The 71,240-nt window shown below is 48.4% G+C and overlaps 1 protein-coding gene and 1 pseudogene across 2 annotated transcripts; both read right to left on the reverse strand.

Moving 5' to 3' along the window:
- Positions 1-8,305: 8,305 nt before the first annotated feature.
- On the reverse strand, positions 8,306-49,409 carry ANXA11 (annexin A11). Of its 2 annotated transcripts, none has more exons than XM_067710378.1 (15): positions 49,181-49,409; positions 25,502-25,564; positions 23,844-23,956; positions 22,512-22,898; positions 21,118-21,205; positions 20,778-20,872; positions 20,039-20,152; positions 17,932-18,022; positions 17,464-17,543; positions 17,275-17,331; positions 15,464-15,557; positions 12,307-12,402; positions 11,241-11,299; positions 10,906-11,028; positions 8,306-9,091 (listed from the first exon to the last, which is right to left on the reverse strand). In XM_067710378.1, the coding sequence occupies exons 2-15, from the start codon at positions 25,554-25,556 to the stop codon at positions 9,032-9,034; spliced, it is 1,512 nt and encodes a 503-aa protein (XP_067566479.1). In that variant the 5' UTR covers positions 25,557-25,564; positions 49,181-49,409; the 3' UTR covers positions 8,306-9,031. The 2 variants fall into 2 exon arrangements, with proteins under 2 accessions (XP_067566479.1, XP_067566478.1); XM_067710377.1 differs by lacking the exon at positions 49,181-49,409 and adding an exon at positions 26,247-26,269.
- Positions 29,137-29,577, reverse strand: LOC137209137 (small nuclear ribonucleoprotein Sm D2 pseudogene; annotated as a pseudogene).
- Positions 49,410-71,240: the final 21,831 nt, after the last annotated feature.

Here is a 71,240-nt window from a genome sequence, read left to right on the forward strand (position 1 = left end):
TTTTTGGAGGAAGGTCTATTCAAATCCTTTGCCCATTTTAAAAACTAGGTTGTCTTTTTGCTGTTGAGTTGTAAGAGTTCTTTATGTATTGTGGATACTAGGTTTTTATCAGATATATGATTTACAAATGTTTTCTCTCATATTCTGGGTTGTCTTTTTATTTTCTTTATAGTGTCCTTTGAAACAACAGTTTTGATGAAATCCAATTTATCTTTGTTTTGTTCCTTCTTGTTTTGGTGTCATATCTAAGAATCCACTACCACATCCAAGGTTATGAATCATTTAATCCTGTCTTCTAAGATTTTTATAGCTTTAGCTCTTATATTTAGTTTTTAAAATCTCTTTTAGGTTAATGTTTGTATGTGGTGAGGTGGGGATTCAGCTTCATTACTTGCACTTAGTTGAAGAGAATATTCTTTCCCCACTGAACCGTCCTGGCACCCTGTCAAAAATCAATTGAGCATAACGTTTAGGTTTACTTCTCAATTCTATCCCATGGTTCTGTATGTCTGTCTTTATGCCAGTATCACACTGTTTGAATTACTATAGCTTTGTGCTAAGTTTTAAAATTAAGTATGAGTTCCCTAACTTTTTTGTTCTTTTCCAAGACTGTTTTGGCTATTTGAGGAACAGTTCCTTGCAATTCCGTATGAGTTTTAGGATCAGCCTGTCCACATCAGCCAAAGGCAGTTGGAATTCTGATATGGATTAGATTGAATCTGTAGATCAGTTTTTAGAGTATTGCCATTTCCACAATACTAAATCTTCCAATCCATGAGCACAGGATGTTTTGCATTTTTTGTAGTTTTCAGGGTAAAGTCTTACACCACCTTGGTTAAATTTATCCTTATTTTATTCCTTTTGCAATGACTGTAAATGGAATTGTTTTCTTAATTTTACTTTCAGATTGTTCATTGCTAGTGCACGGATATATAAACGACTTTTTTGGTTGATCGCGTATCCTATCCTGCAACTTTGCTGAATTCGTTTACTAGCTCTAATGGGTTTTCTGTGGATATTTTAGGATTTTCTGTATATAAGATTATGTAATCTGTGGATAGAGTTTTACTTCTTACTTTCCAATCTGGATGCCTCTTATTTCTTTTTCTTGCCTAATTACCCTGGCTATAACTTTCAATACAATGTTGAGTAGTAGTGGCAATAGCAGACATCTTTGTCTTGTTCTTGATCTCAAGGAAAAGCTTTTATTTTTTCACCATTGGGTATGCTTTTCGTAGATGCCCTTTATTTCAGGTTGATAGATTTTCCTTCTGTTTTTAGTTTCTTAGGTTTGTTATTATTATATGTGAAAAGATGTTGGGTTTTTGCAAATGCTTTTTCTGCATCAATTGAGATCATCATGTAGTTTTTATCCCCCTTCATTCTGTCAATATGTATTACATTGATTTATTTTTTACATATTGAATGCTCCTTGTATTCCTTTGATAAATCCCACTTGTTCATGCTGGATAATCCTTATAATATACTGCTAGATTCAGTCTGATAGTATTTCACTGAGGTTTTTTGCACATTTCTTGTGGCTTTGGTATCAGGGTAATACTGGTCTCACAGAATGAGTTAGGAAGTGTTTCCCCCTCTATTTGGGGGGAAAGAGTTTGAGAAGGATTGGTGTTAACTTTTTCTTTAAATGTTTGATAGAATTCACCAGTGAAGGCTCCTGGTTCTGGATTTTTCCTCGTTGGGAGTTTTTGATTACTGATCTCTTCTTATAGGTCTATTCAGACTTTCTATTTCTTCTTGAGTCAAATTTCAGACTTTGTGTGTTTCTAGGAATTTCCCCATTTCATCTAGGTTATCTAATATGTTGGCATACAGTTAACAGTATTTTCTTATAATCCTTTTACTTCTATGAAGCTGTTAGTAATGTCCTCACTTTCATTTCTGATTTTAGTAATTGAGTCTCCTCTCTCCTTTTTCTGTCAGTCTAAAGGTTTGTTAATTTTGTTGATCTTTTTGAAGAAGCTTTTGTTTCATTGATTCTATTGTTTTTCTAGTCTCTATTTTGCTTATCTGCACTCTAATCTTTATTATTTCCTTCTTTCTGGTTGCTTTGGGTTTAGTTTGCTCTTCTTTTTCTAATTCCTTAAAGTGGGAGGTTAGGCTACTGATTTGAGATTTTTTTTTTCTTTTTTAATGTAGGCATTTACAGCTATAGATTTCCCTCTGAGCACTGCTTTCACTGCATCCCATAAGTTTTGGGCTTTCATTTTAATTAATCTCAAAGTATTTCTTAATTTCTCATTTCTTTAACTCACTGTTCTTTTAAAGTATGTTTAGTTTTCACCTACTTGTAAAATTTCCAGATTTCCTCCTGATATTTCTTTTAAATTTCATTCCATTGTGGTCATAGAAGATACTCCGTGTGGTTTGAATCTTCTAAAATTTATTTAGATTCTTTTGTGATCTGGAGAATTTTCCATGTGCACTTAAGAAGAATGCATATTCTCTTGTTGGGTGGACAGTTCTATATATGTCTGTTAGGTCTAGTTGATTTATAGTGCTGTTCAAGTTTTCTGTTTCCTTGTTTATCTTTTGTCTAATTATTCTATCCAATAGGGAAAGTGAAGTGTTGAAGTCTCCAACTATTATTGTTGGGACTATTTCTCCCTTCAATTGTCAGTCTGTTTCAAACTTTCTGGGGATCTATTGTTAGACGCATATATGTTTATAATTATTATATTTTGATGGGTTAACCATTTTATTAGGATATAATGTCCTTTGCCAATCTCTGCCTCTTAATTGGAGCATTTACTCCATTTATATTTAAAGTAATTACTAATAAATAAAGACTTGTACCATTTTGTTATTTGTTTTCTATGTCGTAATTTTGGGGCTCCTTAATTCCTCCATTATTGCCACATTTTATGTTAGATGGTTTCAAGTGTACCACTTGATTCCTTCTCCTTTCTTTTACTGTTTTTGTTATTTTCTGGGATTACATTAACATCTTAATTTATAAGTCCAGTTTGAATTAATACCGTTTCAATAGTATACAAAAGCTTTGTCTCTCTCTATATGTCCTATATAGCTCCATCACCTGCCTTTAATGTTGTTATTGTCACAAATCACATCCTTATACATTTTGTGCCCATCGACACAGTGTTATAATCCTTGTTTGGTGCAATTATCTTTTAAATCATATAGGAAAAAAAGAGGTGCTACAAACCAAAAAATACATATTAATACTGATGTTTATATTTACCTATGTTTATCTTTACCAATGTTTCATCTCTTCAGGTGGATTTGAATTACTGTCCAGTATCCTTTCATTTCAGTTTGAAGGACTTTCTTTAGCATTTCTCACATGAAAGGTCTACTAGCAAGAACCTGTCTCAATTTTTGTTCACCCAGGAATGTGTTAACTTCTTCATTTTTGAAGACTATTTTGCCAGATATAGGATTCCTGTTAACATTTCTTTTTGCAGCACACTGAATATGTCATCCCACTGCCTTCTAGCCTTTATGGTATCTGACAAGAAATCAGATGTTAATCTTATTGAAGATCCCTTGTATGTGACAAGTCAGTTCTCTATTGCTGACTTCAGGATTCCTTGTTTTTCAACAGTTTGGTTATAATGTGTCTCAAAGTGGATCTTCTTAAAAATACTACTTACGGTTCACTGAGCTCCTGAGATGTGTGGATTAATGTCTTTCATCAAATTTCTAAGCTTTCAACCACTGTTTCTTCAAGTATTTCTGCTTTCTCTCTTCTCTTCTATGACCTCCATTATGTGTACATTGGTATACTTCATGATGATGTCCCACAGGTCTTAGGCTCTGTTAATTTTTCTTCATTCTTTTTTCTTTTTACTCCTCAGATTGGGAAATCTCAATTGACCTATCTTGAAGTTTGCCAACTCTTTCTTCTCCCTTCTCAAATCTCCTCTTGAGCCCCTCTAAGTGATATTTTAAAATTTATAATTGTACTTTTCAACTCCAGAATTTCTATTTGGTTCCTTTGTGTAACTTCCTTTTATTGACATTCTCTATTTGGTGAGACATCATTCTCTTAGTTTCCTTTGGTTCTTTACACGTGGTTTCCTTTAGCTCTTTGAGCTTTTTAAAGGCAGTTGATTTAAAGTCTTTTCTTGGTAAGTCCAATATCTCAGTTTTCCTCAATTTCTATGAACAGATTTCTTGTTTTCCTGAGTATGGGTCATACTTTCTTGTTTCCTGGCATGCCTCAATAATTTTTGTTGAAAACTGGGCATTTTGAACATTATGTGAAAACTCTGGAAATCAGATTCTTCCCGCTCCCCACAGTTTGTTATTGCTGCTTGTTGAATTTGTTGTAGTTTGTTTAGTGACTTTCTGAACTAGTTTTTTAAAGTCTGTATTTGGTGTGGTCATTGAAGTCTCTGTTCAGTTAACTCAGTGGTCACTAGTGATCCAACACAACTCCTTAAACTCCTGGAACAACCACAAAACCCCAAATTTCCCAGTCTTTACAAATGTGTTGTGTGTGTTGGGGAAAATCTTTGGATACTCTGCCAGGCAGTCTATGACTCTGCCTGCTTCACTTTCTGCATGTGTAGAGCCGGAAGGTCAGCCAGAGGTGAGAGCTTACAGTCCTCTCAAGTCTTTTCTAAGCATGTGCCCAGCCCTAGGCATGTGTGTGGCCTTCTAGATTCCCAGGAATTAATGGGAGCACTCTAAAACCATTATTCCCCAAAGCATCACATCATCGGCCTTTGCTCCCCAAACTTTTCAATTTGTCTCCTGTTTGCCCCAACTGTTATCCCTCTCTCCAGGCATCAGTGCTAATGAATCTGCCTTCAATGTCCCTGAGGGTTACCACCTCCTCCTTGGGAGAGTTCCAAATTAGGTAAAATAAAAGCAAGTCATTTGGGCTTCCCTGGTGGCACAGTGGTTGAGAGTCCGCCTGCCGATGCAGGGGACATGGGTTCGTGCCCCGGTCTGGGAGGATCCCACATGCCACGGAGCTGCTGGGCCTGTGAGCCATGGCCACTGAGCCTGCGTGTCCGGAGCCTGTGCTCCGCAACGGGAGAGGCCACAACAGTGAGAGGCCCGCGTACCGCAAAAAAAAAAGCAAGTCATTTGAGCCAGTCTTTCAGGGAGCAATAAGAAAGATCAAAACAACCAACCATAATTCTTGAGAACAAGGTCCATTCTGCTCCATTCATTGCTAGGAACCTATAACAGAATGTGGATATTGTTTTTGAGGCTGATGCCAAGCTGCGGTGAGGAGGATAAGGCTGGAGTAAGTGAAAATGAAGCAAGATCCTCTCACCAAGACTCAACTTTGTTTTTTAAGCTTTTGTTTGGTTGCAAACTTTCATTTTCAGAGCTCTCATAAAGTTGATCCTGACAGTTTTTGCCATCTTATTTGTCACTTTCACGGAGGAACAGGCTTTTGGAGTTCCCTACTCTACAATTTTTGCTGACTACAGTCAAGTTTAAGAAGCTCTGATCTAGTCTTCCCTTCATTTTAGGCCCAAAGAGGGGAAGTGGCTTATCCAGGGTCACACAGCAAACCAGTAGCTGAGCTGAGACGGGAAAAGGGATGCCTGACTCCTGGACCAGTGCTCTTTCTGATTCAGGGCTGCGTCAGCTCTTATTGCTGGGAAGGAACCAGGTTCAGAGTGGACACCAGTATTAGGCCAAAGCAAGCTTTCCAAGGAGTAGGCGTTGAGGGTAAGAGCCCCTTACAGAGTTGAGACCCTGACTGACCAAATCCTTTGCTGAGAGGGAACCCTGTATAGGGCCAGTTGGAGGACTAAGTAATGATGTCCCTGTCCTTACAGGAACACGAGCAGAGAAGCTTTCAGGTTTGATGGGGTAAAAAATGTAAGCTAGTCTAGTATCTGCCTGGAGAAATGATTAGCTTGATTTCTGTTTTCACGTCTGACTCCACTCCATATCAGCCAGGGCAGGAAGGAGCTGAGGGCAGAAATAAGGGGCCAAGTCCTAGGCTAGGACTGTAACTCCCTGCCAAAGCACAAGGATGGGCATGGCACGGCCATCCAGTTGTTGCTTTGACCATGGGCATCTGCAAAGGCTCATCTTTCAGATCCTTCTTGCCAAAGCTGGGAGTGGACCAGTTCCACCTCCCACCGCCGGACTGAAACACTCTGCCACCTGCTCACCTGTCCTGTGTGTGAACATTTCTAATGTCAGAAGTTCTCTGGCTCAGTGCAGGAGTATTTAGATCAGCATCAGAATATAAGGCAAGCAGGTTACAGATGCAGTTTCTTGGTCCCCATGGCTGCCCAGGGACCTGCACCTTTAACAAGCTCCTCAGAAAATCCTGATGCACACTAGGGTTTGAGAACCACCACTTAGGACCGTTTCCCCGTCTACAAAGTGAGCACTCCAAGGTTCCTTTCTCAAATTTTGCACCTGAAGCAAGTGACTGATTGCCTCACCCTAGTCCTGTCCCTGTCCCTAACACACAGTGTTCATTCCAATGTCCCCACAGCTGTTGAAAACAGACTCAGGGCTGAACTTACCTCATGCCTCATCCTCTGGTTGCTATTCTGGAAGTGACATTAGATGTGCGGCATGGACCCGCCTTGACTAACACCTCCAGGAGGCAGGAAAAGACCCAGTGTAGTTTCCTCCCAGAAAGATGACCTGTAAGATCAATGTCTCCCTCATCTTTTTTTATCCTGAGCATCACCGTCAGTGTTAATAACCTTTTACTGATCTTAGAAGGCAGTAGGTGCCTTTCTTTGTCTCTGGAGAGATCTGTGAGGCATTCACATAGTCCTCCAGCCCATCCTTACTATGAGTTGGGTCCCATGGGCATGACCAAGAGGGAAGTCAGAGGGACAGAAAGGTAGAAAATAAGGACCAGGCTGAACACAGGTGGCCCCCAAGTGTGTAGGCCAGGGGTCTCAAACTCAAAGACGTGTAAGGGCCCAACAGGTAACGTGCACATGGTATATCAATAGGGAGTAGTGGGGCCTGTGGCAAAATGGAGAGTACATACCTAAACAGGGCACCTGTGAGTTGGCGCCAGCAGCAACTGCTGTGCAGGAATTCTGGGCAAGCGTTACTAGAATTTTTGGCTTTTCATGAGAATCCATTCTTCCAGATTTTTAAAAATATGAAATCGCTCAATGCTTAAATGTTGGCAACAAATTCAAATGTCTAAAAGGACTTTTTGGGGACCAAAGTGAATGCACGTACAGGTTAAATACTGCCTGTTGGGCACCAGGTTGGAACCTCCGGTGCAGACAATGGGACAAAGTAATGTCACAGAACATTTACAGTCACGTTATGGGAGGTTGAATCTAGACTCTGGCACAGTGCAGGAGGCCACCAAAGTCGGCCTGGACCCAGGGCAAGTTGTGCAGTGCCTCACAGTTCATCCCACCAGGCAGGTCCCACCTGGCACCCAAGGGCAAGGGGCCCGCCCTTGGGGAAGGGCAGCCAAGCATGCTGGTCAAGAGGCTCCAGGCATGGAAACTGAAGCAGAGCTGACATGACAAGCAGGGCCTGCCGTCCATCCCAGGGCCCACATCAGCCTTTCTGGCTGGGCAAGGCAGATCTAGGTAGACGAGGCTAGTGTCCAGCTCACGGCTGCCCCACGTCCCTTGGGCCATCCCCTCTTCTATGTCCACAAGGCAGGGAGGAGTCACGGTGGTGTTCCCAAGCAGATGTCTACTCTGTGGACAAGCCACTCCCTGGGGCCCCTGCTAGGGCCCAGCAGGCTTGGGCTTCCACCATAATCTCTGATTCTCTCCTTTCTAAACTTTCAACGTAAGAAACCAGAAAGGGAGTGAAGATCCCTGGCCAGAAAACAAGCTTTGGGCTTCTAGAAGTGACGACGACTTCTAGAAACTCTGTCCCTTCTGGACTTGCCTTCTCCTAACACCACCAACCAAGGGGCAAAGGGCCTGCCGGGGACCACAGCCAGGAGCTCCCTTTCAGACTGAAGGGTCCCTGAGGGGAGGAGCCGGTCTCACACCTCTCTGATCCTCCTCAGTAAGGCCTCCCCCAGGAGTCATGCACACCCCCTCCTTCCTGTGCCCCTCCTTCCGGACCTGGCGGGAAGGACCACGCTCCTCCTCCTCGCCCTAGTGGGCCTCACCGTGCCCGCATATGATGCCTTTTCAGCGTCTGGGCCCTGAGCACGAATTTCAGGGACCTCCATTTCTCATGTCCTTATGACCCAGTCCCTGCAAATTACTTATGCTCAGAGTTCCCTAAGCACAAGTTTCTATTTAAAGTCATAAAAATTTCCACCGACTAGTAAGGCTGGACCCCTGCGCTACAGGGCAGAATCATGAAGCACAGGAAAACAAGCTGGCACCAGGTAAACACGTCCAGAACTGGCTGACTTTAATTTGGAAACAGCTTTCGGCCATCGACATTCAGGTTTAAGGCACATTCTCAATTACAAGTAACCCTGTCACTGGCAGGGAGCTGGCTCTGTTCTCGTGGTTTTGCGTGGAACAGATGACTTTCTGGCTTTTTTCTTTTCTAAAAAGGAGTGAGTTTGGCAATAACAAAGCTCATGACACATTCTCACCAGATGCAAAGAGTACTCTTAAAGGTTTTCCCTTTTACTCCTCAGTGAGGACATGGCGCCCCCAGTCCCCACCTGTCTCACCCAAACTGTGTATGCAGCAAAGACGTGTGTGCATCTGTCTGCAACGACTATATATTAAAAAAAAAAACCTCCAAATAAACATACAACATTATATGACTAAAACGAAGCCAGGCGTTTAAGCCACAAGCAAAGGGGAATGACTGCATGAGTCAGGAAACAAAACGTCTCCTTTAGCTGCAAGAGGCTGTGAGGAGTGGGGGTGGGGAGGAGGTATCCTGAGAGAGTTCAAGACCAACCCAGGTCCCTCAGCACGAGCACAAGACACGGATCAGGAGGGCAGGCGGGGGACGGGGCCAAGGTTCTACGGACGGTCCGCGCTGGGACACCAAGGGGTTTTTTGTGGATTTGTTAGAAATAGACAAACATTCTTTTGGCCTTTTCCTGGCATCGCTGTTGCCAGCAGGTGGACAGAAGTGACCCACCAGTCACCACTCAGTCGTTGCCACCACAGATCTTCAGCAGTATCTTCCGGTAGTCCCCAGAAGTGTCTCCCTGGTCACAGAAACAAGTAAGGCATCAGTTAAGCGAGGCTCGGCCAGTTCTGGCTTCCTGGCTCCTGATTTTCTTCTGCCCCAGGTGCCCTTACAGAAAGGCAGCCCCATCCTAGGAAATTCCCCACCGTGCTGGTGCCAGAGCAGGTGAGAGGCTCACACGCTGGCCTTGCAGGTGGCACAGACCTTTGCCAACGCAGTTCAGCCTCCGGAGCCCTCCCATTAAAAAAGAGAAAGTTGGGGGCTTCCCTGGTGGCGCAGTGGTTGGGGGTCCGCCTCCCGATGCAGGGGACGCGGGTTCGTGCCCCGGTCCGGGAGGATCCCGCATGCCGCGGAGCGGCTGGGCCTGTGAGCCATGGCCCCTGAGCCTGCGCGTTCAGAGCCTGTGCTCCGCAACAGGAGAGGCCACAACAGTGAGAGGCCTGCGTACCGCAAAAAAAAAAAAAAAAATAGAAAGCTGTACTCACCCGAATGATCAAAGTCAGAATTTGAAAAACAAATACAAAAAAATTTTAAATAGCCAAAACCCCCCCTACCCAGGGCTAACTACCAGTGGCCTTTGCCCAGTGCATTTTTGTTGCACTAAGTTGGGATTATACCATAATGCACTACTGTGTCCTGTACAGGAAGTGTAATCTACTATGATACGACTGTCCAGTGAAGGGGACTGTTATTATTTGGGCATCCCAGTTCACACTGATATCCCCTCTATCTGAGTCCACTGCACTTACATTAGAAGTAAGGCCACACTTAGCTAATTTCTCATCATTTCCTACCATCGTTTCCTTCCTTGAGGGCAAGGCCTGTTCGGTGCCCACAACCTACTGGCACACACAAGATACTTTGTGAATAATTATTAATTCTCTGCTATCAACAGCATTGCTTTTATATCCAAGAAAAGAGAGAGAAGCCTCTCTCAGTGACATGCCCAACATCAAACGTTAGTCACTCTGAAATCAGGACCTGGGCGTGGTGACTTCAATTTCAAGGTTCATGTGAGTTCAGAAATTAAGTGTCAGACCCCCTGACCCCTGCCACGACAGGAATCAATTTTATCAGACTGGCTCTGGCACAGTGATAAAACAGGAGCTAGTGTCTATCAGACACGTACATGTGTCACACAACATGCTTCACGTGGACCACCTCCTTTAAGACGCAACAGTCCTGGGCGGGGGGTACTATTATTATCCTCCTCTTAACAATGATGGAACTGGGGTTCAGGGAGGTTTAAGCAAGCTGCTTGAGATCACACAGTGAGCAAGCAGAAAAGCCAGAGCTGGACCCCAAGCAGTGTGACCCCCGAGCCCTCCCTGTGAACTGCCTTCCTGTGCTGCCTCCACCACAGAGCTGAGGGATGGGACTAACCAGGGAGCTAGAGCCGCTCACCCTCCAGGGGCTCGGGGCTTGATTTCTCACTGATGGATCACAGACCCACAGGGCGGCTGGATTCTGAAGGCCAGGCACCAGGTGGGGGAGGTCCTGTGTTCTCTGATGCCGATTTTGGACCCTCCCCCCCACAACTGTTTACTGAACAGCAGATGTGCTGGATGTTGGGACACAGAGAGGGGCGACAGCAGGGTCAAGAGGCACCCTGCCATCAGGAGCTGACACCCTGCTGTTGTACAACCAGATGAACAAGTGAAAACTGAAGAGGGCAAGTACGAGGACCACAAACAAGATGCCCATACTTGGCTGAAGCCGAGCCCGCGAGAGCTCCGAGGAGGGAGAGTAAAGGGGACGGTGGGAGTGGCCAGGGAGGTCCGAGGGTGAGCAGGACGCCAAGAGGCAGCCCAGACAGCCCCCAGAGGCCCGTACCGTGATGTCGTGGTACAGGGACTTGCCGTACAGCCGCTTATACTCTGCTCTGATGTCCAGGAGGTCGATCTCGCTGCGAGACACCATGATGCGGATCAGGGTCCGGTCCTTGGTTCCTGCTCCCTAAAGAGGGTGGGCCCAGGGGCGTGAGCAACGGGCCTCCTCACCGTCCACTTCCCCACCTTCCCTGGGCCCTGGTCCCCTCCCCGCCCCTGGGCCCTCTGTCCTCTTGGCTGAAGGGTGGCCCTCCTCATGCCTCCTCCCCTGAGCAAGGTCCCAGTCACGAGTGGGCTGAGACACCCCCCACCCAGACCCTGCACCTGGGGGTTACCTACCCTCATGGCCCTGTTGAGCCTTTCAGCAAAGAAGGCTGGGGTATTCTTAAGACATTTCACTAGAAGAGAGAAACACGGCATAACTCGATCTGCAGAAAACTCAGTCCAGGAGGACATGACACACACAGCATCCTCTCAGGAGGTCAGATGTCAATCAAACACACCGCTGCATCCACCTTCCTCTCCCCTCATCTCTTCTAGGCTCAATTATCCTACAATCCTGGCTCCAGCCCTTTGGAACAGAGACATGCAGAGCCTGGACACCAACCCAACACATTTCCTGACAACCAATGTGATGCAGGAAGCTGTGCAGGGAAGGAACGTGAATGGTGTGTGGAACCATGTTGCTGCTCAGGCAGGAGAGGACAGGCTGGAGATGCCATGACCCTCGTGGAAAAGGATGGCCGAGCGGAACGAACATCTAACTAGGGTTCTCAGGCCACGATACCTACCATGGGGTACACAGGGAAATCTGTCCCATCCAGAAAGCTCCAAGAAAAGCAAAACAGAAGAAGGGCAAACCGTGATGTTCCCAAGTGGGTATAAAGAGGGGCCAACCCCAGGGTTGGGGGAGGGGGTAGGATGGACCTGGAGCCCATCAGGCCCTGCTCTGGAAGACATGACACAGGCACTGCAGGAAGTACACCAGTGTCCTGGGAGCTACGCCAGCTTTCCTTGCCCAGGGCCTGTTTTGCTGCTGCAAGTAAAAAAATCTTTCCACGTGTTTCCATCACAAACATCTGACAACTGCCTGCAGGGATGTATTTTTAGAGGAAACTTGGCAGGATATGCATCATCTTCCTCCGGGAGAACAGTTGGTCACGTTCCCACTAGTGCCCGCACTGCAGCTCCCTCCCCCAGGGCTGGGCTTGAAATATAAACAAGACGCCTCCAGAGGCACGACTACGCAGCAACCGAGAAGCAGCCTGACTTCCCACCGTGTAGGCAACTGGATTTAGCAATCGTGGACCCTTTCACTATGAGCTTCCTCAACCGGAGGCTGGGTGAGCACCCTGAAAACTCACCACACACGACAGCCCCGCAGCGGGCAGGCCAAGATACCCACCCACGGCCAGCATGCCCTGCTCCAGGTCCCCGGACATCTCCCGGCAGATGCTCTTCTCAATGTCACGGCCTGTCATTCGCTGATATTCGTTGAAAACTAGGGGCAAGACAGAGGGACATGTTATGGACTGAATCCTGTGCCCCCCCAAATTCCTTTGTTGAAGTCCTAGCTCCTAGGACTTCAGAATTTAACTGTACTTGGAGATAGTCTTAAAGAGGTAATTAAGTTAAAATGAGGCCCTTAGCGTGGGTCCAAATCCAATCTGATTGGTATCTTTATAAGAAAAGGAGACTTAGACACACAAGAAAACACCAGGGTTGCAAACACAGAGGAAAGATCACACGCGGACACAGCAAGGAGGGGGTCGTCTGCAAGCCAAGAGGAGCGGCCTCAGGAGAAACCATCGCTGCCAGCACCTTCATCTTGGACTTCCAGCCTCCAGAACTATGAGAAACTATGAGAACTATGAGAACTATGAGAACTATGAGAAAATAGATTTCTGTTGTTTAAGCCACACAGTCTGTGGTATTTTATTACGGCAGCCCTACCTGACTTGTACAGGACACGTGGTGAGGAGGCCTCTGCCCCTACCCAGAGCCCACCTCTCGCCCTCTGCTCCCGGCGCCCTGGACGGCCCCAGTGACCACACCTGCTCAGCTCTCAAGTTGGCCAGTTCTTTGCCCCAGGGAGAGTGCACCCCCCCACCCCCCAGGACTGCTCACCGTCCCCTTACCAGCACTGCCCTCGCCGCTGCTCACCCATCACACCTCAATCCCCGGCCCAGGAGCCCTGACACCAATAGTCTCTTCCCAGATCCCCGCACCTCCAGCCCCAGCCCTGCTCCGTCATTCTATGTGCCAATCTTTCCCAGTCTGACGGCGAGCGAACGCCCATCCAGTGCCCCTGCTTACCCTGGGATGGGCGGAGCACCCACAGGAAGTGTGGGCTGTGGGTTCCGAGAGAGGCAGGTGACGCCATGGAGACCTGCGTCCTAAGCTGAGCTCTGCCCCAGGATATAAACCTCCTCTTCCCCAGCCAGGGGCTCAGTTTCTATCTGTGTTCTCCAAACTGCTGTGATTTGCATATCAGTATCATGATTTCTGCTACATCTGTATCCAACTTCATTACTTACTGCTTTCTTCCGGTCAGCTCCTCTTTCCCCCTGACTAATAACATTTGTGAAAGCGGGGGTTTGATGTGCTACAGACATATTCCATACTCATTAAAATAAGCAACGATTAAGATGAGCATATGCTCGCTCGCGCTCCAGTACAGAATAGGGCAGAGGTTAAAAAGTGTGCTCTGGAGGCAGGCGGCCTGAGTTGAAACCCCAGCTCTGCCACGTTACCACCTGGGTAGCTGACTTCCCCAACCGCCCTTTGCCAGCTTCCTCATCTGCAAAACAGGAGAATGGCCCCTATTCGCATGTATTAAAGACTCAGTGCCTGCACAGAGTGGGTGCGGCGATTTCACCCACCCACGCTGCTAAGTGTGGTCATCGTTCTCTGTCCTCACCTGCCCTCTCATATTCGCCGCTGACACTGCTGGTTTCCAGGATGCCCCTTTCTTTGGGCGCCCCTTCTAATTCTCCTGCAATGGCCAGGGCCCTGTCCTCAGACTGCTTGGTCTCCCTCCCGTCTCCCTCTGAAGGGACCTCTTGCAGTCCCAGAGCCTCAAACTCCTTCGACCCACTCATAGTTCCCAAACTGCCATCTCTAGCCCAGACCTCTCCTGGCCTCTGGCCTCGCAGACCCGTTGCCTACACGGTATCTGTGGCTCAAGGCTCCTGACTTCCTTCCCTCCTAAAGCCTACTCCATGCACAGCTTCCCAGTCTTGGTCAAGGGCCCCCTCCCCTCTTCCACTGACTCAGCAGGAACAAACCCCGTGTCATCCCTGACTCCTTTCTCTCTCTCACACTCCACGTCCAGTTCATTGGCAAACAGGGCCAGAATCTGAGCACTTCTTGCTACCTGCCCCTGCCAGCTGGTCCTGGCGACTGTCACTTCTCCCCTGGAGTTACTGCGGCAGCCTCCTAACTGGCTTCCTGCTCTGCCATTGATCCCTTCTCTCTTCTCAACACAACAGCCAGGACACTCACAGAACCTAAGTCAAATCACATCTCTCCTTCACTCAGAGCCCTCCAATGGCCTCCCGTTTTATTCAGGGTAAACACCTAAGTCCATGCAATTGTCATCAGGGCTTCCTACCGTCTCTGACCTCACCTCCTCCTATGCGCACTCACTCCATCTACTCCACCTCACCAGCCCCCTTTACTGTTTCTCGGTTGCACTGGGAACCCCATGCTCAGGGCCTTTGCACCTGCAACTCCTCCATGTTTTGGTTTTTTTTGCTGTACGCAGGCCTCTCACTGTTGTGGCCTCTCCCGTTGAGGAGCACAGGCTCTGGACGCACAGGCCCAGCGGCCATGGCTCACGGGCCCAAACGCTTCGTGACATGTGGGATCCTCCCGGACTGGGGCACAAACCCGTGTGCTCTGCATCGGCAGGCGGACTCTCAACTACTGCACCACCAGGGAAGCCCCCTTCATGTTTTTAACTCAAATGTCACTACCCCAGTGAGGAATGCCCCCAGCACCCTCCGACACCTTTATCACTTCCTATCCTAGTTTCGAACTTATTCTTCTCTAAAGATTTACCAACTGGTACAGATTGTATTTGATTTTTGTTTACTGCCAGGCTCCCCAAACAAGGTGAACCCCCTGAGAACAGAGATTCTGCAGGGACACCTACTCCATGACCTGGCACGTGGCAGGAGCTCAGTTTATATTTGTTGAAGGAAAGAGTAAATAAGTGTTACTTAGTACTATTAATTTTTTATGCCACACTTTGGAAACCACTGGGTCAGGTGCTCTTGAAGGCTCTCTCAACTCTAATGTTCCACATTATAGCAGATAAAGAGACCAGCCAACAGGAGGCTCCCATTTCTCTAACCTCCTCCCTTGCTTTCCTGCAGAACGGGATGCTTGCAGACTCAGGAAACCCACTGATAATATCTTTTAAATCTCCACCAGGGGGCTCTTTCAAGGAAGTGAAAGGCCCATGCAGAGCGGAACTGCTAAGTGTTCCTGCAAGCTGTTTCCTGCCATACCTCATCTGACCTCATTACCTGGCTGCAGGGAGGCCGGGACTGCCTTACCTGCCACCAGGTGGGCCCGGCTCCGGGAGCACAGAACTGCATTGAACTTGGACTCATCTGTTCCGAGGCGATTCTCTCCAGCTGCATAGAGCTCCTGGACAGAAGAGGGACAGATAGACATGCAATGCAGACCTCACCCCAGACTCCAGGCCCAGGTCATGGAGGAGAGCTGGGCAGAGTCTCCAAGCCCTACAAGCCCAGAGGGGAGGGAAAGGGGGGCAGGGCCCCAGCTGAGCCCCATTCACTGTGCTGAAGTAGACACCACCCACACATCCTCTCACTAAGCCAGGAAAGCCAAGGCCGCTGGGGCCCAGGACAGGCAAGGAACAGCTTTAACCCAACAAGGGAGCAGCAGCACAGAGGAAAACATGGGCTTGAGACCTAGCTCTTCCACCCACTTGCCACGGGACTCTAGGCAGGCTACCGGCCCTCTCTGAACTTCAGTTTCCTCATCTCTAAAACGCAAAGTTGGATTAGATTCGGGGTCACAAACCTGAAAGCCCAAAGGGGCCAGCTGGGTAACTTAAATGCAGGAATCAGGCCAGCTGTAAGGCCAGAGTGGTGGGGACCACGGGGACCATGCAGAGAGGCAGTTACTTCTCAGCCGAGTACATGAGAGGAACAAGGCTCACAGCTGCCTGATCCATTTTTCATGAGGAACCAGAAACCCAGATATCTACGTGAAATTTCTCAATCTTTAAAAGCAGTTTCCCTATCTACAAGCGGGAACACATGAGACAATAATTATAACAACAACTGATAGATCGCAGTTATGGATGTGGGATTTTATGTGACAGGTGCTTGCCTGCCGTTTCACTGCATACACTGTTATGTTTGCAAATGGGGAGAATTTGCACTTTCCTGTTCAGTTTTTGAAGGTTTGAGCCCAATCTATTTGCCAATTTGCAACCCTTGTACCAGATGGCTCAAAAGAGCCTTCCAGGCCTCAGATAGCAGCTCTTGGACCTGAAGGCACTGATACTTGAGGGCAGAAGGTGGCCATCAGGGGCTCAGAGACCCCACAGGTCGAGGTGAAGCCGAGCAGGTCCAGACCTAGGAAGGCAGAGCAGTAGGCACGAGACCCTGCAACCGAGGCAACTTCTGCCTCAGCTGGGAAAAGGCCTGGACAGGAAACAGAAACCGGAAGATCCCCACTGGGGCAAGAGCTGGAGCCCAGGACTCTGGGGATATCCAGCCCTGAGTCCAGTTATAGGAATGGGTGTCCCAAGCCAGGGAGACGTTAAGTGAGCGGTCTGGGACCAGGGCAGAGGCAGGCACCGTCTGGGCACAGAGAGTGAGCCCTTGCCCAGACTCTGCCTCCAGGTTTCTCTGGACACAATGCTCAACCTCTCTGGGCCTCAGTGTCCTTACCTGGAAAGCAAATGGGCCAGACCAGAAGAGTGGTTCTCTTCCAGCCCTTACAAGAGGGCACTACGGAAGTCCTCTGACATATGACAGAGACAAGGAGCCTACTGGCAGCTCCTGGTGAATGCAGCGCCCTGGGGGGCGGGAGCAGTGAGGTGGGGAGAGGCACAGCCAGCTCCATCCCACCAGGAAGCCAGGGGTCTCTCCAGCCAGAACTGCTATGGTCTGAATTCATTAGTGGGAAACCCAAACTCCTCTGGAGAGGCACTCGGACTCCTGAACCAAGAGAGGAAACAGCCAGAGACTGTTCCCCTGAGAAACTCACAGCATCTGGAATCCACTCCTTATCTGTTGCTCTTTCAATCCCAGAACCCCTCCCTTGTGACACAAGAAAGTGGAAGACACTCCCCTGCTCAGGAAGCCAGGTGAGCGGCCACCACACTCACTTGCACATCTCTCTGGACGAGCGTCATGTCCACGTTTGTGCTTTCATCCCGGTTTCCCTGAAAGGAAGCAGGCTGTGAGGTCAAGGTCACTCCTTGGAGCCGCACCCCTCCCTCCCTGTTCCTCCTCCCCATGGCCCAGAGATCCACCTCTCCCTGCTGTGGGCCCGATCTCTGCCCTGGGAAAGGTACCTGAGAGAGAGAGATGAGGAGCCGCTGGAAGTGCCCTGATGTGTCGCTCCGAATGGCCTCCTCCAGGGTCTTTTTGAATTCTAAAAGGGAGACACAGGAAAGGGCTGCCCTGTAGCCCAGTGGACCAAGCTGCGCACTGCACACAGTTAACAGTGGGCTCTGGCATGAGGAGACAGGTGGCCCACGTGGCCCCCAGGAACAAACAACCGGAGATCAGGAGGGGCTGTGACTTCCGGGCTGACCTGGCCCCAACCTCACCCAGGAGGTTTACCCCAGCGCCCTCTTACCTCAGTCACCTGCTCCAGTGTAAACAGCAGGCAGGCCTGGGTCTGGGAGGGAATCCCAGCGTGTTAGGGGTGGCAGGAGATAAGGAGGCCAGGAAGGAAGAGAGGCCCTGGGAGAGGGTGTGGCCAAGGCCCTAAAAGCACAGGGTTCTGCAAGGGGCAGAGGGCCTGGGGCCAGCCTAACCTGTCTTGTAGACTCTGTTCAATTCCCGGATGTGCTCATTGCTGCGGGAGGCCAGGATCTCGATCAGGCAGGCTTCATCAGTGCCTGCCCCCTGGGAGGCAGAGAGCACAACAAAGCACAGGCTTGTTACAGCCTCCTCCCTGGCACTCAGGATCCCCCGGGGCACAAACCCCAGAGACAGAGGCCACAGACACAGACTCGCCCATCGTGCTGCTGCTGCGGCCCGGGCCTGAAGCAGTCAGCCTCCCCTCTGCAGTCCTAGGAAAGTACCAGTAATGACAGCAACACGGTGATAAGTAGAGATCATGGGAAGGAACATCCCCATTCCACCCGCCAGGACACTGAGAATTAGAGAAGTGTAGTAACCTGTCCAAGGCCACACAGTAAATGGTGGGGTTGAGAGGTGGACCTGGATCTGTTTTATTCCAAGTTCAGCCCATGAATGAGATGAGAAGCAACTGAGAAAATGGGTTTAAAGCGAGAGCATGACATGTGGGAAAACGTGAGTCCTAGAGTGGACCGTGGAGCATCTGGAGACACCTAGGAGAAGGCAACAACATCGAGGATGGAAGCGATGAGCGAGTCAGGGACAGTGAGGAGGCAGAGGACAGGGTCAGTAGCCTGGTTTCTGTGTCAGGTTGAATCTTGGTTCTGCTGGTCACTAGCTGTGTGACCTTGGGCATGTCACTTCACCTCTCTGCACCTCAGGTTCCTTGACCATAAAATGGAAGTGATATTGCAGGCAGACAGAGTAGGGTGTCCCCAGAGCAAGAGAACCAGGAATGGCTTTCTTGACATAAGAGAAACCATTTTTAGCCTAAGCTATCTTGTGATCTAAGCCTGGCCACAGTACTTGCCCTTAAAGGAACAAAAGAACAATAGAAAAGACAACAAATCAGATGTAAAGACTCCCAGCTCTGTTTCAATGGTAAAAACTAGCCTGAAGCACTTTCTTGAGCTGTTGGCAGAATTTAAACCCCCTTGGGCACTCAACCACCAAATCAACTGGAACCTAAGGGATGAAGAGGTTGGCCTTTTCAAGTTTGGACTCTGTGCCCCTTCATGAATATGTATGTGCCTTTAGCTTAAAACTTCCCCAGTTTTGCAGTTCCGGGAGATACGGCTTTGGGAAAGATCCCCAATGTTCTTACTTGCTGCAAGTAATAAATCTTTCCTTGCCTCGCTCTTTGGCTTGGCTGGGTCTCTTGACAGCCACAAAAAGGCGAACCCAGTTTCAGGTAACATCTTCGTGGGGGCAAGAAAAGTCACTGTGCCTATCAGGCCCCTGAGGAATGTTAGATTCCTTCTGCGGCACCTGCTCAGTTCACAAGGACTCCCCTGTCTGTGGGTGTGGCTCCTCCCCATCCACAGGACACCTGCTGGGGGTCTTGGGAGCCACAGGACTGTACAAAACGTGCAGGACCCTCCGCTTGGTCATAACTGATTGAACTAGGGGGATACTAAACCCAAACGAAGCCCATCAGAACCTGCCCCCATTTGGAATTTGAACCAAGGGGCAGCTGGCCTCTTCTGTAGCTGGATCTCTGACAGGTACATGGAGAGGGGTCGACAGGGATGCTGTGCTAAGGAAGGAGAGGCACAGAAGCAGATGGAAGAATGAAGCAGACACTCAAGAAGCAGCAGAGATGAGAGAGAAAGTCTGCCCGGCCCCCGGCCCTCGCCAAGCCAGGCTGCTGTTCCGCTTAAGCTCCTCAAGTGCAGTTTCTGTTATCTGCTAACAACAGAGTCCTAATGAATGAGGATACAATCCACACCTCCCACTCTTATCACTGCATCACTAGCTCCCTCTGCAACCCCAGCTCCCCAGCCCCCACCGTGTTTTTAAGGTGGAGAGACTTAGATGCTCCCTGATGACGAATGACGCCTCATTTGCCTCTTGGGGGAGCCACCAGAAGTTCCCCTTCCAAGTTCCCCTTCCTACAGCATTTGGACTCCAACCGGGAGGGCCCAGGAGCCGCGCTGACAACCGTAGCTAATAAGTGAGCGAAGACACACCACGTGACCCAGGCCTTTCCCGGGACAGCCCACACGGGTACACACACACACACACACACACACACACACACACACACCCACCCATACACACCTTGATGGCTTCCTTTATCTCATAAGCATCAAAGAGGACCGGGGTCTTCATCAGGGCCAAGACTGTCTTCTCAAAGTTTCCTGACAGTTCAGATTTCAGATCTTTGATCAAATCCTGATTGGACATTCAGACAAACAAACAAAACCTATTTTCAGAATCCACAGGAGGTGACCAATAGGGACAATATCCCAGATCCAGGGACCAGCAGCATCTGCAGAAGAGCCAAACCTCAGGCCCCAGCCAGACCTGCAAAATCAGAGCTTGCATTCAAACCAGATTCCGAGAGGACTCATGGCCATTCAAGTAGGAGAGGCACCGGGCCAGAACACTAGCCTACATGTACCCAGTGGTTACCTACCTAAAGATCTGAAAGCCCCCAGAATCAAAATACGGCCCCCGTGCATTTGTTCAGTACTTAAAGCCTCTTCCTTCGAAGGGAGATAACTTGCCCATGGTCTTGGTGAGTCGTGCACAGCCAGACTGGAGCCCAGATTCCTGGGCGCCTCTCATCAAACCTCAGTACCCTGTGGACTCTGGAATTTCTCCTTCAGAGCATCCTTTGCTTCTAGAAGATGCCATCAGCTGAGAGACAGCAGGAAATGCCCTAATGTGCCTTATGGTTTGTCCAGGAGATCTAGACCCACTAGGCCCCAAGGAAAAGCAGGAGTAGGGCTGTGCTAGAGGATATGCCTTAAGTCAGGAGGGACCCCCCCCACCCCGCCATCTCGCCAACACTCACCTTCCCATAAGCTGTCTTGAAGGACAGGAGGATCTGCTGCCGCTGCTTGTTGGAGCGACTCCCCAGGCAGTCAGTGATGGCCTGCTCATCAGTCCCTGGAGGAAGGAGAGGTGGGAGTGGGCAGGGCTGGGGGTTGTGGGGATGCTCTGCGGCTACAGACTTTCCTGGCCTGGGTCTTCCAATTCTCCTGGGCATCCCAACTGCACCCCCATATCCACCTTCTCTTCCTCCACCACTGGGGCCAGGCTGCCTCCACCCAGCGACCCCAGCCCACAGAGCCACTGTGTAACTGCCTAGGGAGTCGGGGGTGATAGGACTCGCACCACCTGGGGTCTCTCACCAAAGCCCTTCATGGCCTTCCGCAGGACCTCGGCGTCTCGCAGGGGGTCAAACCCAGGAGCATCTGTGATGGTGCCTCGGTTTCCAAACTGCTCAGACAGACAGACAGCAAGAATGCTATATCCCCCAGACGTGAGACTACCTGCCCCAGACTCTGGAAATGACCTTTCCTCTAAAACTTGGGGTACCTGAAGGAGCCTGCAATCAACAGCACAGGGGACTCGACATTGAGTCGGCCTAACGTGACCATTACCTGTCCTGGCACTGAAACGTCTGCCTGGCTCCCGTGGCTAGGAGCCCACCTAGAACTGAGTCCTGATGCTGAAAATCTACCCTATGCCTGGGTCCTCCAGGCCTGGGCCCGGGCTCTTGATGAAGGGGAGGCCTCGGGAACAGGGGTGCGGCCTCTCCTCAAGGCCTCAGCACCACAGCACACATCAGGGCTTCCCTAGCGGGCCTGCTTAGTCCACCTTTGTGCACACGAGAAACAGGTGTTCCCTCTGTGATGCAGGTGTCCAGCCTTCACGATGGGACATGCAGCCCAGCTACCTCTCGGACTAGTTCTCATTTCCCGGCACTGTTTTCCGGACTCTACGACCCGCCTGCCTGCTGGGCTCCTTCCTGACATGACAGCCACACTCCAAGCAAACTTGATTTTTCCTGCCGGAACTCTCCCTCGGTGGATTGTCTAGTACAAACTGGTTTTAACAGAGGTAAGGAGACAAGCTGAGAGAAAAGAATAAGGGGGAAGGCAGAGAGGGAGGCTGCAGAGCAGGGCAGGGGTAGGGGGACGTGTGGGTGTGAGGGAGGGAGGGGAAGGGACCCTCTGACTAAAAATAGTAGTCAACCACATACCACTAGCCCTGTGCTTGGCTGGTTTCGCTGTGTAACCATGACAATGAATTCTAGGCTCTGCAAACATGAACTGCTCTCCAAAACGAGCCAAGAGCAGCCCTGAAAGAACTGCCAACAATCTTCCCTACCCAAAGGAGCTGGTTTTAAGAATCCTCTGAAGCTAGTCTGGGAGGGCACATCCGGGGGATTGAAAACTAAGAGCCATTGGGCAAAGGCCTTGAGACCAGTTCTTACAAAATCCAGGCCGTAAATAACACCAGACGAATGAAGAGTACCCGGAGGCATTCAGACCCAGCTCCCACAGGGACCATCTAACAAGCTGGGACAAAGACAGTAGCTCCCTAGGTCCTCAGGCGCACAAACAGGGGATGGGGAGTCTGTGAGGAAGTGACGCTGAAAACTACAAGTTAGAGCTGGAGGACCTAGTCCTCCCCTGTCCCCTGCACGGTCCCCAGCCCTGCTGGCAGAGGACACTGGGCCACATGTCTCAGGCCCTCGGAGCCAGGCCTGGACAGAGAGTAGCACAAAGTTGGCACTCACCTGGGCTGGGGGCACAGCAGGGGTGACGGTCCCGGACCCAGTGTACCCTGGGTAGCTTGGCACCGGCTGCTGTCCCGGAGGTGGCATTGGCGACTGCCCAGGGTAGGTCATGGGCGGCTGTCCAGGGTAGGCCCCCGAGGGCTGCTGCCCAGGGGGCGGCATGGGCTGGCCTGACACAGGGGCCCCTGGGTATTGCGGATACGAGGGCATCCCAGAGGGTGGGTTTCCTCCAGGGGGCGGGTACATTCCATATGGAGGAACAGGCTGCTGGGCGGAAGGGGAATGCCCAAAACCCCCCGGGGGGACGGGAGGGTAACCGCCCCCAGGGGCCCCCGGGTACAGGTTTGGCACGTTGGCTCCTCCGAACGTCCCGGACATGTTGGCAGCCTGAAAGTCCACGAAGCAAGAACCTTAGACTAACAGCCCCTGAGGGGCACAGCCATACTCCGTCCATCTGCCCTTCCCCGCCCTGAGCCCTGCAGCGGGCACCCAGGAGCCACACTCAGCTCAAGCCAAGTCCGAGCACCACCAGCTTCTCAGCAAGGCCCACCTTGCCCACCCGCCTTGTGCTACACGCCCTCTACCTGCACTGCTGACCCCCTTTACCTGCCCTGTGCCCAAAGAACCCACACCTGCTCTAACACCACACCGTTTCCTTATGCTACTGCCTGTCCCTTCCCAGTGGATGGTAAGTCCTCCCAGGCTGGGATTTTTCTGTCTCCAGCGCCTAGAATGGGCCGGGCACAATTAGGCTGTGGAGTGGCTACACCGCTTACACTGAGCACACGTGTGTTTTTAGAGGATAAAATACGCTACTTTACAAGCAAATCAACAAGAGTAGCACGTGCGTCCGTGCTGCCAGGCACCTGCTGCCAGGCCCAACCAGGAGAGTCATCCCCGTGTACCAGCAGCCCCCGCACGCGTGTGGCCACCTGCACAGGGCACATGCGTGCACACACAGGGGCACTCCCTCACCCCTCTATCCCTACGCTGAGCTCATGCAGAAGGTGCTCGATGCATACTCCACGAAGGCCCCACCCCTACCCAATCCCCCAGAGCTGAAAGGGACCTGGAAGACCATGTGGCCCAATGCATTCCCCCACCGCTCATTTTACAGACGGGAAAATCAAGATGCAGAGAGGGACAGTGAGCCGGTGAGAGCCCCGACGGAAACCGTCATGTCCCAAGATATAGCTCAACACCCTCGGTGCCCACAGATACACACGCACGTGCACACACCACCCCCCCGACACCACGGAAGCCAGCAGCCTTTCTCCCTCTGGCCACGCCGGTGTGGCCCCCGGGGCAGCCCAGCAGGAGGGCTGGACTCACCATTCCCGAGAGGTAGTCCTGGTTGAACTGCCCTGCGTAGGTGGCCACGTTATCCAGCCCGATGGGGGGCATGTTGGGTGGTGGGTAGCCAGCACCTCCCCAGGCACCGCCACCTGAAAGCAACACCGGGCCTGTCAGCGCCCCTGCGGCTCCCCAGCAGGACAAGGCAGAGACATCAAGCTCCCAGGTGGTCGGAGGGGAAGCCAAGCAGAGCCGCGGACAGTCCTATATAGACCACACGGCAAACACTCGGGCAACAAAGTCTAGCCAGATCCCGCTGCCAGAGGAAGGGAGGAGGGAACCTTCAATTCGGTGTTCAGCAAACACTCCCAAGACCCTCTGTGGGTATTAAGGTAGGAGGGCCAAGGGCAGACCTGCCCTCCTGGGCTCACCCCTATGGAGTGGGAGTATAGACATAAAGACAGGTCACTCGGGTACACTGTGCCAAGCCCAGGGCAGCGGCAAGCTCAGGGATCACTGAGAGTCCACAGTGATGGAGAACCATGGTGGAGGCGGGTGGGCGTCGGGGTGGGGTGTCCTGCCAATCTGGCTGTGTGCTGTCATCACAAGTCTGTAAGGGGCAGGGAGAGGCAGGATGACAGGATGGAGGGAGACAGGGCTCGGTTATGGAAAACAGACACCTGTCCTTGTCAGGGGACAACAGGGGAACAGCAGTAAAGACCCCCAGCTCTGAAACCATCGGGACTGGGGTATGTGCCCCGGGGCAAGGCACTCAACCACCCTGGCTCAGTTTCCTCAGGTGAAGTGGGGATAATTGGTGTTTGCCTCAAATTGCTGTGAGGATTAAGAGAGTTAATGCCGGGCAGGGCTTAGCTGGGAGCCCGGCGAGCATTCATATGTTATAGCTGTCACCATGACAAGCAGCACGGCAGCTAGGCAGCTAGCATCATCCTGCGGGCTGTTGGCCTGTTAGATGCAGCCCTGTCCATGACAGCGAAAAGGCCCTGAGGGCCCCGTGTTTGGCTTTCCAGCCCCAGGGCTCCGGGATACTCAGGACGGAGCTCTCCCGGAATCGCCCGCCTGCTCCCTCTCTTGCTGCTCAGGTGATGACAGAGGTGGCAGTGGTAGGACATGGGTGCCTGACCAGCTGGCGCAGCCTCCCTGCTATCGGGCCACAGGAGCAGCTGCAGCAGTAACGTCTGACCCTTAGCAACTGCCTCCACTTCCTCCCTCTGCAGGGGCCCTGCTGCTGGGAAACCACACACCTTGAGCACAGGGCAAGAGAAGCGACAATGGGCAGTCGTCACCTAGCAGTGCTCCAGAGGACACTGTGCCAGAGGCTTTACCTGGCTACCGTGTTCTTGTCTGGGCCAGCCCAGGGATGGAGGTGCTTGAAGCCATTTGCAAAGGAGAAAATTGAGTCTCAGAGAACGGTACACGTTTGTCTGCTGCTATCAGCTAATACGGCAAGAGGTCGGGGCCTGGCCTGGTCCTGGCTTTCCAGAAGTGGCTTCAAACCCTGACCTCGCCTGGCCCCAAGGTCCAAGCTCTTCTCCAGCCCCTTCCCTGCCTGGCTGCACTGTGGGGGTCCGAAGGGAGCAAGGAAATAACTGGAAAACACCATCACTCCCCCTCTCCACTCCTGGGCCCTGAGCAGAGAGGGCGTTCCCTCCCTTGCCTGCCCCAGACCCTCTTACCTGGTGCAGCTGGCGGGTAGCCGCCTGCGGGCGGGGGGTAGCCTGGGTAGCTCATGGTTAGATCTGAAAGGAAAGAGGAAAGTGTGTTCAGGCTCTGCCGGGGGCTCTCACCAGTCTTACCGGAGAACAGTGTCAGCCGCAAGCTGGCCCTTGCAGGAGGAGCTGCATCAGGCCTGACCCATGGTGGGCAGCCCAGCTCACCCTGTACCTGCCGGGCCCCCGCCAACAACAGCAACCGGGGGCATTACAGGATTCACCACCCATGAACCAGTGAGTTTCCCTGAAAACCCCTTTCATCCAAGCTCCATTCCCACTTCTGCTGACAAGGGATGCAGCACGTGTGAAGCTCTTCTCCCACCTCATTCTCAGGGGGTCCAGGTCTATTTGCCGGTATCTTCTTTATCACCATCCATCCAGCAACAGGGAAAGCCAGAGCCCCTATCTCCCTGTGCCCAACCTACAGACCCCAAGCTATACACAGCGGCCTCCAAATTGGCTCTGCCCCAAACTACGGTTTTTGTTCTCCAACCTCTGGTTCCCCAGGCAAGGGAACGGGGTATCATATCATCATTCCTAGAAACAAGGAGAGACCTCAGGAGGGCTCATCTGATCCAGGATCCGGAATCAGGACAAGTGAGGGAGCACAATCCTGTCCCTACAGATGGGGCAGATGGAGCTCAGAAAGGTAAGTGACTTGCAGATCAGTAGTAAGGGAAGGAGAAAGGCCAGAACCTAGAGCTCTTACCTGTTGGTGATGGTGTGATATCTGTTCTCACAAAGTCCCTCTCTGTACAGATCCCTCTGCCGTGTCTCATGTTAGTTGAACTGCCCAGGAGGGACACAGATCTGCCGTAACACCACACACTGTCAGGCAACCTGCCTACTCTTGCTAATCAGTGGCTGCTGCCGTTTGAGAGGCATCCAACAACCAGTGAGAGTGAGGAAACCTACGGGCCCCCTTAACAATCACACCTGCTGACCCTAGGTTAGCTGCTCTCTTCCCAGGCTGGGTCCCAAGCTAGTTCTCAAACTGCAGTGTGCATCAGAACCACCTGGAGGGCTTGTTAAACACATTGCTGGGCTCCACCCACAGGGTTTGAATCAGTAGAACCAGAATTTGCATTTCTAACTAGTTCCCAGGTGCTAGTCCAAGGACCCCACTTTGAGAAACACTGCTCTAGACGCTGTCAGTCACCTACAAGACTCTGGTTGCCTTTCACAGCTACACTGGCGAACTAGGCATGCTGTTTCCAAGGAAGCTGAAGGGCTTCCTCAAGGTGCCACCGGTCCCCATGGGGTGGGTCTGGGTTCTCAGCTCTGTGGGCATGGTAATTTGTTTGGGTCAGTGGGTCCCACTGGTGACTGCAATGGGAGGCCGGATGATGGCCTAGTGACCTTGGAGAGAGCTAGAATTGGCGACCTGCGGTGTGGGCCAAAGGCCCTTTCCCAAGCACGCTGTCACGTGGTGACTGAGGTCCCTAGTGGTGCTTTCAGTCTGACCCATCTGCCAGAACCCTCGGATGTCATTGTTGAGGAGATACCCTGGGGAGGCAAATGATGGATGGCCAGGAACTTTCTGATGGAAGAAAGAGAAACCGGCCCTCAGAAAAACAGGGGGAGCTGCAGCTGTGCTCCTGACACCTTTGTCTCTGGAGACCACCTCCCAGAAGAACGAGCCCAAAGGCCCATCCACAGTCGGATGGAAAAACAAAACAGAAAAGCTGGATCCTACCCTGTTCCATAGGCCAAGATAAAACTTCAGCCAGACCAAGTTTAAGCATAAGAAGTAGCCCTTATCCCCAAGGATGAAATTAAATTTCTGCGTAAGAAACAAGTAACGAAAACAACATAAAGACTAGGGAAGTGACAAATTTAGGAAAAATGTTTTATGATAAGAAAAAGACCAGTAACCTTTATAGAAACTCAAATGATGCAAACAATTACAGAAAAGGAACTACAGATATTCACCCTCACTAATATGCTGACTTGCCAGTTAAAAATAGAGAAGTAGAAATTAAACATGACACACGCTTTGACTCGGAAGCTCTACTTCTGGAAGTCTGTTTCCCAGACACACTAAACTGCGGCACCTGCCACAACAGCAAGAAGGAGCCCCCAGATAAGCACCAGCGAGAGGCTGGTTAAGTAAATCAAGCAGATCCACACAGGGATACTCCGCAGCTTTTTCAGAAATAGCCAGCTCTGTAAGCGGTGATTTGAAACGATCGCCATTATTAATCGAGGTGTAGTGCTGTGTGTATGCTAACTTCGTTTAAAAAAAGAAAATGTACAAATTTAGTGCTGTATACACACCCACACCCACACCCACACACACACACACCCCCACACCCACACACACCCACCCATCCCTGGAATGTTAAACAAGAAACTGGGTAACACTTGTTGCCTCTGGAGGGGAAAACTGGAATAGAAATGAAGCTCATTGTTTATATTTGCATCTCCTGCCACATGCATGTAGGCCAATTAAAAAAAACAACTTTAAGAAAGGCCCAATTCAGGTGGGGATTTCTGAGCTCACTTGAGGCCGTGCTGTTCTTCCAAGATTTGAATAACTCACACAGGGTCCATTCAGTGCAAGGCTGCCCAGCTCTGAGCCTGGGGTTGGCATTATTATATAAATATACCGTGGGACTTGGACCTGAAGGGACTGCTAAGGTTCCCGGCCTGGGGCAGGACCGCAGGCCAGCCTCAGCCCGCTCACAGGGTGATGGTGCTCATTCCCAGAGTTCCCTGACGATGCCCCCAGGACCCCATCTTCACCTCTCCCCAAGAGACCACCTCCAGTCTTCTCATTTTTCTCCCACCATTTCCTGCCTGAAATAGCTTCGCGTCTGCGACCCACTCCGTTCTCCTTCTGAGCTCTCTTGGGAACCAAAGGCCCCAGGGGTGACTGGAGAGCACAGGGCAGTAGCTCCGCCCCTCCCCCCCCACCTCCCCGATGGGTAACACTTGGGTGTTCTGGACAATGGAGACGGGATGCTGATTCCTGTTAAATTTCTCTCTTCCATTCTGCCCATCGTCCCTCTAGCCTACTGAGACCTGCCATCCTGACCAACATCAAGCATCTTAGCACTCTCTCTCAGCTTTCTTTTATATCCACCGATCGGGAAAGCATGGCGTTTGCGTTCTTCCAGGCGAGTGATACAGAAAGAGCACTCCTGAACTGTCGCTGCCGACCAACTCCCAGCCCGACATCAGCCCACCCAGGACCACGCAGGTACAGGCGTTCAACCAGTTCCTAGAAACCAGCCTGCAGGGAACTTCCGGCCTCTGGTCCCGCTTCTCTTGGGGCACGATGCAGCACAGATACCACCCTTCCTTCCTCACTGGGACCATCGACCTGCACCTGTATGCCTGATTTCATCCAGCTGTGGCCCTCTCTGGCTAAACTGGTGCTTCTCAAACTTCAGTCTGCAAAACGATCACCTGCTGGACTTGTTTTAACCCAGGTTGTTGGGTCCTGCCCCCACAGTCGCTGCAAGCGTAGGTCTGAGACTTGTCCAAACATGCTGATGCTCCTTGACTCTGGACTACACTTTCTGTAGCACTGCTTCATCACGCGTGAGAATCACCTGGACAGCTTGCTAAAAATGCTGAGGCTTTTTTTTTTTTTTTTTTTAGAAAAAACACATAACTTTATTATTCCCAGCACAAAGGGCAGGTCTTCGCAAAACGAGGGGGCAAGTTCTGACGGCAGGGAGGAGTCCCCTACTTGCCGGCAATGAGCGGGTTCCGCAGGACCACAATGACCGAGTCCCCACGCAGGAACAGTTTTGAGATGTAGCGGTCCTTGTTGACTGGCTTGGACTTCTTCTTGCCCTTGCCACTCTTGGGGACTTCGGTCCACATCTCCTTCATGTTCTCCAGCACCATGTTGCAGTGCCTGTCGAAGGCCTTCACACGGCCCAGGAGCTTCTTGCTGTTGTGGCATTTGATGAGCACTTGGGTGTTGTTCTTGACCGACTGGGTGAGCACGGAGAGTGGCCCTGTGTTAAACTCCTCCTCCTCCCGCTTCTGCAGCTCCTCCGGGGTCATCTCACCTTGGGCTTGTTGAGGAGGCTCGTGTTGGCGATGGTGGTGGCCGCACTCTCAGTGCCGAGGCTTTGGCCGCAATCATTCTGGGCCCTTCAGTCTGAAAAGGGTCCAGGAATCTGAAATATAAACAAGCATCCCGTTCCCACCTCCAGGGATTCTTTTTAATTTATTTATTTTTGGCTCCGTTGGGTCTTCATTGCTGCGCGCAGGCTTTCTCTAGTTGCGGCGAGCGGGGGTTACTCTTCGTTGAGGTGCGTGGGCTTCTCATTGCGGTGGCTTCTCCTTGCGGAGCACGGGCTCTAGGCAGGCAGGCTTCAGTAGTTGTGGTGTGCGGGCTCAGTAGTTGTGGCTCGCAGGCTCAGTAGTTGTGGCTCGCAGGCTCTAGAGTGCAGGCTCAGTAGTTATGGCACACAGGCTTGGCTGCTCCACAGCATGTGGGATCTTCCTGGACCAGGGCTCGAACCCGTGTCCCCTGCACTGGCAGGCGGATTCTTAACCACTGCACCACCAGGGAAGTCCTGCAGAAGTTCTGATGTAACTGATTCTGTGCTCCACACTCTAGGAAACAAACTTTCCTTTAAGGTACTTCGACACTTTCTAGCTTATTCTATCTAGCCTTTATTCCCAGCAGTAAACTCTGAGGATAAACACCAAACCTGGGCATCCCAAGATCCCATGAGACCAAGCCTCAGTTTCCTAGGTGAATGTTGAAAGCATACAGCAGGTACATAGGGGGCTTCTCAGGGACTGTAAAATGGCCTGTTCCCTAAAACTGTGTACATGTACACAAGAATACCATTCAATTTCAAGGGCTCCGCAAAGGCCCTAGCCAGAGTCCCAATCACAGGAATCTAGATATTGTTGTGTTGGGAGAAGAGGCAAAATCACCCAGAACAAGAGGCACCTCACTATCCTGACCTAGCCACACACCCCATAATGGGGAGTCTTCTTGTTCCCCCAACCCCCACAGTGGGAGATGGCAAGACGGGCTGGACGATGCACTATGCACATCTTCTGGTGTCCTGCCTCACTTCCAGGGACATGGAGGAAAAAGGATGGTGGCAGGGCCATGCCTCACACAAGGATATAGCACTGTCCTCCCCAGAGGGCCAGGTGGGGACACAGCTTACAGCGGGCTAACACTGAGAGGAGGCAGAGACCTGGATGCGTCTCCCAGGGCCAGAAGTTGCACGGCCGTGAGACCTCCCGCCCCAGTGACCAGCAGCAGACCAAGAGGGCCTGGACTAGGGTGGACGCTTTCGTGGGATGACCCCTCCACCGGCCTTCCCAGTCTGGGGGCTAGAGTATTTATTTGTGCTAGTTTTTTAACATTAAATCCTCAATCTGTGTTTATGCAAAAATTTAAATGTAGAGTTTAAACCATGCAGCTCAGATGATCCTTGCTGATTTCTTTTTAAAAATAAAAGGAAGAGAAGACAAGCTACAGAATGGAAGAAAATGTTTAAAAAGACACATCTGATAAAGGACTGTTATCCAAAATCCAGAAAGAACTCTTAAAAACTCAACAATAAAGTACACCTGAAACTAACACCACATTGTAAATCAACTATACTTCAATTAAAAAGAAAAAAAAAAAACTCAATTAAAAAATGGCAAAAGACCTGAACAGATATTTTGCCAAAGAACACATACAGATAGCAAAAAAGCATATGAAAAGATGCTCAACATCCTACATCCTTAGGGAATTGCAAATTAAAATAACAATGAAATACTACTACACACCTATTAGAATGGCCAAAATCCAAAACACTGATGACACCAGATGCTGATGAGGATGTGAAGAAACAGGAACTCATGCATTGCTGGTGGAAGTGCAAAATGGTGCAGCCACTTTGGAAGGCAGTTTGCAGTTTCTTACAAACTAAACATACTTACTCTTAGCATATGATCCAGCAACAGCACTCCTTGGTATTCACCCAAAGGAGCTGAAGACACACATGGACACAAAAACCTGTACATGGATATTTATAGTGGCTTTCTTCATAACTGCCAAAACTTGGAAGCAACCAAAATGCCTTCAAAAGGTGAACGGATAAATAAACTGTGGTACATCCAGACCATGGAATATTATTCAGCAGTAAAAGAAATGAGCTATCAAGCCACGAAAAGACAGGGAGGAACCTTAAGTGCATATTATTAAGTGAAAGAAGCCAGTCTGAAAAGGCTATGTACTGCACGATTCCAACTGTATGTCATTCTAGAAGTAAAACTGGAGAAGTTAAAAAATCAGTGATTACCAGGAGTTAGGGGGAGGAAGGGATGAATGGGCACAGCACAAAGGATTTTTAAGACAGTGAAGCTATTCTGTACGACACTAAAATGGTGGATCCATTAGTCAAAACCCATAGAATGTACCACACTAAGAGTGAACCCTAATGTAAACTATGGACTTTGGGTGATAATGCTGTGTCAATATAGGTTCATCAATTGTAACTCTGATGTGGGGTGATGATAGTGGTGGAGGTGGTGCTGTGAACCTAAAACTGCTCTAAAATATAAATCACATTTAAAAATAAAAAATAAAAGGAATACAAACACACTGTAGGGAAATTCAAATGGAACAGAAAGGCACAAAGAAACGAAGTTCATTCTCCCCTCTAATCCCCTACTCAAAGGTCGCCACTGAGCAGTTTCCAAAGTATAATTCAAGACAAAACACATGCACACATACACACAAATGTAAATGCATACATGTATGTATATATATACAGTTTATGTATGTTCGTGTATACATATATGTATAATTTTTAAAAATACAAGGAAGAAATTTGCTTATCTGCAAACTCTGCTTGCTCCAGTGCAAAGCTAGGTTTGGGCAGGCTAAGGTGTAACCGGTCAGCCACATGCCTTCCTGGCCCACCTCCAGTACCTGGCTGCTGGGAGATGAAGGATTAGCTAGCCCTGAGCCGGTCTGAGCAGCTCCTGACCGCCATACACTGCCCATCTCTCCAGGGTCATTGCTGAGAGGCAACAACCCAGAGCAGGGCGCAAATGGGGCCCAAAGCAAGACTATTTAAGGTAGTCAGTTCCAAGAATGTTGATATGGAAAAGGTCCCCGATCAGTGACCTGGAGCCAGGCCCTCACCTCCCCAGACCTCGGATGCAGGGGGCTTCACCTCTTGGGGCTCTTCCTAGTTGGATTTTAGGACTCCTGAAGGGGACACCTCTTCAGGTTTTCACCCCAATCCTAGATTTACAGACTTCCTAAATGCCTACGCTGGAAGGAAACTTGAAGATTATCTAGTTTCTAACCACCTTGGTTTTGGAGCCAAAATATGCCAGGGACACCGTTTACTCAAGTCACAAACACATGGGGAGAGGGTCCAAGGTAGAACTCAGCCTGCTGGGAGCAAAGTCTGCCTACCTTTCCCTAAGAGGGTCATACTGCAAAACCTGTGACCATTTCAACCTAGGCTGGGCTGGCTGGTTTGGTGGTCCCAACCGGTCCTGCCACTGGTGACCTAGTTTAAGACCCCTCCTCCAAGGACAGTGCAATGACTGCTTTGAACTGCGGTCAGCCAAGGACATTCCTCATGGCCAGGAGGTTCCAGAAACCCTCAGGTGCCTCGGCTCCCACCACCTCCCTCTCCCCATACCTACAGGGACAGGAGGAGAGAAGCCTGGCACAGCCCAAGCTCTGCCACACACAGTCCTTCAAAGTCGTGCTCAGGTCTAGCCTGGACTCCCATCTCCAGCTCAGCCTTGCCAAGCAAAAACAGGCAGCATGAGGTAGAGCTCAGTGCTTCCTGAACTGTGTTCCCCGACACCAGCTTACATCTTATGAGTTGAGAATTTAGCAGGTGCCCAGTTAAAAAAGAGAAAGAGAATAGTTGTCCAAAAACTTTGGAAAACGCCGCCTACGACATCCCCTTCCGGAAAAGTGCCAATACTTAATAGGATAATAAAGGCTCTGAGAAGCCCTGTAACAAAGGTGCCTGCTTAACTTTTTCCCTCAATTTCCCAAACTTACTAGGCAATAATAATAATAGTTAACATTTATCAAATACTTATTATGTACTAGGCACTGTGTTAAGTGCTATACATGGAATAGAACTTTACAACAACTCTATAAGACAAATACTAAGATTATGATCTCTGTATAAGAGATAAGGAAACTGAGGTATGGAGAGATTATACAAGTTGCCCTAGGTTACAGCTAGTAAATGATAAGCCAGGATTCAAGCCCAAGCAGCCAGGCTCCGAGGCTCAGGACTTTTACCCCTACGCTGTACTTCCTCACATGGCCCACCAGCCCCAGACGCTAGTATTTCAAAGACCAAAACTTTAAAAACACTGGTTGATGGAATACAACAGACCTAGGAAGCAGGACACCAGGTTTCCCCGTGATCCCGAGCATCTCACTAAAGGCAGTCTAGGGTGGTGGGAGGAGCGTGAACTCTGAAGCCAGATGTGGCCCAGGCTCGAATCCCAGTTCTGCTCCCTAAGAGGTGCGTGGTCTTGGGCAGGTTATTTAACCTTTCTGGGCTTCAGTTTTCCACATCTGTTAAATGTAGATAGTAACAGTTTAACATCAAATATGTTCTCATGATATCATTTAACCTCTCATTGTATCAGTTTCCCCAACATAAAATAGCAAACAGGATTAGAGGGTCCCAGAGGACCCTGGGCCATTTGATAATACACAGGATGAGAAATGTGGGAGCAGGGAGGGCACAGGGTGGAGAGCTGGGGGTCAGAACAGTGTGAAGAAGGGCAGAGGACAGGAGCAGTAAAGTCAGCTGGTTCCTTCTCCCACACCAAGCCCAGTGCAGCAGCAGATCCTGGACGGGAATGGCTGTGCTGGATTTTCCAATCTCCACGAGGAGAAACCACCAACAGGAAACTGGCAGTGTTTTCTTTCCAACCCTGCTGCAGGCCTGGGTGCCCTGGAGGCTTGGTCCAAGCTCCAGGAAAAAAAGGGGGTGGGAGGGATGGAGCAGGAAGCACCTTTGAGAAGGCCTTTGGAAAAGAAACCTGCCCGGGAGCAGGGCCTCAGCCTGCACAAAGCTCCAGCCGTGCCCGCACCCAGGAGCCTGCTGTCCGCATGTCCACCCTGGGACGGCCCTGAGAGAAACCATATTCTCTGCTCTCAGTTGCCTTTCCAGACCAGGTCGTGGGAATGGAGAAGGAGTGAGGAGGGGGCGAGGCAGGAGGGAACACCTTCATGGAAAAGTACCTGCAGGCAGACAGGGAGATTCACAGCAGGTCTCTCTACTAACTCCTCCACGGCACAGCCCTGGCAAACCTGGGTCACTCCAGCTCATCGGGAGAGACCCCTGTGGCAGGTGCCCATACCAAACAGGCTTCCGGAAGAGCCAACACTTAACCAAATGCCAACCCCGATTCAGGATTTCTGAGGACTGGAAAGCAGCCACAGAGGAAGCAGGTGAACCCAGGTATGGTGTATTTGGCTGACAACCAGGCCCAAGACATGACGGGGGCTCAGGCTGCGGTTCTTGTAGTCGCCAAGGTTCTTGTGACAGACACAGTGGCAGTGAAAGAAAAATCCCCCCACCTAAGTCCAAGGTGTGGCCAGGACCTAAGGAAATACCCCCTTCCCCACACACCCCTTTCCCCTTCCCCAAATACGGAAACCATGGTTTGTTTCTGAGTGCAGCTCAGGCTTGGGGAGGCAGGTCTGTGTCTGTCAGTTTCACCACTTCCGGTGGGGAAGCTGCCGGCAATCACACCACCTGATCAGAAGGGGCTCCTCGGGACTAGCGGATGTAAATCGAGCGCAAGCCCCAGAGCACTAGAGGCCTCCTGGCTGTCGCAGACTTGGCGCTCAAGTCCCTCCAGTTCCTGCAAACTCCAATCCAAGCGCTGTTCCTCCAGGATCGCCTGGGCCCACAGGGGTGCACCTCACTCCAAGCTCGGCGGCAGGTACTGTCTGCACAATGAACCCGTCAGAAGCTCAGCTGGAAAGGAACTTGGGGAGCTCCTTCGCTGAACCCCTCCCTTGTCTGGGTGGCTCATCCAGGTCACACAGTCTAAGCATCACCAACACTGGGTCTCATAACATCCAACCCCAGGTCCTCCGTAGGTCCTTCTACCACCTCCAATTACTCTCTTTCCCACACTCTAAACCAGTGCCCCCATCTTTGCACAACCCACACTCCCCCATCAAGAGCTCTGTCATATGAATTTTACCCACGGCCCACACAGCCTTGATAGAATCTTCTAACACTGCTGCTGGGCAACCAGGGAGAAACACAGGGTCCAATGACAATGGTTCCAATTCTAGCTCTACCACTTGCTGGCCGTTTGACCTTGGGCATGTTGCCTAACCTCTTTGAGCCTTTCTCCTTAAAACTGGGGAAAGTACATTCATCTTACTGTGTGGTGGTGAGGGTGTGATGCACTGATACACGCATATAAAGCTATCCATCATGTAGCTTATTAGCATAGAGTAGGTGCTCAGTTAATTTTAACTTACTCCCTAAGGAGCATTAGCTTGGTAGGTAGGGTCTGGGTCCTAACTTCACCACTTGCTGTGTGACATTCACAGGACAACTTAACCTCTCTGAACCTCCAAGCTGTCTGCCCACCTACTTTGAAGTTACTGTGAGGACTGAATGAGGTAAGAACAGGGAAGACCTCTATAATATAGGGAGAGTTTTCTCCACTCTGACCAATTCAGCCAGTGTTGTACCCTCCCAAGTGGTCAAAGAGGACAGGCTCTGATGTTTGGAGAGGGGGAAAAAGAAAGATCCTAGACAGACACCCAAACTTATTCAGTGTCTACCAGGTGTCTAGCCCACACAATGAGGGTAGTACCTAACCAATCGTTACGGTCATGGGTGCTTCAAGACAATTTAGAAAAAGGGAAAGGGGAGAGGAGAGGGCTTTTCAAAGCCAACGATCAAGGCACCATCAGGTTCCTTGTAGGTCTGTCAAAAATATTCCCAACAGACAGACTGCACCTTGATCCCCCAGAACTGGTGACTATGTTGCCCTACATGACAAAGGGGCTTTGCAGATGTGATCAAGGTTACCAACCTCGAGATGGGTAGTGTATCCTAGATTATCCAGGTGGACCCATGAGTCCTTTCCTTGCTATGTTAAGGATGAAAGGAAAGGATGAGGAGAAATAAAGATGAAAAGAAAGAGATAAGAAGCTTGAGAGGGATTCCATCCATGCACGATGGGCGCCAGGAGCCAAAGAATGCAGACAGCCTCTAGAAGCTAGAAAAGACAAGGAAACAGATTGCCCTCTAGAGCTTCCAGAAAAGATATAACCCTGCCAACAAACACCAGGAGACCCGTGAGACAAAACCGTATGACAGTAAAGTCATGTGCTAAAATGGGGCAGCCGCAATCAGTAGGGCAGTTCCTCAAAAAATTAAACGTACGACCTAGCAATTCCACTTCTGCATATGTACCCAAAAGAACTGAAAGCAGGACCTGAACATATTTGTACACCAGTGTTCACGGAAGTTATTGTTCACAGCGGCCAAAATGTGGAAACAACCCAAATGTCCATCAGCAGATGAATGGACCAGCAAAATGCAGTATATACATAACAGAAGGGTATCTGGCCTTAAAAAGGAAGGAAATTCTGACACATGCTAGAATATGGATGAATCTGGAGGTCATTATGCTGAGTGAAATAAGCCAGTCAAAAGATAAATACGGGCTTCCCTGGTGGCGCAGTGTTTGAGAGTCCGCCTGCCGATGCAGGGGACACGGGTTCGTGCCCCGATCTGGGAAGATCCCACATGCCGCAGAGTGGCTGGGCCCGTGAGCCATGGCCGCTGAGCCTGCGCGTCTGGAGCCTGTGCTCCGCAACGGGAGAGGCCACAACAGCGAGAGGCTCACGTACCGTAAAAAAAAAAAAAAAAAGATAAATACTCTATGAGTCCACTTCTATGAGGCACCTGGAGTAGTCCGATTCAGAAACAGAAAGTAGAATGGTGGTGCCGAGGGCTGGGGGGAGGGGAGAGTGGAGTCGGGGGTTAGTGTTTAATGGAGACAGAGTTTCAGTTTGGGAAGATGAAAAGTTCTGGAGATGGAAGGTGGTGACGGTTACACAATAATATGAATGTACTTAATGCCACCAAACAGCAGACCGAAAAATGGTTAAAATGAAATGGTATTTAAAAAAAAAAAGCTGTGTGGTTTTAAGCCACTAAATATGGATAAATTGCTACAGCAGCAATAGAAAGCAAGTACATACAGTGACCACCGCTTCTCTCCTTCCCTCCAGATCTTTCCATGGTGTCCTCTTTGAAAAGCCTCTCTTTGTATAAGAGATCAGTGCACAAGTCTACCTCAGTCAGCAAGAGAAGCAATAAACCAAGACCACAGAAAAAACCATTCCACCAAGAAGGGAGGGACCAGGTGCTCACGTCTCCTACATATCTGGGAATAAGAGCTCACTCAGTAAAGCTTTGCTTGCTTGTATTATTATCAATCAACAAAGTCACCGTGGTGAGACCCAGGGCTTGTGAGTGGGTTCCCTATGGCTGGCCAGGCACACCCAGCCAGCAATGCAAATGCTCTTGGGAGGGGAAAGGTGGGCAGTGTGATGTTCGGGTTGGTGGGGCAATCAAATCACACCCAGCTATTTGTAATGAGGTGGATGGACCTAGAGTCTGTCATACAGAGTGAAGTAAGTCAGAAGGAGAAAAACAAATACCGTATGCTAACACATATATATGGAATTTAAGGGAAAAAAAATGTCATGAAGAACCTAGTGGTAAGACAGGAGTAAAGACACAGACCTACTAGAGCATGGACTTGAGGATATGGGGAGGGGGAAGGGTGAGCTGTGACAGAGCGAGAGAGAGGCATGGACATATATACACTACCAAACGTAAGGTAGATAGCTAGTGGGAAGCAGCCGCATAGCACAGGGATATCAGCTCAGTGCTTTGTGACCGCCTGGAGGGGTGGGATGGGGAGGGTGGGAGGGAGGGAGACACAAGAGGGAGGAGATATGGGAACATGTGTATATGTATGGCTGATTCACTTTGTTGTAAAGCAGAAACTAACACACCATTGTAAAGCAATTATACCCCAATAAAGATGTTAAAAAAAAAAAAATCACACCCAGCCAGCCAAAACCAAGCAACTGGGACACCAGAGATCATTCTGCCCTAGAGATGACTCAGTTCATTCCCGCCCACCCCACCCCGGCTCCTATTTCACAAGTGGAGAAACTGACAACCAGAGAGTGGAAGTGACAGGCCAAGGTGACACAGCAAGATCCTCCCAGGGCTGGCTCAGGACCCGCCCACTTCCTGCTCCCAAGCCAAGGGCCCACTGTCCAAAAGGCAGGACCCAAGCCAATGGCTGAGTTTTCACAGCATCTTTAGAGGGAGGTTCAGGTTTTGTTGCGCCTGAAGCCTATATAATTTTAGGGGCCCTTTTAAGACCCTGGATGCAGAACACTTTCTTGCAAATTCGACAAAACTATATGACTTTGTGAATTCACTTGCAGGGCCTCTCCCACAGCCTTGCAAAGGCCACACGCAAGTGACTGGGGGGGTGGGGGGGGCTTCAACCTGAAGGTTAAGTTTCATTAGCTTAACACTAGTTCCACCTCTGGGCTCAGAGAGGCACCCAGTGCTGGGCTAGACTTCCTGGAGCACAGGAGGAAAAAACAAAAGTTCTGACCTGCACCAGGCTTTCCCTCTAGCTGGGGAGATAAACACAAACGGGCAATCACAGGAAAATACCCACAAAATGTTTAAGAGCCACTCCCAGGCAGAATGGAGATTAAGGCTGAGAATGAGGAAAGGGCTCTGAGAGCAGAGAGGAGGAGGCAGGAGAGGTGGGAGGCGTGGTGTCTAGGAAAGCGGCTTCTCTCTGATGGATGGGCCTTGGCGAACCCAAGGCTCCCCTGGGCATCTCTCCCTCATCTGTTAAATGAGCGAGCCTGCAAGGGATCCGTGGTTGTCAATTTGTGCTGCCCAGGACCTGGGGCTCCCTGGAGGTTTTGTAGTTCACAAACGTTTATTTTGTTGTGGGGAGGGGAGAGGTGAGGCCACAAAAGAGACTCTCCCACTTAAATTTTGTTTTAAATGGAAAAACAGGAAACCTGGCAACAAGGGTCCTACATTCCCACGTGGTGGCACACAGCTAGGGCTGCAGCAGCTGCCCATTCATCCAGGATGCCTGTTTCGGCTGCCCACTGTCCCCACCAGGGCAGTCCCTGCAGGTACCGATATTTGCAATGAAAGGAACAGATGTTCATCCAGGGCCCTGCCAGTTAAGAGGTGGGGAGAGGGGTGGCGCACAAGACTAAAGACCTAAAGGCAGCAGGGAGTCCCTGGGCCTCTACAGTCCTGGGGCCTGTTCAAAGCCTTTGGAAAGGCCTAGTCCCTTCAAACCTAGAAGACCTGACAGAGTATATACTCCAGCTCCTGGAAGCCCCAGGAAATCTCTCCTTCAAATAGCACTTATCAAGGGCTGCTCTTCTAATGGTGACCAAGTCCCCAGCCAGTCTTATTCAGCTGGAAGCTGAAAAGAAATCCCCGTCAGAATCTGCAGATCACCCTGGAGGAGAAGATGCTCTTTCAGATCTCAGGTGGGGCTGATCACTGTGCAGGCGGGATGCTAAAGCCTGCCAACCCGCCCTGGGCTGCGCCATGGCAAGAAAATGGAAGGTCCCTGGAGGTCTCTGTGTGATGGAAAGAACGCAGGAAATGCATGTCTGTAGCTCAGTCAAGCCAATACCTCAGCACTTTCCATCCTCAGAACTTCTGCTCAAACAGTCCCTCTACCTGGTCTGTCCTCCTATCTCCTTTGTGCCTTCCTTAAGCCTAAGTCAATTCTGGCTTTCCTTTTAGCCAGATGGAGCCCCACTTCTTGCAGGAAGCCCACCCTGATCTCTCCACCCACAACGATGATCTCCCTTTCTGGAACTTACCAGCACTTGGCCTAAAATGTTTTCTATGTCTTCTTAGTGCTCTAACAATACTCCCCCTTTTCCAGTACCTATGACAGGTATTAATACATATATTACCGCATTATATATCACCTCATTAACCTTTGAAATGATCCTGCAAGAGAGGTATTATCACCTCAAGGGAACTAAGGCTCAGGGATAATTCTTGACAAGCAAGGATCACACACCGGACTAGTGCCCAAGGCAGAATTACTTTTTCTAGGCCTCCCAGTGAGACAGTCAGTGCCCGGGCTATAGGACAGGCCTCTTCTCTCCTCCTCCACTGGCCAGTATGGGGCAGGGCACAGCAAGGTCCCTGACACACACCAACAGGACACCAGTGTACCCTGATTCATCTCTTTCACACCCTGGTGGCACCTGTCCCAATGACCTCTTCAGTCAGAGCTTCTGGTACAGAGGCTCCAGGAATTCTGGGGGCAGAAAGGACTGATCTAAGACATTCCCTCTCTCCCTCCCACGACAAGGTAGAACCTCAAGTTATGTGAGAGGGCGTATGAACATCCCCGACTCTGCTGGGGCACTGCCTCACCTCTGAGGTGTGGGTCACAGATGCCATCAGGCCCCAGGAGCAAGCCAGTGAGCCCCAGGGCCGCATTCCACCAACCCTGACCCTCCTTTCCCAGGCACTGAACAAAAAGCCCATAGAAAGTGCTGTTAAACATTTAACTCCTCACTCACACCCATGAATTAGGAATAGCTGGAGCCCATGTCAATCATTAGCCAGACAGTGCCTCAGACACTGCCCTCCGAGGGCTGGCACCTGGGGAGACCCAGCCTGGAGAAGCTCCGGGCAAAGCAGGCTGGAGAGTGGCCACGGACCAGTGTCCAGGCCTGACCAAGGGGTTGAACTTGAGCAAGCAGGCTCAGAAAGACACCTCTTAGAAATAAAGCCAGGCCTTCCCTGGTGAGGCAGTGGTTAAGAATCCGCCTGCCAATGCAGGGGACACGGGTTTGAGCCCTGGTCCGGGAAGATCCCACATGCCGCGGAGCAACGAAGCCCATGCGCCACAACTACTGAGCCTGAGCTCTAGATCCCTCAAGCCACAACTACTGAGCCCGCATGCCACAACTACTGAAGCCTGTGCGCACCTAGAGCCCGTGCTCTGCAACAAGAGAAGCCACCGCAGTGGGAAGCCCGCGCACCGCAACGAGGAGTAGCCCCCGCTCGCCGCAACTAGATAAAGCCCGCGCGCAAAAACGAAGATCCAATGCAGCCAAAAATAATAAATAAATAAATAAAATACATAAAAATTATTTAAAAAAATAAAAATAATAAAGCCAATTCCCAGTGCACTGGCATTTGGATTACACAGGAATCCTACAATATCAGGGCTGGAAGGGGCCTTCAGGAGTTTCTTTGACTCAACCAGCTTGTTTTACTGAGGTGAGAGCCAAGGCCTAGAGAGCAAGGCCTGCCTGGGCTCTCAGGATCGGCTGGGGCAGGACAAAGACTCAAGTCATGTTTCTCGACCTCCCGGCCGATGCACCGCGGCCCAGGCTGGCTCCCTGCCACTCACGCTTCTGGGCGCCATTCCACCTTCCTGGGCTGGAGAATGGACTTGGAAATGCAAAGGCTACCCTGGGAAAGACAGAATGAGAAAATGACTCTGCTGCCTCCTAATAAAGCCCATATCACCAAGCCACAGAGAAAGCAGCCTCTGCCCAGGGAAGCCTCTGGGACACTGCTTCTCTCCAGGTTCACCCCCATGAGTTAACAAGAGCAGAGAGCCGGGGTTGGCAGCCTCTTGTTTTGATCTCTCCAGGGTGTCAGGAGCCGCGCTGACCAACAGCCCAGCTCAGTTCAGGGTTCAAATGGCCTCTGTCCCCAAGCTCTCCTGGAAATAGACAATGATGTGTCACACCTGGAGTTGATGAAGGTAAGTCGGGAGAAGGAAGCACAGTTAGACTCTCTCCATCCCAAAGCTGGGTCTTGGAGGGACACCCGCCCCCGCATCCCGAGGGCCCTCTAAGAGCAGGAGGTGACTCCAAGTGGCAGAACGAATGGCTGCCAGACCTGACTATTGGGAATGGCCTGGAAGCAGCGAGACTCTCAGAGCATGAGAAAAGTAGCAGCAGCAACTTGCCCTCAGGATCGGAGGCTGCCGCCCCCTGCACTGCCTGCTGGCTTGCCCCTGTCACAAGATACCATTCCTACTTCCTAACCCGAGGAAGGCTGGCTTAGCCAGTGGCAAAACCGACAAGCACAGGAGTAGTTTCAGACTGAGGACACCAGTGGGTGGTGTTCCAGAAACTTCAGTCGTCACCCCCCTCAGCCATCTGCCCCCTCTTGCTTCCATGACAGAACACTACCCGCAGCCTGGCACATGGCAGCCCCAAACAAGGACCATGTTTCCAGGCCTCCCTGGCAGCAAGGCAGGGCCCTGTCAGGGAGTCAGCTGTCCTGGGCCTTGCAGGTAAGGGAAGCACCCAGAGCAACACTGCCCAAGTGTGGTCCCCAGACTGGTCGAATCAGCACAACCTGGGTGCCTGTCATAAAGGAAATTTCTCGGGCCTCACCACAGACCCCCTAAATCAGAACCTTTAGGGGTGGGGCCCAGGAATCCGTGTTTTAACAAACCTTGCCAGTTATTCTTAAACATGCTCAAGGTTGTAAACCAAAGCCCTGAAGAATGCTGGGAGCAAATTTTCATAAGAAGCCTCGTGCCTGGACAACCTCATGGAACAGACACTTATTAACTCTGGACTCCAATTTCTGGAGATCGAGAAACTCCTCTCTTAAATCATGGCCAAACCTGAATCCTAATGCAAGTGGGTGGGGAAGAGGAAGGAAGAGGAATGATGAGAAACTTAACCCAGACAGCAGAAATCAGGAAAGAAACAACATCCAATTATAGTAAATAATAAACGGAAAACAAGACACAAGAAATAAAATCAAGACTATCTGGTATGCAAACAGTCTGAATTCTCTACCAAAGACAGAAATGACCAAATTCGGTTTGTTGCTATTATCACTGCCTTCTGCCATGTCCCCGAACCCCAGTCACGTGCTGATTACAAGAGAAACACTTTTTTTTTTTAAACGAGAAAGAAAAGTTAAAAATTAAGGCAAAGACATACTAGGTAAACACAAAGACAAACCAGAAGTGGAAATATTAATATTAAAAACATGTTGAGGACTTTCCAATAATCCTGCCTCTGCAAACTGAGGGTTTTTTCCAACCATTTCTCAGCCATCTGGAAACACAAGACTTGGAAAACTACCCCCTAGGAATCCATGGTACAACAGGGCTTAGGCCATTCTAGTCCCTTGAAATAGTTTATGTGACTTAAAACACAAGCATAGAAACGAGTGTAAAACTTGTGGCCCAAGTCTTTATACCTGACATTTGGCCCTGGGACATTTTTGTGTACTTTTTTGTCATATCCCTTGGGGAAAACAGAAAGTACGCCTTGCCGCTTCAGATGAGGAAGGAAATGTAATTGCGAGTCACAGCTGTCCACCTCCTTGGACCTAAGGGATGGGGGGGAACCAAACACAAAGGCAGAGGAGTGGTACTCAGGCCCATCCCTGGGCGTTGCAGACATATCTCCTTTTATCCATCCCTCCTAAAACCTGGCTATCATGGGGGCCACTGGGACAGGCAAGGAGGGGGAGCTCACAGTAATCCTGACTCAGAAGCAAGCTGGGGCAGTCTGATAACTACCTGCTCTGCATGAGTCTGAGTGGAAACTAAAGGATGCGGCTTACCCCCTCCCTGACTGACGCCTGCCTCCAAATTTCTGAGGCTTTCACTTACTGTCCTATAAAATGCACTTAGTTACTAATTTTAGGACTGTAAAGAAGAAGGGATTCTCCCAGATTCTTGGCGATATATGCTCCTAAAAGAGTTAATACAGAATTTAAGGCCAAAGGCCAAAAGCATTGAATAAGCAAAAGACAAAAGGTACAATCCACAAAGGTAAGCTTGATAAACCTGTATACACCAAACATGCATGCCAAATTCATAAATCCAAGACAAATATAAGTTGAGCTTGACTCAAAAAACAGATTCAATAAGCAGGGATGCAGAGGGCAACCTCAAGATCACAGATATATCTGAAGTCTGTATCCCACAGAGAGTACACGTCCATGAAACCTTTTCACATTGATTGTGTAGCTGGCCACAAAGAAAATCTTAATACAGTCCAACAAGAGATTTTGCTGAGCACATTCACTCAATAAAACTAGCAGTCAACATTAAAATATGACCATACCCCCCACAAAACTTACTCAAAAATTCAGGACGTTGCCTTCTAAAAAATTCTTGGATCAAAACTGATCTACAGAGTACTAGAAAGCAATGGAAAGGTGAGCATTTCATACAAAGGCCCATTGGCTAGAGTTGTACTCAGAGGAAAACGCTGAGCTTTATATACTTTTTTAATTAAAATAAAACACTAAAAATAAATGAACCAATTTAGATGTTAAAAGTAGAGCAACAGGGCTTCCCTGGTGGCGCAGTGGTTGGGGGTCTGCCTGCCGATGCGGGGCACGCAGGTTCGTGCCCCGGTCCGGGAGGATCCCACATGCCGCGGAGTGGCTGGGCCCGTGAGCCATGGCCGCTGAGCCTGCGCGTCAGGAGCCTGTGCTCTGCAGCGGGAGAGGTCACAACAGTGAGAGGCCCGCGTACCACACAAAAAAATAATAAAAATAAATAAATAAAATAGAAGTAGAGCAACAAAATAAGCCAGAAGTAAAAAGAAATGAGTAACAATAAAGGTTGAAATGAATGACCAACAAACAGGAAAAAAGGTAGGAATAAAAAAAATTATTTACAAATAATTTCCAAATTATATGACATATATTTTATGAGATATATATATATCTCCAGCATATCCAATTAGAATCCTATTCTTAATATCTAATGAAGACATTCTACATCACAAGGCCTGTAATCTGTCCCTGATTTGGAAAACTTAATATCATAAAAATGTGAACTCTTCCTTATAAATAAAACATTCAGTGACATTCCAAACAGGATTTTATAGATTGTTTACTCCAACATCATTTCAAACTATAAAAACAGTCAACAGTCTCCATACCCAGCAATGGGGGAAAGGTTGAATAAATTACTTTACATCTATACTACAGAACAGGCAGGGGACAACCTAGGGCGGGTAGGGGTGGCCTCTGCTTTTGTGCTCCCAGCACAGGGCTAGGCAAACAGTGGATACTCACTAACACTGAGTTCAATAGAAATATCCCTTGTCACCCGCTTCCTAAAATAGCCGTGACCTTTTAGGTGGACACAGCAAGCTGATGTCTGCTATCACCAGCCCCCCACATACACACCTTTTCCCCCAGGGATGCCACTCCCCAGGCTTAATCTGCCATATACTCCCTCTGGCTCCCTGTTATCAGCCTCTGAGTTTCTCCTCGTCCCTCACGCTGTCCTCTAAGCCAGTCTCTCCCCAGCTACAGCTGTAAGAGGCTGGGGGCTCCTGACTTCCCTCTCAATTTCAGGAGTGATTCCTCCCCCTTTTTTTCTGCTAAGGCAGTGGGACCTTCAGGAGCACAAGCCCCTGGAAGACTAGACACTCAGAGATCACAGAACCAGGAGTCAGCTACCTGCCATCTGCACACTCCACTCCCAGCTTCAAGATTCCTCGCAGGCACACAACGAAGATATCAACACTGCCATTACCACCCCCTAACTGATCTCAAACCCCTTTTGCAAACATCGCCTCACCAGATTGTGCAAACCACCACGTGAGGTAGGCATTTTACCACCCAGAACTCTGGGACTCTGTGTGGCTATGTGGCTTGTCCCAGGATACCAAGCACGGATGAGAACTCTGTCTCCTCACCCCTCCATTGGCCTCACCTGTTACTTTCTCACATCAGGAGCAAAGCCAGCTGTGGTTCAAGTCACTGTACATGTTGCACTGTCAGGATTCTCCCAAATACAAACCACCACGTGAAATCAGACCTTTATTTCATGGGGTACCCGGGCTCAGGGTCAGTAGGCTTAATATGGTATGGTTTCAGGGTTATTAGAAAGCACCATGAATTTCACAACTCCTTTTAAAAATGCAAATTCCCAACAAGGAAACTTTGGTGTCTTCATTTCCCCTAAGAGCTTTTCTATTTAGGTAGCCCTCAGATTCCTGATGTTCTGCAGGCAATGGGCTCACAGGGTGCTGAGGAGAAAAACTCAGAGAAACCTGAGTCTGTTTGCTTGGCTGTGATTGTAAAATACACCTATACACAGAATCTTCCTCCAGTGGTCCTCATGGGGCAAGTATCAGGGACTTGCTTCAGGCTTAGCGGGAGGGAAAAGACGGCAGCTGAGAAGAGGAAGGAGCAGGAAGGAAGGGGAGCTCCACAAAGACCCTGGGTCCTCTGAACATCCAGCACTCGGCACAGATTTCATTTCTACGTTCACCTCCTGCCCACACAGGGTTTCCCCTCCCCGCCCAAGTGAATTCCCAAGAAAAACCCACACTCACCTATTCTGGCTCAATTCTCACTCCTACCACCTCAAACTACCCATCCTCCCAAAATCATGTGGCCAAGGCATCACTAATGGATCTTAGGTGCAGCAATCCAGGATGAGCCCTGACTACCATCCTTGCCCTGGAGACATAAAGGAGTCCAAGGCGACTCCCACTTGGCCTCTCAGCCAGTTCCTAGGCCCGCCTCTCAGTCTGGACTCACTTCCATCTCACTCTCCCAAGTTGTTGGGTTTTTTTGGCCTATCCAAATTCAGCTTCCAAAGTCAAACATTTTAAGAACAGGGAAACTTTACTTCCCTGGCCTGCCTCTTTCACTTAGCTAATATCTACTGAGTACCGACATTCAGCAAGGTCCCTTCTGGATGCTGTGAGACCAAGAGACGAGTGAGAAATACCCCCCACCCTCCAGACACAGAAGACGGGGCAGAGAGAAGACTTGTGGCCATATAATTATTACTCCAAGGCGAGTTTTGAGAAGTGATACCAAAAGAGTGGAGGAGGGCTGCATGGGCTCACAGCATGTCTTGTCCCTTCCTGCTCCAGGCACCTGGATGGCTCCCAGGAGGGTGGTGAATAACACGCAGAACTGGGAGAAGGAGGGCAGAACAGCATGAGCTATGACAGAGGAACAGGTCAGAAGGAGAGTAATTCAACTCGGCCCTTCAGGGCACGAAGGGAATGATAGCTATTGTTATTATTACTGTTGACTCTTCCAGATGATTACTCATGCGCCAGGCCCTGCTGTAAGCTTTACGTCTATCCTGCGACACAAGGGTATGGTGCACCAGTCACCACCTGTTCAGATCAGTGCCTGAGCTGTATGGTTATTAAGTATATTAACTCATTTAATCCTCACCATAACCCTGTGAGGTAGGTATTATTACTACCCCCACTTTAAAGATGAGGAAATGAAGGCATAGAGACCAGTAAGAGGTGAGATTCGGGAGGGATGCAGGAGCCCAAGGTAGTGAGCACCCCACGCCAGGGCAACAAATAGCCCTGGCACCTCACCTGGCCTCTCCTGGCAGGGAACACCCAGTAGCATGAAGAGTGCCTTGAGGGAAGGGGCCCTGTTAATCCTCCTGGAATCCCCAACAACTGACTGAAACAAGGAAGGAATGGAGGAGTATAATGAGAGCCAGTCCGGGGTGGGGGGGAGCAAGATAGCACGCCCTACCTGTCCAGCTCCTGGACTCAGCCTGGCACTGCCCTGTAAACTTTTGTCCCTGCCGTGGGGCAGGGCAGAGGCTCACCCCTCACAGGGCCACTCCATGCCCAGGTCAAAGCAGCAGGGAGCAAAGTGACGGCAGGGAGGGAAGGCAGAGCGGCGGGCTACCACAGATCCCCCAGGTCTGTCCTAAAACACCCAATCTCCGAAGAAAGGTCACTGATTAGAGGGGCAGGGACAGAAATGTGCCAGGCAAACTGTTCCCAGCTTGGGCTAGAACTGTCTAGCTTAGCTTCTCCCCAAAGTCGCAAGCTGATGAACTGCACAGCTCTCCTTCAGGCCAACAGATGCGTTTCTACATTTTTAAATCTTCAGGGGACTGGGTAGAGCCCAGCGGGAGGTAAAAGTCAAGAATCCCTCCCTGAAACTGTAGCTCAAGGTTGAAATGGAGGAAAGGCAGCGAAGGTAAACACACAGGTGAACACAGCACCTGGGATAGATCCCGCATTCTCTCAAACAGAGTGCCTTGCAAATCAACTCCAACTAGCAGCTCCCAGGAATTTCCGTCTTTCCAGTTCCGGAGGAAAGTTCCTGAAGGCAGCCTCCTCTGCTAGCTCTCCTCAACATAAGCCCTTCCCAGAAGGGTACACACACTCCCGAGAACTCAACGGGGTCAGAGGGGCCGTGGCCACCGGCCATCCCCACACCAGCCAGTCGCCTTCTTGTCGCAGGTTCACCCGGTCCCAATCCGGCCCAGGCCCTGAGCCCCAGACTCCGGCGGAGCAGCACAATCACGTGGCCCTGGCCACTGTGGGCCCCGCCTGTGCACCCCCCACCCCACAGGGAGGGCTCCCCGCCGTTGACCGAGCTGGGCAGCCAGGCTGACTCAGCCCGTCCGGGACCAGCCCGACACCTGCCCCCTTACGGTTACACGCCGTGTAACCAGGAAGCCGCAGGGCCGGACCGGGAGGGGGCGAGGAACAGTCCGGGGCCTTCCGGCGGGGGCCGCGTAACCCTGCCACCGCCCCGTCCCTTGCCCCCAGCAGGCCGGGGAGCCCTCACTCACCTAGCCACTGGCCACCGGGGTGGGGGACCGCGAGGGGCGAACGGGGACGCGGGCAGCAGCGGCTCTCTCTCCGGGCGTCCCAGGCGCAGCACCTCGGACCAGCCTCGAGTTATGTGCCACTCCCGCTCTCGGGGCTCGCTGGGCACTCGGTACCCGCGAGCTGCTCAGCAGTCAGGGAGGGTCTGGAGGAGGAGCCGTTGGGCGGAAAACTCCCCTCTCCCGCCGCCCCAACGCGCCCCGGGGCGGAGCCGCGTGCGCCAGGGCGGGGCGGGCCCTAGGGGCGTGGTCTGCGCTCGGCCCCGCCCCCAGGTTAGGGCTGCCCTGGGCCCGCAGGCTGCGAGCATCCTCCCCGAGCAGGGGAAGGAAGCTAAAGGGCCTTCTGTCGCGGGAGGAGGATACAGCAGTCGCCTGGAGGTAGGCGCGGAGCCAGTTCTCCCCACCGCCTCCCGCGACCGGTCCTGCCCTGCGCCGCACTCGTGGGGAGGGGATTTACCCAAGCCCCCTCCAGCCCAGTGTACCTTACTTAGTGACTGTGTACATTAAAAAGGTGACCCTCTCTACGTTAAAAAGGTGACATAACAGTATGGAAATGGAGATGGGGGTGGGAGAGTAGCTTTGTAGTGCAGAAACCGCGACCACCTACCTTAGCCAGATGATCAAGGTCAACATCAAGAATGTTAAATCAACAGTGATAGTATGTACCGATTGTGGTCTTCCTCACAAGTATACATAATCACAGTTTAATCGTGAGAAAAACATGAGACAAATCCCAGTTCAGGGATATTTTACGGAAAACTTGACCAGTACTCCTCAAAATTGTCAAGGGCATCAAAACCAAGGAAAGTCTGAGACACACACTGTCACAGCCAAGAGAAGCCCGAGGAGATGCGAAAACTAAATGTAGCGTGGTATCCTGGATGGGATCCTGGAAAAAGGGCATTAGCTAAAAACTAAGGACATCTGAATAAAGTATGGAGTTTAATTAATAATAACGCATCAATATTGGCTCATTCGTTGTAGTAAAACACCATGCTAATAAAAGATAGTAATAGCAGAAACTGGAGTTTATGAGAACTCTATTTGAACTTTTTTGTAAATCTAAAACTATTCTAAAAAATAAAGTTTATTTTTTTGAAAAAAGGACACCTACGCAATATATGAATATATTTATTTATATTGATATTATATATTAAATATTTTTAAAAAACAGATTCACTCTTCATTCCCCCAGCCCACTTTTAGGCTTGGCTTTCCTACATTACGTAGATGTACTGTCTACAAAACGGTGTTGCTGTATTTTTCTGCAACGCGCTTTTTTACTCACTAGATCTTGGAGGGTCTTTGCATGCAAGCGCACCTGGATCAACTTGGTTCTTCCTTAACACTGCATAATACTAGCAGTCTTGTGCGTCACCATTCTTAATTACTTAGCTCTTTACGAAAGGACTTTTAGATTGTTGCCCGTTTGAGGCTGTTCAAAAAAAAAGAAAAAAAACTGTTGGTCCAGCTTGCGTTTTAATAGTGCAAGGAGCGGGACTGGGCCGGGTGCGGTGGGCTGCAGAGGAGGCCAGCGTGCGGGGGCTGGACGCAAGCCGTGCCCTGCGGCAGCCTTGGCCGCAGCCCAGCTACGAACCCTGGGGATCCAGTCATCTTCCGCAGCCTCTCCAACACCCCTACCTCCCCCAAGGCGCGGCTCTTTCTCGGGACTGGACTGCATTTTTTGGAGATGACTGGGCGGGGGAGGATGAAACTCAGGCCAAAGGCTCGGGAGCTGCTCGGAGGAAACGCGCCCCGGAGCTGAAGAAGAGCGGAGGGTCAGAGGCACAAGGCGTCTCTCCCAGGGTTGTTGTTACTCGGGTGGGGACGCCTGCGGCGGCACAGGAGCAGGCGCCAGTGTGAAGCCCCCGACCGAACTGGCGGCGTTCCGGGGGGCTTCTGTTACCGGGCGCTCTCTCTGGGCTGGGGGTTTCGTCCGGGAAGGTCACCTGGCACTCACCCAGCCCTTTCTTTTGCCTTAACACCCTGCACCCACGCCCTGCAGCGTTCCCTGCTGCCCCGCAGCAGCAAAAGCGAGCTTCTTTGAATGGCTCATTTTTCTCGTGGCTGAGCGAACGCTTCTTGAAATACCACTTTAAAAGATAATAAACAAATCATTTAGGGTGGAATTCCTTCTATTTGTAGCACAAACTTTTCTGCCTTGGAACTGAGACCCTCTAGGCCAGAATGGTGAATAGCTACCACTGTGCTTTTTATGACTCGGTAGGAACACCACGTGGGGGAAATGACTCTAGATTTGGTGTTTGGGTTCTGGTTCCCATTCTGACACTCGCACGCGATGCGTTCTCCAAACCTTGGTTTTCTCGCCTATAAAATTTTCAAAACAATCTATACAAATCTGGAAAGTAACCTCTGCTTCATTGTTGCTCAGGGTTGATGCAAACATCAAAAGAAGGGAAAGTAAGTGCCTTGTAAAAAGGTCAAGTGCTGTAGAGCTTTAGAGTAGTACAGTACTGTCATCTTTCTTACATCGATTCATTCAACTGACAATGGTTGAATACAGCCAGCGTGACCCAGCCAACGTGACCGGCCCTATGCTAGGTGCCACAGGAAGAGGTGCGAAAGAAAATCCCTTTGCTCTAAACACAGCTCTTCTTCAATGGAGAAAAAATTAAATTGTAAATCCCCCACACAATAGAGGCTTGCAAAAAGGATGGGTAAGTGAGACGCAGGTGAGAGACCGGAGTGCAGAAAGTCTTCTGATCAGTCTTGCCAGACTTTGCAATGAATATCCTTCTAATTTTTAAAATCATGTTAATTCTTTTTTAAAAGTTATCTATTCCTTTAATTTCTACTTTTATCTTTGTATCAATAGTTTTGTTCCTTCTACTTGCTTTGTGTCTGCTCTGCTGTTCTTTTTCTGGTTTCTAGAGTTGAATATTAGAGTTATTTATTTTCAGAATCTTTTGTTGTTGTTTTCTAATATTTATATGAGAGCATAAATCTCCCTTTAAATCCTGCTTTAACTACATATCACAAGTTTTAATATGCCATGCTTTTGTTATGCCTTAGTTATAAATATTTTGGGTTTTTTCCCACTAGAATTTTATCCTTAATTCATGGACTATTTAGAAGTATGTTTTCCAATTTTGTTTTCAAAGTTATGGCTTTTTAAAAAATATTCTGTCATAGATTTCTAACTCTAATTCTTGGAGATGAGAGATGTGCTCTTTTTAGAATTTGTTAAGACTTTTTGTTTTCTAGTAAACAGACTTTGAATATCCCAGTTTTTGTAAATGTATATTCACTCTTTACCTGTGCAAGATTCTCTCTCTATATCTCTCCATCCACTTTGCTAATCTGGTTACTTAGATTGTTTTTATCCTGAGGTTCTTTTCTGTTCAATCCATTGATTTGTGAGACAGTTTAACATTTTCCACTTTTTTGTAGTTTGTCAACTTCTGCCTATAATTTGGTCTGATTTTGCCTTATAATTTTGAGAACACATTATTAGGTTCATACAAGTTCATAATTGTCTTATCTTTTGGTAACTATCTCCTTTTATTACTTTTCTCCTTAAAAAATTATTATGCCTGCTCTTAGTGTTGCTATCTAAGATAGTGCTTGTCTGGTATATGTGTTTTCTCTCTCTTTTTCACTCTTACTGTATTGTTCTTTAGGTTTTTCTCTTGGAAATGACATAAATTTTTTTCCACAAATGAAAAAGTAGATCTAAGTATCTGCTTTTAATTGTGAGTTTAACCAGTTTATATTGATAATGACTACAGAAATATTGGGACTTATTTCTGCCCCTTTTTTGTTATTGTTATGTGTGTGTGTGTGTGTATGTATGTGTGTATATATATATATATATATATATATATATATATATATATATATATATATGCCCTCAGGACTGATATACTAATATGCAACTAGAACCAGTTGACATAACAAATTGAAATTCTTCTGTCCTGTTTGGTAAATAGCTGTTGCCTTGAGACCTTACATTACCCCCACCCCTGACCTTCCCCTGATCTAGCAACAAAAGAGGCAGTGCTTGTCACAGGGAGGCCTTCCACGACCTCTTCCAAGTCTCTAATTGGTCAGCAGACAGGCCATACAGGTGGCTTAATATTTGAATATCATGTGACATATGCTTTCTCTTGGTTTCTTTTTTCTCTTTTCCTACCTACCTTTGGATTGTTTGAATTTTCTTTGTTTAAACAGGGGAGTGATACTAGAATTACAAATGTATGAATAAATAACTGCTTACTGGATACATTTACCAGAATATCCCTCAAAAATCACCAACTTATAATGTCAAAAATGAACTAACCATCCTTCCCTCTCAACCTTATTTTCTTCTGGGTCCTATATCTCAGGTGAGCTACCACCTTCTGCCAAGGCATCCAGGCTACAGCTCTGGTAGCTACTTGATTTGCCAGAACCCCCTTCCAAGTCCTGTACATTAGGAAGATTCACCACGAAGCTGCAGGGCCCCTTGTTTCCAGGGACTCCTCATGGGAGAGGCTTAGCAATGTTTTACGCAGTCCTATGTTTTTGTGGAATTTGCAAAAGTAAGCTATTTTAGGTACAAACAGTTAAGATGGCAGCGTCTTTCTACTCTGATTTCTCCTCCATCTCAGTTCTTCTCAAGCCCCTCCTGTGAGTTGGAGTGCCCATGGGCACTTGAGGGTCTGGCTAGGGAAAGGTGAGCTGGAGATGCATTTAGTTTGGGTTTAGTAGGTTATGTTTATGTTGTTAGCAGTCACTTCTATGTGTAATTACATTACTGCTAGTCTTCCCAGTGTGGGAATAGCTTTTAGGAACACTGTTCTGATTCAGCCAGTAGAGCCAGAGATGGTATCTCAATAATAAACGTGTCCAAATAGCATCTGTTCTCAGAAGTATGTAGGTAGTAGAGGAGAAACAAGACTCTACATTTATAGAGCCAGAAATTGGTCAATGGAAAACTCTTTCAACCACTGTATGTATAAAGTTTTAAGCATGTAAGTCTATTCTCGTCCATGCCTATTTAAAACAAAAGTTCTCTTACTGTACATAAAATAACCAACAAGGACCAACTGTATAGCACAGGGAACTATACTCAATATCTTGTAATAACCTATAGTGGAAAAGAATCTGAAAAAGAATAGATATATAGTTATATTTATATAGATATATTTATATATATATATCTGAATCACTTTTCTGTACACCTGAAACTTATGCAACATTGTAAGTCAATTATGCTTCAATAAAAAGAAAAAAAAAGAAAAGTTCTTTCCTATAGAGAATATACTTGATAAGGTAACCTATACAATGATAACATCCACACATATATACATACATCTTTTTTGAACAATTTCAGGGAATATATTTTATTAAACTCTTGTGTAATAAGGCACCAACTGTGGGAGTACTGCACATCGAAGCATGCCTGCGTGTGAAATGAAATGCTTCATGCATCTCACTGTATCAGATTGCATCTTAGCTTCTCTGATGTATTTCATCCTAATGAAGTCTGTAAATTCCAGAGGCATACACTAAGAAAATATTAAATTTCATGATAACTTTATATGAAATACTTACATCTACAAGGATAACACAAAACTCAATTCACCACCACAATCGGAACATTCATGTTAAACTGGAAAATACTTGTATCCATTCAAGAAGTATTTAAGATTAGACACTGTACAAGAAAACTTAAAATGCCCTGAAATCTCATAGTTCATACATGAAACTTGGTAGAAGTATTTCCAACTTTGACAATAGTTGTAAAAATTTACATGATACTACCAGCAGTATTAACTATTTGCAGCGAAAATAGCTTACTTTTACAAATTTTACAAAAACATATGACCATACTGGAAGAAGACTGAAGTCTCTTTCTAGTCTACCTAAAGAAAACCAATACTATTAGAAAACCCTCCCTGTCTGTAGATTCTTCTTCCTAAATATTTATTGCACTGACCCCCTACTCTCCACCCCCTAAGTACCACTGCCCTGGTTTCTAGGGTCTTATGATTTCTAACCTGGACTTCTGCAGGAGCTTTCTAGCTTGTCTTCCTGGCTCCAGTGTCATTCCACTCAAACCTACCCTCCAGAGTGGCACAAGACGCACATCTGACTATGCCATTCCTTTAGAACCATCTGGAGCTCTCCAGGATAAGGTTGAACCTCTTAACCTGGCACAGAAGACCATGCCCTGCCTCTCCCTTTGCAGCTTATACAGGTCCTATTTCTCTCGAAATGTCAAGTGCCTATAATCCCTGCCCCCCTCCGCTACCGTACTGTGTCGTGTGTGTCCCCATACTTTTGCTCTTGCCGTCTTCCAGCCTGCAGTGTCCTTCTCTCCCTTTTCATTAGGCTGCTACTGTTCATTCTCCAAGATTCTGCTTAATTTTCATCTTTTCTAGAAATCCTCTGACTTCCTTCTTCATCACAGTGGACTGAGTACCTGACCCAAACTCCAGAAATGACAGGAAAGGAAAAAGTTAGTGTCCTCAAAAAAGATGACAGATGTTCAGAGAATCAGAAGTGCTGAGGAATTTCTAAGAAACTGAAAGCAGACACAACGAGATTTAATGTTACAGCCCAGCTCATGAGCGTACATTACATAAATTCTATTTTTGATTTTTAAAATTTTAATTTTTAAATTAATTTTTACGGGAGTATAGTTGCTTTACAACTACATATATTCTTGAATGTCTACACTACAATATATACTACAAAAGTGAGAACAGCAACAAGGGCACTCCATGCCCAGAGATAGGCAAGGCGTGGAGCAAGACGGGGACAATGGAGTACTGCTGGGAAGGTTAGACAAGCATCCCCATGGGAGAAGCTAGATGAGCTGACTCCTGGAGAGCTCCCTAAATCCCACCCTTGCAAACAAGGTGGCCAAGCTCCAGGTGCAAGCTGTATTAAGGGAGTGAGAGACGGCGCAGGGCCCAGATGGATGGCAAAGCCAGGGAAGAAAGGTAGCAGCTAAGCCCCAAAGACCACCCAAAAGAGCATCCACTCGTGAGGCATCCAGCCCATTCTGCACTCTCCCTGGAAGCAACGTGTAACATACATTTGCAAAATGGTTTTCACCCCTCCTCAGAGTGGGTTATGCAAGCAGATTTCTTGCAGGAAATCTCACAGGAAAACACAAATTCATTGTCAAAAGATTAAAGGTCACTGGAGAAGCACCGACACTAGGAAAGAGTTACTGAGTATTTATACGTTGGGCACTATTCTAAATGTACCGCATGCATTTTAAAAAAAAACAAGAGAACTTTAACCCTACCAGAATCTTTTAAGGTAGAACTATTTTTATCCCCATTTTATAAATGAGGAAACTAAACTAAGGTATAAGTGATTAAGTAACTTCCTGCAAAGTCATACAGCTTAGTGTGTGAAGCACATTTCTGTCCCCCAGGCTGTCTGCTCCAGATTCCAAGATTAAACAGAACAAATAGGACAACCAGTACTGAGCTTTGAAGTAAACATAATGAATGTTCTCAAATAAGAGAGGATAAAAAGAATCAGTTAGAGATGTTGGAAATAAAAAATACATCATTTATAATTATAGTGAAAAAAACTGCCTCAGTGGATGAGCTAAGTAGTAGAATGTGTGCAGCTGAAGAGCTCATGAGCTAAAAGATTGGACCAAGCAGTTTTCCCTGAAAATAACAGGAAGGGAAATAAATAGAAACTAGAAAAGATAATGGACATGGAAGATCGTTGCAGAAATGCCAACATCCATCCATCGCATGATACAGAAAGAGAGACTGGAGTAATGGATGTCCAGTTAAGTGTGGTTGATTGGCAGCACAAGTTTATTTCCTCTTCCTCCCCAAATCCTGGAAAAAGCACAAGAGAGGAATAGCAAAGGTAAAATCCTACGAGAGCAGAGGAACAAGAGAGAAGAAAATAGTGGATGAGAATTTTTAACACATTTTTAGATGATAGAAAACATATGGAGAAGTGGTAACTAACTTGGTAGAATAGAGGAGGCTTCAACATGGGGGCCCCCAGAGGGAGAAAACAAGGAGAAGCCAGCTATTTCTCCCCACCCCACCCACAGGACGACAGGGGCACCAGTGGAAACCCTAGGTCACCTTCCCTATCTCCTTCAGGGAGATATAGGAGAAAGGAGACTTATTTGTCATATAAGCTGAACTGTGGGGACTGCAAAATGGTAGATGTAAGGCAATGAATTTGGGAGGAAGAGGTAAGGTACTGGGCTAAGCAAGGAATAAGCAAAAATCTGCATATTGAATAATGGGACCCCAGTCCCCAGCAAGTGAGCAACCTGATTTACCATCCACAAGCAGGTAACTGGAGGATACATCTGTGCAGAAAATGAGCATCCCAGACAAACGTCCTCCAATGACTGATAGTTACTGGTTCTCTCAATGGCAACGCTGATGGATGCTTAAACACCCTGCAGTGGACTCCATCAGTCAACAAGCCCAATTCCCACCCAGAGATTCCAGGCGGTGTTTTGTGCCTCACCTCCAAATGCGGATGTCCAGCCCAAGATCACCAGCTTGTAAGGAAGACCTCCAGGTAGGGTGACCCACCATCCTGGTTTACCAGGGACTGAAGGGTTTCTTAGGACACTGGGCATTCAGACTCAAACTGGAGAAGTCTCTGGCAAACCAGGACAAGCTGGTCACTCTACTCCAGCAAGTACAAGCAAAATCCAACAGTTCGGCTTTTGTTTAACAATTTGCAAACCTGACTTTCTCCGTGCACAGCTTGCAAGCTGTGTGCACAGTCATCCGCTCTAATTTATAGGGCCTTGAGGCAAAATCTGCCAAAAATTGTATTAAATGGCTTGTGACTTTTGCTGATCCTTTCCCAGCCTTTGACACAATATGTAGGGAAAATTATGGTCTACACTATTCATAACATCCAGTCGGGTCAAACAAAGATGTGTCCTGGCTTCTTTTATTATTAACTTGATCTTTTTTTTTTTTTGAAGATCTAACTAGCTTTATTCAACAATTATGAATTGGGCAGTAATAGTCTAGTAAATAGAAGGTCCTTCTTAACTTGATCTTTATCACTTGAAACCACTTTTGGATGAGCTGCAGGTTTGCTTCTTGCTGGACTTAGTGCAGCCCGCCAGCCAGTGTCAGTTCTGAAGGGTCAGTGTCTGTGCCAGGCACGCAGTTAAATGTGGTCTCCCCGTGCCATCCTGCCCTGCACTGGAAAACAGAAAGCCAAGCAGTCTTTGGGATGCAAATTACCTCATTTTCACGTCATGGACCAGGAATGGTCTTAATAGACAATTGATACTACTCTCTAATTACCTCCAGAAACATTCTGGATCTGAGATAATAATTTTAATAGCTAGCCTCCAACTTTAGGGAGATGTATAGAAAATAATTATAAATAGTAAGTTACCTTATTCAGTTACTTTGGGAGGACATTTCACAACCAGTTTAACTAGCAGATCTGTTGCTCAAAATGAGACGTGTTGCAGGTTTTTGCGTGTGTGGCCAAATAGGGAAGATGGTTAGCAACCCGCTTTACCATGTCTCTAGGCTAATTTTTCTTGCTGTCACACTTTAGGATGTGGAACTGTGGGGCCTCAATTACCCATCTGTTGCATTGCTAGAGAACTCTCAAAGTTCCTCCCAAATGAAATCTTGGCTCTGCAGGCAAGGACTCCCTCAACGCACTTTGGAGGGGATGTGGGCTGGCCTTCTCTTCAGGGACATGTTCTTGTCGGTGCCTGAGTTTTCATAAGAGGATCGAATAAAAGTTCCAGCCCAGTTTATTATTAAGGCATGTGGCTCATTTCTTATTTGGCCATGGAAAGCACCACCACTGCAAGTAGAAGCTAAAACCCATAGACACAAAGTACTTTTCAAAAGCTTGGCTAAGAGAAATGCTGTTGGTGGACAAGTGCCTATAAAGTATGTAATCTGTTCAATCTCTAGACATGTATTCTTAAATATATTACCAATTCAGCCAGAGCAGCAGACTTCTGTGCTGTGACTACCTCCCATGGCTTCCTGGAGAATTACTTTTCATGCTTTCTGCTTTGGTTGGTGGCCTTCGACCTACACTGAGGGACATTATACAAAATACAGTTTTGAACGTTGAGCCCCTATCTGTTGTAGGGATGCTGTTGAGGGCATAGCTTATTACATTCACAGTGGCCTCTTCATGAGGACCACTCATCGAAGTAAATATGCTCTTTGGCCTCACTATCTAGAAGAGTTGCTTTTTTTTTTTTGCAGTACGCGGGCCTCTCACTGTTGTGGCCTCTCCCGCTGTGGAGCACAGGCTCCGGACGCGCAGGCTCAGCGGCCATGGCTCACGGGCCCAGCCTCTCCGCGGCATGTGGGATCCTCCCGGACCGGGGCACGAACCCGTGTCCCCTGCATCGGCAGGCGGACTCTCAACCAGTGCGCCACCAGGGAAGCCCCTAGAATAGTTGCTTTTTCTTAGCAACCTGCAAATACTCTGAATCTTATAATGTGTCATATTTCCCTCTCTCCATCAGCTGCTAGGGTCTTAGAGCTAAATTAGTGAACAATCATGAGACCATACAAAGGGGACTAATCACTAGGATTGACACCATTGATGAGTATAGAATCAGAGCATGGGGTGCTGACAAGATGCTCTAGGGAGCTGTGCCTGCCCCATTGAGTGTCAGGGAACCCCCTCCCTAGACGAGGTTTGGAGATGATCATAGGTCACTCCAAAGCAGTCCTACAGAGGTGCCTGCAGATCACCTCTCCTCCTTAGAGTGAGGGTTAAGGTCAGGTGCAGTAGGGCGATGATGAGGGGAGAGAGACACATCTGCTGGTACGGGTCTCCTTTACTAGCTTCCTATCTTGTAACACATATGACATGACTGACAACTGATGGACATTGAATATGAAGTCAGGCACCATGTGCTTTCCGTTGTTTCACCCATCATGGCCCCCAGGGCAGGGTACATTCTCACCCCCAAAATCACTTCCAGTATGTGAGCTGGGAAATAGTACACTGTAGATGTTAAAAATGTGGGCTCTGCATAAAAAGAAACAAAATTGAGTTATTTGTAGTGAGGTGGATGGACATAGAGTCTGTCATACAGAGGGAAGTAAGTCAGAAAGAGAAAAACAAACACCGTGTGCTAACACATATATATATATGGAATCTAAGGGAAAAAAAAATGTCATGAAGAGCCTAGGGGTAAGACGGGAATAAAGACATAGACCTACTAGAGCACGGACTTGAAGATATGGGGAGGGGGAAGGGTAAGCTGGGACAAAGTGAGAGAGTGGCATGGACATATATACACTACCAAATGTAAAATAGATAGCTAGTGGGAAGCAGCCGCATAGCACAGGGAGATCAGCTCGGTGCTTTGTGACCACCTAGGGGGGTGGGATTGGGAGGGTGGGAGGGAGGGAGACGCAAGAGGGAAGAGATATGGGAACATATGTATATGTATAACTGATTCACTTTGTTATAAAGCAGAAACTAACACACCATTGTAAAGCAATTATACTCCAATAAAGATGTAAAAAAAAAAAAATGTGGGCTCTGAAGTTCACACTGCACATATTTAAAAAAAATTCTTTTCCAAGCTGTTGTTGGTTTTTAAAATTTAGTTTTTGGTAACTTTTGCCATTAGAGATTATTATTATGTTATTTGTTTAGGATAAGGTTTTCTGTGTACTCATGTATATGGGTATGTAATTCAGTCTATGTGTGTGTAATCAAGTCTTTCAACAATATTCTTTATACCTGTGCTCTTGTTTAAGAGAGCCCTTACTAATTCCAAAATTATGAAAAAAATAAAATAAAATTGTGGGCTCTGGAGTTGAGGGCCAGTATCAAACCCTGTCTCCACACTCACTAGCTGAGTGGCCTCGGGTAAGAAATTTAGTCTCTTCATCTATAAAATGTACACAACTGCTTATCACACACAGCTGTTATAGGAGACATTATATAACTACTGTGAATCGTCTAGCACAGAGCTTGACACAGCAATAGATGTTTGCTATGAAGAAGTATATCATGGTCTTTAAGAGTTTGGGCTTCGGAATTGGATATAGTGGGGTTCAAAATCCAGCTCTTCCTGGACCAGCTGTGAAACTCTGGGCAAGTTCCTAACTTCTTTAGTCCTTTGCTTTCTTTTATCTGTAAAATGGAGCTAATAGCACACCACTTGAAATGAAGTGTGGGCTCTATAAATGATAGCTCTGATTGCTTGTTATTTTACTGCTACACCAGGAGAGAGTGCAACTCAAGCTAAACAAGCAGGAGGGACCCCTTAAGGGAGATTGCCAGAGCTGCCAACCCTTTGTGGCAACAGGGGAAGTGATCTCCATCCCCAGCATACGGTAGAAACACAAAAACTTAGATTTATTGTTCTCTGTGTGCTCAGCAATGAGCTGAGAATTTTATATTTTTGTCTTATCTGGGTCTAGGTATGGTGGATCTTAATATTTTGGATTTTTAAAATATTTTTTTGCTAGTGCCATGCGGCATGTGTGATCTCAGTTCCATGACCAAGGATCGAACCCGTGCCCCCTGCACTGGAAGCACAGAGTCTTAACCACTGGACCAGGGAAGTCCCAGGATCTTAATATTTGGGGGGCCACAAGCACACAAGTCCCAGTCTGGGTCCAATCAGGAGACAGAAACCACATAGGGGTTTAAGAAATGGGACTTTAATGAAAGAATATTGTGCTATGATAAAAGAATAACTATAGGACGTAAACAGAACCCTGTAAGGCTACACTTCCTTCAGCTGAGGAAGAGGACCCATGGAAGGGGGCCCCCTTCCCAGGCTGGGGATCAGACCCCGTTGGAGAAGGTGTCATGGCCCCCACTGGAGGCTGAGAGATTAGCTGGTGCCTGGGCCAGAGCTGGTCTGCAGCTGCCGGACAAGGAGGAAGCAAACCTCCAGGGCACAGTTGAGCCACAACCTGCTGGGTGGGCATGTGGGCATGTAGAGGGGGTCAAGTGGCAGTGTAGGCGGGCGCCATGGCATGTACAGTGTCTGGGTTGGGAGGGTCATGGGAAAATGATCACCAGGCCAGGCAGGACTGCAAGGTCTCTGGAGGACCTTCTGGGCACGTGGGTGGGGCAGAGCACCACAGGATGTCTTATAACCGGCAAAGCCAGCAATTGAAGCCCCTTCCTCCTGCAGTGTTCTCCCATCACCCTCTACTGAGAAAGCTTACATTATAGCACTATGCTCACTGTACAGGAGAGATGCTTATGGGAATTCTGCCCATCAGCACAGAGCTGGTATTGGTGGGTGAATTTGGAGTTGAGGAATAATACATGAATAACTAGCACAGTTATTGGTGGGGACATGTGAAGAAACTGGGAACACATAAGTGTGGATACACACACTCATGCATGTGCTCATATATATATACAATCTCCCCTGCTCATGGGGGATACTACTCCTAGGGTGTTCACAGACCCCAAGCGAAGAGTGCCTGGAGGATAAGTTATTCAAACTGGGGGCAGGGCAGCCACAGGAAAGCCTGGACAAGGCATTGAACCCTCTGGGGAGGTGGGGCATTTTGCATTATTTTTTAACTCTCAGGTCTCCTATCTGCATATGTAAGCTGAAAGTGCCTTCAGGGTAGATTTTGCCTTTGAGAAACTAATGGTAAAACTAACTTGGTGCACTGAATTAGGAGTCAGAAAATCTGACCTTGCTGTGTGTCCTGGAGCACATCGCCTTGCCTCTCTGAGCCTCAGTTTCCCCAAGTGAAAACTGGAACCTTAAGTAAGCCGCCTTCCCTGCCACTGTACCACAGGCTTGCCATGGGAATCGGCATGTTAAGTCTCTGTAGAGAGTAAAAGTGTTCACGTCCTTGTTGCATGTCCCTGTGCTCTCCTCCTGCCACTGTGTCCCAAACTGCAGCTTCCGCAGATGCCCAGTACCTTTTTTCATCAAAGGAGTAGGAGGACGGGTGTTTCAAACGGGAGCAATGGGCATTCCGGAGGCACTGACAGCAGAGTTTGGAAGATGGAAAAGAAAAACCAACTTTTCTCCCCTACACCTGCAAGTGGGACCTTAGGAGCCAGGAGAGCTCCATGCTGCCATCTGCTGGTCATTTTCTGTGTAGCAGCATCAAAATATTAATAGTTTTACAACACTCTTATTTAAACTTACCTAAGGACCTGGAGGGGGGACGTGGCAGTTGTTGAGCACCTACTGTTTACAAAGGACCATCTTCAAGGGTGGTATGAATGCAGGTGTGAATTAGTCTTGGATGCTGCCTGTAAACAGGACACAGATTCTAGAGAGCCAGGGCTGCTTCTCAATGGCTGTGTTCCCCAAGCATATTCTTCGGCTGCTTTCAACTTCAGTTTTCTCAACAGGTGGATGGACAAAGGATTTGGAGGGAGGGCCTTAAAAGATGAAGAGGTTGTTACAGGTGGGTACTGAGAAGGAAAGGAGGGCATCCTAGGCAGACTAAGACTGAGGGTTTGTCTAAGACGAAGGGTTTCAAAACACGCCCTTTGGAAAGCCTGACATGTGTCCTCTTCTTGTCCCTTTGTTTGTGAAGCCAGTTAGGCTTCAGATCTCTAAGCATCTCTCCTCCCCTGACAGCTGCTCAGGGGCAGGGACAGAGGAATTGGAAGGACTTCTTGAAGGAAGAATGAAACCAACTCCTGTGTAATCTCTGCCAACTTTAAGAAGTAGGAACCATATCATTTCCTTTGAAGTATTCCATTATATGAATATATTACCATTTATTTACACATTCTACTGTGGATGGACATTTGAATTGCTGCCCATTGTTTCCAGTTTTTTGCTACCTTGGACATTCATGCACGTACATTTCTGTCAAGTATATACTCAGGGGGTGGAATTGTTGGGCTGTAGACCATGTGCATTTTCAACTTTATAGATCATTACAATTTATTATCGCAAGAGGTTCCACCAGTTGAAACTCACGTCAGAAGTGTGTATGTTTGTGTATGTGTGGAGGACGGGGGATCCCTAGTACACCAAATTCACTGCAAGCACTTGATATTGTCTGATTTTTTAAGGTTTGCTAATTTGGTGGGGTGAATGGTGTCTTGCTGGGTTTCCATTTCCATTCAGTGGTGACTCTGTACATGTTATTCACAGCTGAATCTTGAAGTATACCATAATTACTTTCCCTAATTTGTACATTTAAAATTTTTCTTGGAGTAAACAACTTTTTCTTTATTGATTTGCCATGTTTTTAAGTACTTAGAACGTTTCATTCCCAATGCTCTGCTATGAGTTTACATCACCACGTAAAGTATTCTGTCAATTGAATTGCCTGGGAGATACCTTTCCTGGTCTGGAGCTTCCTGACCTGCCCCCTCTGTGTTGATGGCTCTGTAAGCTCACTGCACCGCTGCTAGCTTGCTGTTGTTTTCGCTGTTGTTTTTTTTTTAAACTGTCATCCTGGGCATTCTCATTGCCAGTTTCTTGTGTTTTCCTGGATTGCATGTCTTCCTCGTTCTTGATTTTTACTCCCCTTTTTTTTTTGCAGTACATCCTCCACTAGGTTCCTGAGAAAGAATGCTCAGAGGGTAAGTTTTTGGAAGTCTTGCACATGTGTAAATAGCTCTACTCAAACTTGAGTAATTATTTTGTCTTAATATGTAGTTCCATGTTGGAAAACATTTCTGCTATGAATTTTGAAGGCATACCTACATGGCCCACAAGGGTATGATTTTATTAAGAAGTCTCATGTCTTTCTAATTCTTGATTTTTTTGTGTTTCTTATTTAAAAAGGCATCTCTGTGTTCCGGTTCTGAAAAGGATAAAGATGAGAGAATAGCAGACACCCAGGGTGTTTGGGCCCAGACTCAGAAATGGCACACATTACCTCACACACACTTGGTCACTGATCACTTAGGCCATAGCCACAGTCAGATGCAAGGGAGGACGGAAAACGTAGAGTCCAGCTGAGCAATCATGTGCCCAGCTCCCGTTCCATTACTCTGAAGGAAGAGAACAGATATTGTGACTCTGCTGCCCCCTCCTGGTGCCTCCAATTCCTGGCGGTCTCCAGGAATCTGCTCTGTGTGTTAGATCCTTGGCTGTCTCCTCCACCAAGCGAGAACGTGGGGGTTTTCCTGCCTGTTGGATTAGCACACAGTCATTTCTTTTCCAATTTCTAAAATTTTGTTGACATCTCCTCTCTGCTGTTGTTTCTTCCCCCAATTCTCTTGTTCCTGTGGTGCTATGGGCTTTTTACACCTTTACTAGCATACTAATGGTATTTAAGAAAGGAGTGGCAAGAACTCATAAGTTCAATCTGCCATGTTTCAGAAACTTTAAATTATACCTTTAGGGGGCTTCCCTGGTGGCGCAGTGGTTGGGAGTCCGCCTGCCGATGCAGGGGACACGGGTTCGTGCCCAGGACCGGGAAGATCCCACATGCCGCGGAGAGGCTGGGCCCGTGAGCCATGGCCGCTGAGCCTGCGCGTCCGGAGCCTGTGCTCCGCAACAGGAGAGGCCACAACAGGGAGAGGCCCGCGTGCCGAAAAAAAAAAAAAAAAAAAAAAAAAAAAAATTATACCTTTAAATATTTCTTCAAGTTCTTTCAATTCCTATGATGTCTTTGGGTATAGTTTCCCTCTACTGAATGTTCATCATTTGTCTTCCATAGCTATAATTTTCTCTCCTGTTTTAAATTGTTTGTTCATTCCAAAGTATGTCTCTTTGATTTGGGATAAGATAAAGAAATACTCCGTCTCTCTTTGTGTTTTCCAGTGTCTGTTCTTCTGCTGCTCCTGGTGTACTGTTCATTTCTGGAATGCTTCTTTTCTCTTCACTTCTTTTCAAGATCTCCATCAGGGTCTGTTTTATCTCCTCTGTTGTCTTGTCTGATCTTCCCGGACCTCTTACGTATTTGCTTAGAATTTTTGTGTAATAGAAGAATTTGCTTTATTCCATTTATAAAATTCATGGTGATGTATTTGAACACAATTTCCAACTGCTGTGTAGTGATCTTTTTCTATCATTCTGGCATTCCTCTGACAAATATTCTGTCACTTTCCTATTTTTATGGAGTATCTTTTTATAGATACCATGTTCCTCTTTGATTATTATTTATCTGTGAATGAGACAAATTCTTCCTCAACTAGATATTTGTAAGACATTCACTGGGGAGCAGGGCAGGACTGTGTTTCAGGACAGCTGGAATCTTCCCTAGGACACAGGGCTGTGTATCTGAGTTATTTTGGCATTTACTTTTTCCAGGCTAACAGAGCATGGCAGAGGCAGAGCTCACAGTGGACAATATTTCTCCTCCAGCCTGCCTCACTGACAGAGGACTTTATGCAATATGGCTTGCCTATATGGCTTCTTATTTTACCAACTGTGCTTCTTCGTATGACAGAGAAATACACTTCTCTGTTACTTAAACCTCTTTAATTTGGGGCGTCTTTGTTACAACAACCTAACTTGCGTCTTGCCTAACACAGTTTCTATAAATGTTTGGTGGTTGAATGAATGACTACAGGTATTTATTGATGTAGAATTGCACACATGGGTGATATACTTTCTTCCAAAATCTAATGATACCTTTTTGGTACCAATGCTTGTTCTGTTTATGGCTATCCCTAGGAAGACTGAGATACTACCTCATTCTAAAATATTGCAGGAAACTAATTATATAGAAGAATTTTCAAAAATTTGGAAGGAGAGACTATGTAACACTTGTTTACAGTGTCTTATCATTGTTCCCTTGCTTGTTTATATCTTATTTTAAGCTCCTTGTTGGCAGGAAGCATGTCTTTTTAATTTTTTTTTTTTGATGAATCAGTGTATTTTAAAAATCTTTGTATCTTGTAGAACTAGCATGTAAAGGTGATTTCTTTACTGAATGAATGAGTAACAAGAAAGTATTGAGATCATTGTGTAGCGTAAAAGGGAACTAACATTTCTTGAGCACCTACTACGTGTCCAAGGTTATGGGAGAGCATTTTGGAATTTGGTTTACTTTGAGGATAAAGACAGGTGACAGAAATGCTCAGAGCTGACCTTCAAAGGAGGGGAAGCTACTGTGTTTTGATGGTCGTGTGCTCCACCTGAGAGTCATGGGGGAAGGTACAGCTTTCACTGGTGTGCGGTGAGCCTTCATGAACAAAAACCTGGGGAATTGTGCTCTATACACAACCAAGGTCCACAGAGACCTTGTAAAGATGGATGAGAGGCCAAAATGAACAAGGAGAGATTTGCTACAGGTCCCTGTTAACATTATCTCCTTGGACTCAAAAAAATTAATTTCACAAATTCAGGATCAGGGAACATCTGACTCAGGAAGGATCCTTGGGAAAAAGTCTAGGAATTTGGGTTGGCTCCAAGACTAAAACAAAATAAAAACTTTTTTTTGCCATCTTTAGCCACAAAGATATAAAAACAAGAACAAGGGAGGTGATAGTCCCATATTCCACATTGCTCAGTGTATTATACGAGGCCTATATTTGGTGTAGAGAGTATCAAATGTACAAGGCTTATGTTCAAGGATAGAAAAGCCATCACGTTGAGGATACCATGTCACGAGTACTCTAGCGGGGTACAGAGAGTGCTGGGGCAATGTTATCTCACTGCTCAGGACCAGAAAGGTCCGGGACGCTCCTCAGAGACTCCATATCAGTTGATATCTGAAAGATAATTAGGAGCTCCATTAATGGATATTTTAATCCAGATGGCAAAAAATGGACACTGGTAAAAGGACAGTCTCGAGCGGGAACAGCACGGGCAAAACCACTGTCCAACATGCACAGTGGCTTGGAACGGGAGCAAACCAGACTCAAGTAGGGAGACCTCTGGTGGTGACTGAGAAGAGTACAGTCTCGCACACTATGCTGTGGGCCTGGAGGCTGCGGAGAGATTCTGAGTCCCACGGTGAAAGGACCACTCTCGAGGAGGGGGCGGGGGAGGGGAAGAAAGGTGAAGTAGCAGCAGGATAAAGGAGCTTTGGAGGAAAAGTCAGAAACGTTTAAGGGGAAATGTTATTAAGTTTCTGCTGTGTGAGGTGAGATGTGATTCTTCTTCCATCTCCCCAGGAAATAGTCTGTAAACTCTTCATATCAAGGTAAGAAGGGAGGGAGGGAGAGAGGGAGGTCACCTGAAAGCCACGGGAAGGCTGGGTTAGACGTGAAATGCCCGAGAGAAGAAGACTCAGGAGGACACAATTACTGACGTCTTCAAAGTCCACAACACTTGTGCGAAGGTCACAACTGTGTCCTGTGGGTAGAAAGTGGAGGGAGACAGATTTTGATTCTCCCTAGTTTGAGAGCAAGCCATTAGGAATGGACTGCTTCAAGAAGTACTGAGCTCCCCGTCACCAGAAGGACACGAGCAGAAATTGGTTGGCCATCCGCCAGGGAGGCTACTCACATGATTTCTGCATGAGGTGGAATATTGCCAGGTGAGTTTGAGGCCCCTAAGCTTTCAGTGGAGGCTGAGAAAGGCAGTCTCATCCCCTTGGGTCCTCTGTTCTCAACCAGTTCATTTAGGCACTGAGATGGTCATTTCTCATTTGATGGAAGGTGTTAAATTGCACCTGTGTGTTCAGATTAAGCCTTGGAGGAGGGACTTCCCTGGAGGTCCAGTGGTTAAGACTTCACCTTCCAGTGCAGGGGGTGTGGGTTTGATCCCTGGTCAGGGAGCTAAGATCCCACATGCCTCGCGGCCAAAAAAACCAAAACATAAAACAGAAGCAATATTGTAACAAATTCGATAAAGACTTTAAAAATGGTCCACATCCAAAAAAAAAAAAAAAAGTCTTGGGGGACACAGGGCATATCTAGAAAGAAATATAGGAGAAGGCAGAATCTGCAAGGAGAGAGGAGGGAGAGGGGTCGTTGATGATGATCCAGAGCTTAAATTCCAAGAGTCAAGCATATTCCATGTGAGCCGGGTGTTTAGACATCATTTCCCTTGAGGGCTGTGTCCATTAAGGTCTCTGTGGGAAACAGAATCACCCCAGATGGTACCCATGAAGATGCTGTAATAAAGAGATTACCGACAGAGGTATGGGCAGGTTAGGGGAACAGATGGGGAAGCAAGAGGCTTATAGAGACTAGCAGCAGTGGGAAGACTTCATCACTCCCAGGCTGAAGGAATTAGGAAAGGAAATTGTGTTCTGGGCCCCTTGAGAGCTGGAGCCACGGAGGAGGATCTCCTGAGGGAACTGCGACCGTGGGGGTCATACCGGCAGATGGATACATGCTGGTGAAGAGAGCGGGGAGCAGGGGAGAGATACTCCAGGGCTCTGTCCTCCTGCCTTCCAGAATCCCCCTGCGCCTCCCTTGGTTAACCCAACAGGAAGCTAGAGGCAAAGGAGCCGGGAGGACTCAGTCGGCAGGGGTGAGCCCCCCCAGCACAGAGCCGAGAGACAGGTAAAGAAAAAAGTGGAGGAAGGGGTGACAAGAGAGAATGACCTGCGTAAGGGCTCCTTTCCTTGCCTTTTGTGACAGAGACTGCAGGCTGCCCCACAATATCCCACCACTGGACTGCAGACACATCAGTGGGCCATTTTGGACCATGAAGATGATGGCAGAGAAACTGCAGTGAACCTGGTCCCCAGAGCCACAGGGCTGCTGCCCCAGCCCCAGACTGCCTTTAGGATTGTTACATGAAACAGACGCAATTTAGCAATGACTCGGAGCTGCCGACCTGTGCCCACCCAAGCTATTATAGCCTTTGTGGATTTTGAGAAGGACAGAGTCCCCATCTTTCAGAAAGCTTCAAGATCTTACTGCATGTTTTTACAGGGACCTAGTTCTCTTCTTGCCTAGGACCCCCAGCCCTGCGATGGCTCGGAGCAGCTCTTACCTTGCCCAGAGAAGCTCTCTTCCAGTGTAGACGTCCTTCCAGCGCTCTCTGCAAAGTGTCAGCCCCGAGCAAATGGGCAGGCTGGCGCCGAGTGATAGATGCCCCAGCTCTGTGTCTCTCCTCCCGAGCTGGGCTCTCTGTCCTGCACTGGTGTTCTCCCCATCGTGGCTGTGACTTCTCTGCCCCAGACAGCCCATGGGAGGGCAGTTGCTGGCAAGAATCACTTCCTGCTGGGGCCTGGGTTGAGAAGAAAGAGATAGCCCATCTTGCAGCACCATCTCACTTCCTGTGTGACGCCGTTCAGCCTCCCCTGGAAGCAGCAGGGACCCCTGCTCATACCACCCCACGGAGTGTAGGATGCTGGGACTTGACCGGAAGTGTGTGTGTGTGTGTGTGTGTGTGTGTGTGTGGCAGGGGTGGGGGTGGGCATGGGGGGATTGAGATGAGGGAGGAACAACAAGGCATGTACAATTGTATGAATTTCTTTCTTATTTTAAAAAATAAATTTATTTATTTATTTTTGGCTGCATTGGGTCTTCGTTGCTGCGCGCGGGCTTTCTCTAGTTGCGGCGAGCGGGGGCTGCTCTTCGTTGTGGTGCACGGACTTCTCATTGCGGTGGCTTCTCTTGTTGCGGAGCATGGGCTCTAGGTGCGTGCGCTTCAGTAGTTGTGGCACATGGGCTCAGTAGTTGTGGCTCGTGGGCTCAGTAGTTGTGGCTCGCGGGCTCTAGAGCACAGGCTCAGTAGCTGTGGCACACAGGCTTCGTTGCTCCACGGCATGTGGGATCTTCCCGGACCAGGGCTCGAACCCGTGTTCCCTGCATTGGCAGGCGGATTCTTAACCACTGCACCACCAGGGAAGCCCTGTATGAATTTCTGACAATCCTATTTTGTATCAGTATTTTTTCAGGTTACAAAGCAATTTCACAGAGAGTTTCTCTTCATCTGAGAAGTTTGGAAAGAGCAGTTTTTATTCCCATTTTGCAGAAGAAGAAACTGAGGTTTACAGGGGAAAGGTAACTTACCTAGTGACATGTAACTGGTAATCAGTCAGGCTAGCAGTAAAACCCAGTTTCTGGTATTTATGCCAGATCTTCCCCTTGTTCCAGAGAGCTCTACGTGGTGAAAGAGAACTCCCCTTCCTTAGTGGACATTTTATGAAGTGACACTTCAAGAATTCTGAAGGTCTCCCTCCTCCCTGCCGTAGAACAGAGATAAAGTGGTTGTCAGGGGACACATCGCAGGTGTCCCAGC

This window comes from Pseudorca crassidens, chromosome 16, assembly GCF_039906515.1.
Source record: "Pseudorca crassidens isolate mPseCra1 chromosome 16, mPseCra1.hap1, whole genome shotgun sequence".
Taxonomy (NCBI): Eukaryota; Metazoa; Chordata; class Mammalia; order Artiodactyla; family Delphinidae; genus Pseudorca; species Pseudorca crassidens.

Bases quoted from the DNA above. Each gene is read 5' to 3' on its own strand.
- ANXA11 (XM_067710378.1), bottom strand. From the start codon at position 25,556: ATGAGCTACCCAGGCTACCCCCCGCCCGCAGGCGGCTACCCGCCAGCT. The intron at 18,023-20,038 runs GTGTGTATGGGT...TCTGCCTCCCAG, and splicing joins AGATAAAGGAAGCCATCAAG to GGGGCAGGCACTGATGAAGC. The intron at 11,029-11,240 runs GTAGGTAACCCC...CACCCTCTTTAG, and splicing joins GGCTCAACAGGGCCATGAGG to GGAGCAGGAACCAAGGACCG.